This window comes from Apium graveolens, chromosome 7 (assembly GCF_009905375.1).
Source record: "Apium graveolens cultivar Ventura chromosome 7, ASM990537v1, whole genome shotgun sequence".
Lineage (NCBI taxonomy): Eukaryota > Viridiplantae > Streptophyta > Magnoliopsida > Apiales > Apiaceae > Apium > Apium graveolens.
Genome location: NC_133653.1, coordinates 249,536,548 through 249,608,636, shown reverse-complemented (window position 1 = coordinate 249,608,636; position 72,089 = coordinate 249,536,548). Strand labels below are relative to the sequence as shown.

General features: G+C 34.1%; 1 protein-coding gene and 1 non-coding gene across 2 annotated transcripts; one reads left to right on the top strand and one right to left on the bottom strand.

Moving 5' to 3' along the window:
- Positions 1-28,755: 28,755 nt before the first annotated feature.
- On the bottom strand, positions 28,756-28,862 carry LOC141676388 (small nucleolar RNA R71). The gene has a single exon (XR_012556981.1). It is a non-coding gene; the product is annotated as a small nucleolar RNA R71 (small nucleolar RNA).
- Positions 28,863-43,049: 14,187 nt separating this feature from the next.
- LOC141673801 (surfeit locus protein 1) lies at positions 43,050-49,026 on the top strand. The gene is made up of 6 exons (XM_074480536.1): positions 43,050-43,300; positions 43,516-43,616; positions 44,665-44,903; positions 46,149-46,320; positions 46,423-46,700; positions 48,480-49,026. Exons 1-6 carry the CDS (start codon positions 43,177-43,179, stop codon positions 48,553-48,555), a joined length of 990 nt encoding a protein of 329 aa, XP_074336637.1. The 5' UTR covers positions 43,050-43,176; the 3' UTR covers positions 48,556-49,026.
- Positions 49,027-72,089: the final 23,063 nt, after the last annotated feature.

The following is a 72,089-nucleotide window of genomic DNA, read 5'->3' as shown; positions in this document are numbered from 1 at the left end:
AGACAAGAAGATATGTCGGTGGCAGAATATGAAGTAAACTTTTCAGAGTTATCTAGGTTTCTACCTGAGTATGTGAATACAGAGGCGAAGAAGGCCAAAAGGTTCCAACAGGGACTTAGGACATGGATACAGAGTCAAGTGGCACTGTTGGAGATCAAGAACTATGCCGCCCTGGTGTAAAAGGTAATGATAGTGGAAGGAGAACGTGAAACTGCAAAAAGAGAAAATGAAAGTAGGAAACGAAATTTTGAGAGCTCAGAGCAAGAGCAAGGAAGTTCGAAGTTTAGAGGGAAGTTTGGAAAGAATGGTGGAGGTCAGAACCAAAAGTTTCAGAAGTTCAAACCCGGTAACGGAGCTCAGAAGAACCATTTCCAGAAGGCAGGACAACCGGGAAAGGATAGTAGACCTCAAATTCAAGAGTGCAAAGTTTGTGGGAAGAGACACCCAGGAAGGTGTAACAAGTTGGATGTAACCTGTTTTAGGTGTAATCAGAAAGGGCATTATTCGTCAGAGTGCCCAAATGAAGCAAAGAAGCCTAAATTAACCTGTTTCAAGTGTGGAAACGTGGGCCATATGGCTAGAAGCTGCAAGGAGCCTGTTCAAAAGGCCAATGTTCTTAGGATTATTGGACCACCGCTTCTCCCAGCACCAACAGCTCAACCCAGAGCTAGAACCTTCAAAATGTCAATGAAAGATACGGTGCAAGATGTGGATGTGGTGGCAGGTATGCTTGTTATTAACTCAGTAGAAGTAAAAGTATTAATGGATTCTGGAGCAACTAGATCTTTTTTTGCTGAAAGTATTATTGATAGACTAAAGTGTGTTGCGTACCCTCTTGAACCCAATATGATTATAGAAGTAGCAAATCAAGAGAAAGTCATTGTTAATAGGGTTTGTCCCGATTGTGATATGGTTATAGAAGGTCGGCACTTTTCTGCTGACTTAATTCCTTTTAAGTTATGAGAATTTGATGTCATATTAGGAATGGATTGGTTGTCAAACCACGAGGCGCAAATTGAGTGTAAAAGTAAGAAGGTGAAGTTAAAGACCAAGGATGGCGTTGAAGTGATATTCAAAGGGAAAAGAAAAGAGAAAAAGTTTGTAACGGCTATTCAGACAAAGATATTGTTACGACAAGGATGTGAAGCTTATTTGACTCACGTCAAAGATGTAGAGAAAGAATCTGTTAAGATTGATATTCCGGTAGTAAGAGATTTTCCTGATGTGTTTCCAGACAAATTACCTGGACTACCTCCAGATAGAGAGATTGAGTTTATGATTGATTTGGCTCCTGGAACGGAACCAGTATCGAAAGCTCCCTATCGAATGGTGCCAGTCGAGATGAAGGAATTAGCAGCGTAGTTGCAGGAATTATTAGATAAAGGAGTAATGCGCCAAGTGTATCCCCGTGGGGTGCACCAGTGTTATTTGTGAAAAAAAAAATGGAAGTATGCGGTTGTGCATTGACTATCGCGAATTGAATAAGTTGACGATTAAGAATAAGTACCCTCTACCGCGGATTGATGACTTGTTTGATCAGTTAAAAGGAGCTACTTGTTTATCCAAGATTGATTTAAGATCTGGGTATCATCAGCTAAAGATTAAAGCGGAAGATATGTGGCGCCCTCCAAACCCGGGTCAAAAGTTTGGGGTCCACAACACAAACACAACATATAAACCTGTATATAAGATACTATTTGCAATGACCCTGCTTTACATAACCATGGATCGCAACAGGTTAAAGTATGAAAATAAGCCACAACCTTAACTTTTATTATATCGTACCAAATCCCAACTAATTTAATTTACAACTGATAATAAAATTATTCTTACTATCTCACTACCGCAATAAGCTCATGCTAGCTCCATCCAACTCAATCTGGAATCCTAGCTCGTACATTGAACTGGGAAACCTCGCTATCAACCGTATCCTCTTAACTGTAGAATACATAAAAAGATTCGCAAGAGTGAGCTAACTAGCTCAGCAAGTCACAATGACAATAATTGAGGTTAATTAATGATCAAACGAGATGATTCCGAGGAATCAAGTTTATTGCTAAATAATCATTAGAATTGGATATTCATTTTAAGTTTTTAAAACCAAGGTTAGGCTGCTGATTAGTCACGCACTAACCCCGAGCAAAGCACACAGCACTGCTCTAACTACTGGATCCAAGGCACACATTGGCCTAACTTGACCATTGATATGGTCTGACCACGAATCTGGTCCATACATATAAAAAACTATCCAATTCTAAAGCAGTTCAATATGATAAACAATATAATTCGATACAACAAGATCATAATCAATGATGATTAAACACTTGAATAAAACATAAGGAAACTCATGGATATCACAAGGGTATATCAGGGTATGTATAAGAAATGGTTTTCAGTCCGTAAAGGATCAGGTATTAGAAAAATAATGATTTTTCAAGGTATAGTTCTTTGATGTTATAAAGAATAGTTGGAGTATAAAAGTTTCTGTGTTTTTAAACAATTTTGTTCCAGTGTTTGGTGTTTGGTAGTTATACATTTGGGGAGTAGTATCATATTTATATGGTTTGGTGTCTGAGGATCAACAAAGGATGGTTTACAAAGAATAAGGCTTACGGCTCAAGATCAAGAAAGATCAAGGTTTAAGGGTAAATAGTTTAAAGCACTTGCAATATAAAACAGGGGTTATTTTAAATAATAGCGACATGTTATGAAACAGTTCGAAAATATTTGCGATATATCTTGAAGAAAAGTTCAGAAGTACTTGCCTTACAGGGCTTTATAACTATTACTGATCAATACTGAGCCGACTCTGTCGCTCAGGATTTAATTTCCAGCCACTAGATTCCATTGGATTCATCTTCAACACTCAGGTTTTTCTGTTGAAACTCTACTGAACTCGTCGACTGATCACTAGGTTATCCTTAGTCCATTGTCCACTTTCAATTTTCTGACTAGAACCTACAGGGTTGAAATACTCTATGTTAGATACCCAGTTATGCTTGACATATCCTCGCTATAACCTACCCATACGATAGCATATTCCGACTCGTAATTATTCATATTATAATATCACAGACAACAATTAGGGTTCACGTTCTCGAAATCGGTTCAGTGTTCGTTTTCAGAAAATACGTATACTTGTCATTTTACGAAATTAGGGTTATTGAGTTTTGAACAGAACGTTCACCATAACATACAATCAAGTTCGTATAAAGTATAAGTATATATATTCTCTCGACGTCCCGATAATTATCGGATACGTTCCCGTATTTACGTAGTTCAATTTCCCGAAAATCGGGCAGCGTCTTCTTCATTTATCGGACTACCCGTCGAATACAATCGACGTCAAACCAACAACAATCAAGTTCACAACAACCACAATCTAAAAATCCAACCATGAATCCCATCCACCAGTTCAACCCAACAATCAATCCAATCACAATTCATTCACTAAATTACGTACTCGACTTTAATATAAAATCAAATTCTCGTTTCAAAGATAATTTTACAAATTAATTTATTTATTTTAAAATATTAGGACTCAGGATAAACATCACAGTCCACCGTCCACTCGTAAATAGTCATCACAGACGGCGGCAAAATTTCGCGGGTACCCGATTAATTCTCGGGTTTCCAACGCGAAATTTCGCCGATAAAAAAATAATCTCCTGCACGAAACATATTTTCTTTTATTTCACAAAATCAATAAATTATTCCTGCACAATTAAAGAAGACCAATCAATAATCATAACATCGCAAATAACTGCACGGTCGGAGGAAACAGGCCGGAAAGTAACCAAACCAAAGCCAAACACAGGGGCAACACAACACTAAATCCAACTGTACATGCACATATATACACACAACATACATATATGTATGCATATATACCAAATAAACAAAAATGGAACCAGGCCAGTAAACCGAAAATCACCAGCGACGGCCGGCAAAACCCAGCGGCGGCGATAAGAAACTCACCAACACCGAGGAACCAACACGAGGAGATAAAGGGAAATACACATGGAGATAAAGACAGAGTGAGAGATGCAGAGAGATTGAGAGGAGATTCTAAGAGATCGAGAGAGATAGCTAAAAGGGGAGGAGAGAGGCTGGTGTCTTATATAAAAGAAAATAGAGTAAATATCACACTTATTCTGCATATTACACGTATTAATTAATCTCCTAAGTATCGAACACGTGTACTGCTTTCTGGTTGCAAGCCTGATTTATTCCGTGTTTCGACATATATGACCCGAGGTACACTTACAACGGTTTCAAAAAATCATGAAAACAGTCTTAAAATTTTCTAAAAATCCCGAAACTAATAAAATAAAATTTTCATAATTTTTAAAGCATTTTTGAAACGCAACTCATACCCGTATTTCGTAATTAACGAACCGGGCAGCACTTAAAACAAATTCAGAAAATCACGAAAATAGTCTTAAAATGTTACAAATATCCCGAAGTTTATAAAAACATAAATTTCAAAATTTTAATATAATTTTTGAAACGCAATCTATACCTGCTTTTAACAAATAAACGAAACAACGCGCGGGTGAAATTAATCGCAAAAATTTCCAAAATAATTTTAAAATTATCAGAATATTCCAAACTTAAATAAATATGAGTTTCATAATTTTTGAAGAATTCTAGAATTAAATATGGATTTTACAAATAAAAATAATCAGAAAATCGTTTAAAGATAAATAATTAATAAAATATTGATTTCTCAATTTTATAAAATCCTAAAAATAATTAATGTAATTGTAAAACCATAAAAACAATTTTAGAGGCATTCCAAATATTTATTCAAATAAATTTGCACTAAATCTTTTTTTGAAATTGAAAACAATTCAATACGACTCCATAATTAATCACGCGGACAACCCGATACTCTATAAATCTCACATCAATAATCAAACAACACATAGCGGTCAAGACCAATACACATATTTTATTTATTTAATGATTTCCTTAATTACATAATTAAATAATTCAAAAATACACGAGTCGTTATATCATTCCCTCCTTAAAAGATTCTGTTCTCAGAATGTGGTCTAACTAAATAAGTGAGGATATTTGTCAAGCATATCTGACTTTAGTTTCCAGGTAGACTCTTCTACTCGAGGATTTCAAACATACTTATTATAGATATACACTCATTTTCAATGACTTGCCTTTAACGATCAAGAATTTAGATCGATCACTATATGCAAAACAAACTTGGACCAGAGCCCATTGGCTCCTGATTAATTACTTGATTCGAATCAGATACTTATCACCCTAACCTTGATAGGCAAAACACATTATATGTACGTACTGTTGTGACGGTAACATCAACTCATGAACAACTTTATCTATATTTATCGATACCTCAAATGGTTTACTAAATTTAGGACTCAACTTGTCCTCTCTATTCAGATCTATCCAACCTTTTTCAAGGTAAAACTTTTACTAACACTACTAGTCCTATTTCTATACCCATACAATCTCATATATAAACTTCAGATTCCACTCTTTCCAATTCATTTATTAATTCCTCGATGGTCTTAATTACATCCAATCCTTTCTTTCTGCATAAGGAATCTGTTACCATACGGCTTTGTTTAGGTAGTTGTTAATGGATTAATTCAGAATCTTTTGTTAATCTTCTGTCAAAATTTTTATATTTGAAAACTCAACGCATAGTTGCTTTCCATCTAATCTTTGGAGAAAAATTTTTGGGCATTCTACACAAACTTTCTTATCCTTTGAATAGCTGAGGATGTTATCAATAAATACAATTTGCTTATCCAAGTACTCCTTATACACCACGTTCCTTAATTCCTTATAGCCACCTGATACACTTGTTATTTCACATAATATCACCAGAGCTTGCAATGCTCTTAACTTACTTTAATCGTAATCTCTGATATGTTCTCAGGTCGGATCTTAAGTTAATCCTCGAGACATAACACACTTCTTAGATTAGGTCTCATAGGTAATCAATTCTTTGTAGGGGTCACTTCTTCTTATTCGTTGTTTTATTAAATTCCTGATAATCCGTACATAATCTCATTATTTCATTCCTTTTCTCCAACAACATCACTGATACATTTTACGATTCGCTTCTTGTAAAACCACTCCTTGGTCTGCCTTGTTCACTAGGCCTCCGATACTTCGCTTTAATTCTTTGACATGTCCAACACTTCCCAATCTATTTTGAAATTCCCTTCTTATACCTGGTTATCACTATTTTTCTTTAAATTTCCATATATCTTGGCATCTCTTCAATAGATTAAATACTTTATATTGTGAATTCCCTGTGGGATCTCATTTCTTAATTCTTCTACTTGTAGCATCCAAGTGCTGGAAGAAAACATGGGGATATCGTGATCATTTTCCTGGGCGTATAAATTTTCTCTTACTAACTGCTAACATCGTGATCCATTATCTTCTCTTGACATTTCCTTATCTTTCCCTTAACAACTTCGAATGAAAGGTTATACTATCCATCCTTGCTCTTTTTGGATTATGAAATCTAACTTCCAATTCCAACTTATAAAATTCCATAGGTAATTATTTTTTGTGCAGTCTCTAGGTTTATTTTCTCCTTTTTTCTTATCGTTTGCCACTACATTTGCTTTTCCTTGCGAATACATACTTCAAACTCTTATGGTCCGTATAGATCTTACATCTTCCTTCATACATGTAATGTTTCCCAATCTTTCAAAACAATATTATTACTGTTAGTCCCAATTATGAGTAGGACACTTCTACTTATAAGGTTTCGGTTGTCTGGGTGCATATATAATAACACTATTGTGCTGCATCAACACACATCCTACTCCCTTATGAGAAGCATCACTATAAACTACCAAATCTCCTTGACACTTTCAAAATAATAAAGCAGGTGTTGTAACCATTCTTTCATTTAACTCCGTAAAACTTTCTTCACCCTTCTCTACTTTATATAAACTTCTTGCTTTTCCTGATTAGCTTCGTCCAATATATTGCAACTTTCAATAAATTTTGCACAAATTTTCGATAGTAATCGGCCCATGATAAAACTTCTTACTTTTGTTGGTATTTCTGATCTCTTTTCATTCATAATAACTTTAATTTCTGCTGGATCTCTTTTGATCTTCTCCACATTGGCTACTTATGCTAAGAACTATACTTCATACAACTTCTTTCTTCTCCAACTTCCCAGTTACCATTAAATGCTTTGCATGGTCCTCCGTTGACTTTAAGTATCACAACTACAGCTTATCTAGATATTCCTTAAAGATTCTGTCCATCGAGTTCAAATATTACTGGTATATTGGTTAATTCAAATGACAATACGAGAACAGTACTTAGTTCTGAAAATTATCTTTGAAACGAGAATTTGATTTTATATTAAAGTCGAGTACGTAATTTAGTGAATGAATTGTGATTGGATTGATTGTTGGATTGAACTGGTGGTTGGGATTCGTGGTTGGATTTTTGGATTGTGGTTGTTGTGAACTTGATTATTGTTGGTTTGACGTCGATTGTCTTCGACGGGTAGTCCGATAAATGAAGGAGACGCTGCCCGATTTCCGGGAAATTGAACTACGTAAATACGGGAACATATCCGACAATTATCGGGACGTCGAGTGAATATATATACTTATACTTTATACGAACTTGATTGTATGTTATGGTGAACGTTCTGTTCAAAACTCAATAACCCTACTTTCATAAAATGACGAGTATACGTATTTTCTGAAAATGAACACTGAACCGATTTCGAGAACGTGAACCCTAATTGTTGTCTGTGATATTATAATATGAATAGTTACGAGTCGGAATATGCTAGTCGAAAAACCGAAAGTGGACAATGGACTAAGGATAACCTAGTGATCAGTCGACGAGCTCAGTAGAGTTTCAACAGAAAAACCTGAGTGTCGAAGACAAATCCAATGGAATCTAGTGGTTGGACATTAAAGACTGAGCGACAGAGTCGGCTCAATATTGATCAGTAATAGTTATAAAGCCTTGTAAGGCAAGTACTTCTAAACTTTTTTTCAAGATATATCGCAAATATTTTAGAACTGTTTCATAACATGTCGCTATTATTCAAAATAACCCCTGTTTTATATTGCAAGTGCTTTAAACTATTTACCCTTGAACCCTGATCTTTCTTGATCTTGAGCCGTAAGCCTTATTCTTTGTAAACCATCCTTTGTTGATCCTCAGACACCAAACCATACAAATATGATACTACTCCCAAAATATATAACTACCAAACACCAATACTGGAACAAAATTGTTTGAAAACACAGAAACTTTTATACTCCAACTATTCTTTATAACATCAAAGAACTATACCTTGAAAAATCATTATTTGTCTAATACCTGATCTTTTACGGACTGAAAACCATTTCTTATACATACCCTGATATACCCTTGTGATATCTATGAGTTTTCTTACGTTTTATTCAAGTGTTTAATCATCATTGATTATGATCTTGTTGTATCGAATTATATTGTTTATCATATTGAACTGCTTTAGAATTGGATAGTTTTTTTATATGTATGGACCAGATTCATGGTCAGACCATATCAATGGTCAAGTTAGGCCAATGTGTGCCTTGGATCCAGTAGTTAGAGCAGTGTTGTATGCTTTGCTCGGGGTTAGTGCGTGACTGATCAGCATCCTAACCTTGATTTTAAAAACTTAAAATGAATATCCAATTCTAATGATTATTTAGCAATAAACTTGATTCCTCTAAATCATCTCGTTTGATCATTGATTAACCTCAATTATTGTCATTGTGACTTGCTGAGCTAGTTAGCTCACTCTTGCGAATCTTTTTATGTATTCTACAGTTAAGAAGGATACAGTTGATAGCGAGGTTTCCCAGTTCAATGTACGAGCTAGGATTCCAGATTGAGTTGGATCGAGCTAGCAGGAGCTTATTGCGGTAGTGAGATAGTAAGATTGTAATAATAATTTTATTATCAGTTGTAAGTTAAATTAGTTGGGATTTGGTACGATGTAATAAAAGTTAAGGTTGTGGCTTATTTTCATACTTTAACCTGTTGCGATCCATGGTTATGTAAAGCAGGGTCATTGTAAATAGTATCTTATATATAGGTTTATATGTTGTATTTGTGTTGTGGACCCCAAACTTCTGACCCGGGTTTGGAGGACGCCACAAGATATATCCAAGACAGCATTTCTGACGAGATATGGACACTATGAGTTTTTGGTAATGGCGTTTGGTTTGACAAATGCGCCAGCCGCTTTTATGGATCTTATGAACATAGTGTTCAAGCAATATTTGGATAAGTTCATTATAGTGTTTATCGATGATATATTGATATATTCCAAGATGGAGGAAGACCATATGGAGCATTTGAGGATTTCCTTAGAAATCTTGAGAAGAGAAAAGTTATATGCCAAGTTTTTAAAGTGCGAGTTTTGGCTGAAGGAAGTATAGTTTCTCGGACATATAGTCAATAAAGAAGGAATCAAAGTAGATCCAGCTAAGATATAAGCTGTGATGAATTGGGAAAGGCCCAAGACTCCTACAGAGGTCAGAAGTTTTCTGGGATTAGCAGGATACTATAGAAGGTTTGTACAAGATTTTTCTAAGATTGTTGTCCCATTGACTAAGTTGACAAGGAAGAATGAGAAGTTTGTATGGACCGATAAGTGTGAAGAAAGATTTCAAGAGTTAAAGAAAAGATTGGTAACCTCCCTAGTTTTGGTGTTACCAGATGAAGAAGGAGAGTTTGTGATCTTTAGCGATGTTTCGTATAAAGGACTCGGATGTGTGTTAATGCAACACGGGAAAGTAATAGCATATGCGTCAAGGCAGCTAAAGCCACATGAGCAGAAGTATCCCACACATGATTTGGAGTTAGCAGCGATTGTGTTCACTCTTAAAATTTGGAGGCATTATTTGTATGGAGAAAAGTGCGAGATCTATACAGATCATAAGAGTTTAAAGTATATTTTCACATAAAAAAAGCTGAATATGAGATAAAGAATATGGTTAGAATTGACCAAAGATTACGAATGTGCCATAAATTATCATCCTGGAAAGGCGAATGTGGTAGCGGATGCATTAATCCGTAAAGAAAGATTAAACATATTAACTTCATCAGAAGAATTGATCAAGGATTTTGAAAAGATGGAAATAGAGGTGCAAACTCTAGAATTTGGAGGTGAAGCAATGTATGCGATGTCGTTTCAACCTGACATTTTGGAAAAGATTCGATGTTGTCAAGAGCAAGTGATGAACCGCGAGAAAGATAACTTGTCAAGAGAAGAAGTTAAAACTCAAAAGGATGGAAAAGGAATATATCACGTTAACTCGCGCATTTGGATACCTAATATTGTGGAGCTAAAGCACGAAGCGCATAACTCAAGATTTTCAATTCACCCTGGAAGTACAAAAATGTACAAGGACTTAAAAGAGAGTTATTGGTGGCCAAACATGAAAAAGGAAATCACGGAATGGATAAGTAATTGTTATACGTGTCAAAGAGTAAAGGCGGAACATCAACGACCCAGTGGATTGCTTCAACCACTGGACATACCAGAATGGAAAGGGAACATATCACGATGGTTTTCGTGGTAGGATTGCCAAAGACCAAGTCTAATCATGATACGATTTGGGTAATAGTCGATCGACTGACGAAATCAGCGCATTTCTTGCCTGTCAACGAAAGATTTTCATTGGAAAGGTTGGTCAAATTATATTTGGACGAGATTGTGATGTGTCACGGAGTTCCAGTATCTATCGTATCTGATAGAGATCCGAGATTTAACTCGAGATTTTGGAGACAATTACATGATCATTTGGGGACTAAACTGAAAATGACCACGGCGTATCATCCGCAGACTGATGGATAAAGTGAAAGGACAATTCAAACGATTGAGGCTATGTTACGGACCTGTGCAATAGATATCAAGGGAAATTGGGACGATCATTTGCCATTGATTGAGTTTTCCTACAACAACAGTTATCACGTAAGTATTGGCATGCCGCCTTATGAAGCGTTGTATGGAAGAAAATGCAGATCCCCTACATATTGGGACAAGGTTGGTGAGCGTAAACTAATTGGACCATAACTAGTTCAACAAATGAAAGAGAAAGTGGAAATGATTCGTAAGAGGTTAATTGATGCTCAAGATCGACAAAAGAAGTACACAGATCGAGACCGAAAATATATGCAATTCGAGCCCGGGGACAAAGTGTTGATAAAGATATCTACCAGGAAAGGTTTATCCCGATTTGAGAAGAAAGGAAAGTTGAGTCCCAGGTATATTGGACTTTTCGGAGTACTTAGACAAGCTGGAAAATGGATTATGAATTAGCGTTACCTCCGCAAATACATCTTCATAACGTGTTTCACGTATCTCTTCTAAAGACATATAATGCTGATGTCAGCCATGTGATCGAATTAGAACCGGTGGAAATATAACAAGATTTGTCATATATGGAACAACCAGTTCAAATTTAGATCGAAAAGAGAGGACGCTCAGAAATAAAGTTGTACCTCTAGTTAGAGTGTTGTGGAGAAATCCTTTAGTAGAAGAGTCAACTTGGGAATTGGAAAGTGAAATACAAGAAAAGTATCCCCGTCTATTTTCTTAGACTAGATTCTGAGGACAGAATCCTTTTAAGGGGGTATATTGTAACGACTGGGAATTTCGCGGCGTAATTTAGTGAATAAAGTGTGATTCTGTGGTGTAATTATAATTTATATGATATAATAAAGAGATTAAATGATCTCTGTTGGTTAATTATCTTTATTGTATATTAGTAACTGGGAATGTAAAATGACGCTTTCCAGTTTGATGAGTCAGCTTAGGGGATAAGCTATATTGTCGGGCCGTCAGGTAGAACAGGACCTATTTTAAAAGAGAATAAAAGTAATTAAATGTGAACTATATATTTTTATGTGAAATGGAAATGTTTAATTAAGTCTTTCAGTGACGTGTTAGTTGGTATAAAGGATTTATTGTGAAGCGTAAATGAAACGCTCAGCGTCGGGTCGTCAAGCAGAATGCAACTCATTACGCGAAAAGGGGAATAATAATAAAAAAAAGGAAATTTTGTAATCAAATATGAGTTGTGAGGTGTGAATATATGTGTTTTCTTGTCTGTATGCTTGATTACGTGATCTGTTAATTTTTTAAAAAAAAGTGATTTAAGGGATTTATTTGATTTAAAATAAGGTTTATTAAACCTTTATACATTTTTATAAAATTATCCGAATATGGTCAAGGAGTGAAATTTATTTTGTTATCTTCAAGATATTCCTAGAGACTTTCTAAAAATGATAGACAAATTTATTTTGTGATCGGTGCATTTTAAAATGATTTTATGGAGTTAAAATGTTATTTTCAGCATAATCTTGTAAAATTCGTATTAAATCAACCGTTCGATCAAAAATTATTTTAAAAATATGGCTGAAAAGCTAATTTTGAGATCTACATCCCAAATTTATTATTCGTATCATATCCATCTTTTCCGAGAGAGATATTCATTAATCAAATTCGTTTTTGGAAAAGGATAAAAGAAGATTCAAGAATGTAATTACCTAATTACTAAACTACCCTTCCTTGGTAGTATATAAACCCCACCCCACTCCCTTTCTTTTTTTCCTCACCCGAACTCTCACTTTTCTCTCATTCTCTCATTTCTTTCTCTCTCTCTCTTGGTTCTTCTCTCTCACTCTCGGTACTCTCTCGCTCTCTCTTCGATCCTTCCTTTGTTCTTCATCATTTTTCGATTGTGAGACCATGGTTATGTGAGATTTTGCTTCATCTAACTAGATATATAGATGCATGTTGCTATCTCCAAGGATTTTGAAAAATCCAAAGTTGGATTTAGTGGTTTTGATTCGGTTCTTATGAAAATAAAAGGATTTTGATTTTCAAATGATTTGGAATGATAATATGTGTTTGCATGTGTATATTTGTTGTAAACTTTGGTGGTTTAAGGTTGGAAACCATCGAGTGGGGGCACCACCGTGAAGCCACCGCCACCGGTGATGAACTCCGGTGAACCGGTGGTGAGTGATGATGTTACAACTAAACTCTAGCATTCTTAACCTTAGGTTTTTTTGGTATTTGCATGTGGTGATTTACTAAAACTGAATGGGTTTTTGATTTCGGAAGTTATTGAGTTGATTCTTGTTGATTAGAATAATTGTTGGTTTAAAGAAATGAATTGATAATTGCATGTAAAGTTTGAGTATAATCGAATAAGTTTAGTTTGATTTGTAAAGAAAATGAGTTGAATGGTTAAGTTAAGGGTTAAAACAAGTTAAAATTGTGATTTAAAGCCTTGCATGTCAAAATTGATCTATGCATATGTGTTTTCTTGAAAAACCCGAATGTGTCTTATGGTTAAAAAGGGGATTAAGTTGATTTTGTGGGTTTATATGCTAATTGCATTAGTTGCTAGTGATAATCGAAATGAGAACTTGGTTCCATGTCAATGTTGGAAGGTGCTTGTGTTCGAATTTTTTATAATTAAAAGAAGGTTTTGATTTTTGATTTTTATTGTGATTATGATTCGGTTTTGGATTAAAAAGGATGAGGCTTGATTGTGTAAGTGACTTTTGTGTTTGCATGATACCAAAAGAGGTTTATTCGTGCTTGATTATGTGTGATTGTAATTGAGTACACTTGGTTGTGTTTGGCTGTAAGGGCCGAATGGTGTATAGGTATAAAAGTAATTGATTTGATTCTAATATCTTACTAAGTGAATGCATGTGAGATTTCTAAGAATTATGTGATTTATTTGTTTGTTTTGGTTCGAGCTAGATGATATAAAGGAAGAATTGGGTCTTCTTGGTCTAAGACTATAGAGTTGTTATTATAACAGAATTTGGATATAAAGATTATATGCTATGTGTTGTAATTGCATCGCAATATGCGATTTGATGGTTATTTGGTTAAATATACGAGTATACAATATAAGCGAGCTTTATGTTATGATTGAGTACATATACTCTTAGGGTTTTGCAATAAGGGTTAAATGTTAAGCATTCTGGGAACTTCGAGTGAGAATCTAATTAGGGTTTGATTGTTGGATTGTGGATTCGGAGCATGAAGGCATTCGGGCTAAGAAAGAGAAAAGTGTACTAGGTGGTAGTAGTTCAACCCTTGTGAAACAGGAAAGCGAATTCAGGCAAGTAACTCTGTTTACTTGTATAAATTGTTATAGAGAGGATATTGTTCATGCCATGGTAGAGTATTGAACTTTTAAAGCACTTGTATACCTGTCATTGATTCTTGAACCTTGATATTGAATTCTTGTACCATACCCATTATTGATTCTTGAGAAACCCTGTTGTTGTTCCCTGTGAACCTGTTATTGATTCTTGCAATAATTTGATATGCTTATTGCCCAAACCCTTGTAGTAACCCTGTTGATTCATATTCTAATTTTTTACTGATTCCCTTGGATACCCTGAATGATTATGATCCTTATAAGAACCTTTACCAATTCCCTTGCGTATTGTTGATTAATCTTTCCTTTGTATACCCTATTCTGTGATGATCCTTAGAACTGTTCTGATTCCCTAACTTGTATACCTTATGATCATTTGATCAAGATCCTTAGCGTTGAACTTTGCTTACCTTTGATTCATTCACTTCCTTTGAATTCTTGAAATTGAACTTAAGAATGAGTTTTAACTTGAAAGAGTCTGAATGATTTCATATTCTTGATAATGATAAAATGAATTTAGTAAAACCTTTCTTTTCCAACACAAGGTTTTCCAATGAATTCTTGATAGATTGGATTGAGACGTAAGAGACTAGTGGGACTAGTCCAGTCATATAAGAGACTAGCGCGGCTAGTCCAATTTAAGGCTGAAATTATGCCATAGGTACCTTAAAGACCAGATGGAGGTCGGTACGAGCTGATCACCCGTATTAATATGAATTGAAAGTTAAAGTAGTCCAATCAAGGGTTCCATATCATTTAATAAAGGGAAATTGAATTCCTTATTCAGTAAATGATTCTTTGAAAAAATTGAAATGGTTTAAAATGATTTGTGATGAGTTGATTGAGATATTGCTTGATATTCAGTTTTGAGAACCCTATTTCTATTCTGATATTGTTATCAATCATATAATTGATTCCCAGAGTTGGATAGATTCTTGCTTTCCCCTTGAAGATTCTTTGAGATCACGTTGATGATTTGTGATGAATGTCGGCTTTCACCCTATCTTGAACCTTGATTCCTGAAAGCCCAAATCTTTTTTCATAACTCTTTCATAGCCCAAAGACAGAAATCTGCCACCTAGAGATTTAAAGTAGAATGCCTTAAAAGCAGTATTGGTCTATTATGGATATTGTATCGTAGAACTGTCATATAGTTACTTGATGAGTTTTATACTCATATGTTTTGTTTTGTTCTAACCATGGCAGTTAAGCAAGAGGATGGCCAGACTTAGGCGCACTGCTCGTAAGAGCGTACCTGGTGGCCCCTACCGTGTTGTAGGCTTCCAGATTTCAAAGCAGGTAGTACAGGTTATGTGTTAGCAAGCGCTTAGTCGGAAAGTTTGTATAGATACAATGGGTTATTTGTCGGTTCCAAGTCGGAATTGATTGTGTAAATTTGGTCTTATTTTGGGTTGTAATTTATATATTATGGTTGGTAGTTATAATCTTGTCTCAAATTGTATCCGGTTAGATCATATTAGTAGTTAATCGGGGTTTATGCTTATTTATTATTAGTCTAATGTTGTGTGGTTCCTCATTTCCTAACCCCAAGATTGAGGGCGTCACAGTATGTCGTTGATAAAGATGAGTGTGAAGTATATCAGTAATAGAAAGTAAGACACTAATACACACGGCATATGCTGATTGACTAGAATAAGTAATATCTAATTTTCTAACTATTTAATAATAATGTGAAAAATAAATTCTCAAATATACTCAATATAAATCAAGTTCACTTAGGAAAAATAATTGAACAAAATCATAATATACTCACATCCGGTGTCAATATTTGATTACATCATTAGGATTTACTGTGTCAAGATCTGACTTAGGAGGTCAGGATTTGAGAAATCAATGTTTCTCATAGCTATCCATCCCAAGCTCATGGAGTAATTTTCCAAATGTTGCTTCTGGAAAAGGCTTGGTGAAGATATCAGCTACTTGTTGATCAGTTGGAACCAAGCATTGTGGAAAGAAGCATCCAGGAGTGTGTAACAAGATTAATATGACAGTGCAATGAAAAGGGCCATTTGGCTACTGAATGTAAAGCTCAGACATAGTTACATGCTTCAAGTGTGGTAAGCCAGGACACATGGATAGAGAGTGCAAATCGCCAGGACCAATCAGGAGTATGATGAGCATAACAACCACCAGTTCGACTGTACCAGCTGAGGTATTGGCATTACCTCCGCTATCTGAAGCAGTTCCATAAGCGTCAACATGAACTTTTGACTTGAAAATGAAGGATGCAGTTTAGAATTTAGAAGTGATAGAGTTAAGCTTTCGGGGAATAATATTGAAGCTAAGATATTGATTGATTCAAGAGCTACGAGATCTTTTATATCTAAAACTTTTGTTGATAGATTAGGATGTGATATAAGAACTGTGAGTGAAGTAATGAATGTGGTAATTGCTAATCAGGAGAAGATACTCGTAAGTTAATTCTGCCCAAAGTGTGAGATTGATATCTTCGGGCATAAGTTATCAGTTGACTTGATACTCTTCAAGTTCAAAGAATTTGATATAATATTAGGAATGGATTGGTTAAGAGAGAATAATGATCAGATAGACTGTAACGGCTGGGAAATTACGCTTGTATTATATCGTATTAATGATAAATTATGTGCTTTATTATGTCATTTATGTGTAATTAACTCTAAAACCTTAATTTTTACCTGCTATGTTTATTCTGTATTATCCGGGTATTTTAAGGGTATTTTTCAGATATTTTATTTCGTATTTAAAGCCTTCGTATCAAAAGTTATACGATCCGAACTATGTTTTAATAGCTGATAATTCAAATAAAATAATTGACCTTATTTTTCGTAGAACGGCTTGTACTATCGCGTTATTCTGAACATCTAGATATTTTATAAATTTTCTTGTTTCGCGAAAAATGACTTTTTCGGGCCCCATTGGGGGTCAAAAAACCCACAAAAATCATATTTTTATTTTTTTTAAAAATTATAGGACTTTCATTTATATTATTTCTTTGTATTTTTGAATTATTCATAATTTCTGGGTATTTTTGGCATATATGATGTATATATTAATTAATTAAAAATTAAAATTTATTACTCAAAAATTATAAAATTAGGGGCCACTTAACTTTAAAAGATGTATAATTAGGGTCTTAATTTTAATTAGGAGTATTACTTTACCTACTATAAATAGCCTAATTGTTATTTAATTATTATTAATTAATCACTAAAAATCAGAAAAATACCCAAAATTCTCTGAAATTAGGGTTCTTGAGTTCGAGAATCAAATTGTGATTTTGATCGATTTTGGAAACCAAAAGGGGTTGTGTTTGTGCTCAATCTTCATCGTTTTTCAAGCTCTATTCAACCCTGTAATCAAATCGAATCGAGGAGGTATAAAACTCAAACTCGATTCTGGGTTTCATGAACAGATTTGGGTTTTTAATTTCTGGGGATTTTTGGATGTTCTTGATGGTTGCTATGTGTTTATATAGTATAAGTTATATAAATCATCAATTTCAAGCTCTATTTACAGGTTTGATCAATTCGAATTTTAGGGTTTATACCCATTTTAATTTAGATGTTTTTGATTTGTTGATATTTGGATTATGAAACTTATAGGGTTAGTTTTATCTTGTTGAGTAGTGAATTTTAAGTATTTTACATGATTTTTACAGTTCAGAATTGTTAGTACGAGTTTGATGAGTTTTGACCCATTTCTTTGTTCGGGTTGAATGATTTTATGAACTCTATGATGATTATTGGTTCTGTTTGATGTTATGGATAGTTTTCTCGTGCTCTAAGCTTCGTTTTGATGTATAGAACATTGATTTTTAAGTTCGGGTTAGTTAAAACGTGTTTTGGCCGGAATTTTTGGTTGATGATCACCGGAGATGAAGTTCTGGCGATGTTATGGTCATGTTCGGGTCGGAGTTGAACTTAGGACGGTGCAAGGAAGGATCTGGGATAAAAAAACGAAGTGGAATGGTACGTTTTTTGCCATGAACGGACGTGGCCGGAGTCCGGCCAAAGGACGCCGGAATCTGGAAAATTTCCAGAAACCGGTGGACCTTCAAGGTCGACCCGGTTGTGTTCTTCATGACTCGTTTGACCCGATTAATTAACCTGGTTTTGATCTGTTTTGTCAGAGATTTTGGTTCTGACAAATATTTCTGAAAATTATTTTTACTTTTATTTTTTATTAATTATAAAATTAGTTTTTACTTATTTTATAAATTGATTAATTAATTCTTTAAATAATTGATTTATATTAAAAATAATTTGAAATATTTTCTAAAGATCAGAATTATTTATTTCTCTAATTATTTATTATTTATTTATTATTTAACAATTATTTAAAAATGATTAATTATTTTGATAATTAATTAAATTGTTTTCAATAAATCCTAATAAATTCATTTTAATTCCAAAAATTATGGAAAAATCATTTTTAATTCTGATTTTTCCCCAAATAATTATTTAAAAATATTTTTAGGGTTTAATAATTATTAATATTTATTTATATTGAATAATATATTGATTGATCTGTATTTATCTGAAAATAATTGAACCGTTTATCCGATTTAAGCGAAACGAAAGCCATTTGACTAAGAAAAATGATACGTTTTCATTAAAAATAGTATTAAATCCTAATTTCTTCTAGAAGTGAGTTGACTTTCGATATTTTTTACTTGTAAGCCTTATTGCATATAGAGACGAGTCCAATAAATCCCGAAAAATAGGAAACGAGTCAGATAATGCTCAGTTAAGCGAATAGCGAGTCGATTTCGATTCTAAAAATTATTTTAAACCTAGAATGACTATATGAACTTAAGTGTTATGTGAATTATGTGGTTAATCGAGTCTTATATGTTAATAGTTAGTATACGAGTCAATAATACGTGTATGGGTAGACGATAAGGGCTATGCGAAGTCGGTTTGAGACGCGATTGAGATAAGGGATGACTAAATAAGCCTATTTCTTTTATAGAATCAAAGCCAATGAGGCAAGTCGAGCCGGTGATAGAAGACTGTGAAGAACTTGGAGTAGATCATGTGAAAGACAAGTTTTTCCCCTATTCTAATTTCAGAATAGTGAAAATTACTTCAGATTCTTATCGTAATTGAACACTTATGATTCCTGTTCACAAACACTGATACATAATTATTATTCCTTAGTTGATATTTCATTTCGATTCCTGATTTCTCCTAATTCGTTGAATCCTCTGTTCATATTCCAATAGTTATACATATATACACATATTTTGGTATATTCTGGTGTTGGAATACATCAAAGCATACCGATTATTCCGGTTGCTCCTCTATGGACTGGATGGTGACGATTGGGATCAGGTTTACACTTGATCCTAAGGACCACGACATAACCGGATCCTTGTGTTAGGCCATAGAGCCTGGGTACCTGAATGGATTTGTACATTGAGGTATGGATCTGCACTATATCATAGCTGATCAGCAGGATATAGGTGCGAACTTGTGTCCAGTTTAGTTCATTTGATAATCACCGATAGTGGCCTTCATTCTTTTCTCGCGAGGTTATGTCTTTTCAGATATAACCAAATTACCGGTTCATTAACTTACTATAGCACTGCTTATATATATTGCGAACTTGTTGAGCAACTTATGGCTCACCCCTTTCTTGTTGCTACTCACCTTATTGTTTTCAGTTAAGAAGGAAAATGAAACCTATCAGGACTTGAGTGGTAAAGAAATGAGTCAAGCCGCGGGACCCTCTCATACCAAAGGTGTTGATCCCAATTCAATAGGAAAGCTTTGCGTTGCCTGAGCAGGTGTAGTGTAGATAGTTAATGGGTGTGTTTGAATAAATAAGAAAAGTATTTTAAAACTTGTTAGACAATGGTTTGTAATAAAGAGAGTTTGTAAGATTTTAAATTTGGTCTGTAATAAAGTAGATTGTGGTTCTTGCTTTCATACTTCAACCTAAAAAGATCCCGGTTAGTGTTAAAGGGGTTTAGATATATATATATATATGTTTAATTATTATACATATTATACAGGTTTGGTGATTAGCTAGTAACCCCCAGATTTATACCCCGAGTCTGGAAGGCGTTACATAGACTGTAGATCTAAAAAGGTTTATTTAAGAGCGGAAAATGGAGAAAAGGTGATATTTAGAGGTCAAAGGCAAGGACAATTGTTTCTTACGGTTGTTCAAGCTAAAACGTTACTTAGAAAAGGTTGTGAAGCATTTCTAGCCTATGTAGTGGATACAAGGAGAAAAGTTCCCAGCTTAGAAGAGATCCCAATGGTTAAGGAGTTTTCGGACGTGTTTCTAGAAGAGTTGTCAGGACTACCACAAGATCGATAAATTGAATTTGAAATTAACCTTGCTCTAGGCGTGGAACCAGTTTCGAAGGCACCATATAGAATGGCACCAGCAGAAATGAAAGAGTTAGAGAGTCAGCTATAAGAACTTTTGGATAAAGGAGTAATAACGTCAAATACGTCGCCGTGGAGAGAGCTAGTTATGTTCATAAAGAAGGACGGAAGCATGAGATTATGTATAGATTATCGGGAGTTGAATAAGATGACGATTAAGAACCGATACCCGTTACTAGCTAAGTGTTTAATGATCTATTTGACCAATTAAAAGGAGCTAAGTATTTCTCCAAGATTAATTTGAGGTCAAGATACCATCAGCTGAATATCAAACTGGAAGACATTCCGAAGATGGCAGTTATAACAAGATACGGACATTATGAGTTTTTAGTAGTACCCTTTGGATTAACGAACGCCCCAGCATCTTTTATAGATCTAATGAATCGAGTTTTCAAGAAATAATTGGACAATTTGTCATGGTTTTAATTGATGACATTTTGATATACTCCAAGTCAGAAGAAGCACACGAGCAATATTTATGGATAGCATTGGAAACTCTCACACAAGAGAAGTTATACGCGAAATTTTCAAAGTGTGAATTTTAGTTAAGAGAAGTTCAATATCTAGGGAATATAATTGAGAGTGAAGGAATCAGGTTAGATCCCATAAAGATTGAAGCGCTTATGAGTTGGGAAAGACCAAGGACGCCTACGGATTTGAGAAGTTTTCTAGGATTGGAAGAATAATTATAAAAGATTCGTAAAAGATTTCTCAAAGATTTCCACGCCATTGACTAAGTTGATAAGGAAGAACTAGAAGTTTGAATGGAATGCTGAACGTAAAGGAAGCTTTCAAGAGCTAAAGCGAAAATTAGTTACCACTCCAGTGTTAGTACTACCAGATGACAAAGGAGAATTTGTGATATTTAGTGATGCTTCACATAAAGCATTGGGTTGTGTGCTAATGCAACACAATAAGGTGATTGCATATGCACCAAGACAACTTAAACCTCATAAATTGAAGTACCCAACGCATAATTTGGAGTTAGCAGCCATTGTATTCACGCTCAAGATATGGAGACACTACTTATATGGAGAAAGATGCGAAATTTACACGGACCATAAGAGCCTAAAGTATATATTTACTCAAAAGGAACTCAACATGAGGCAACGGAGATGGTTAGAACTGATAAAGGATTATAATTGCTCGATACACTATCACCGGGGAAAAGCAAATGTGGTAGCCGATGCTTTGAGTAGAAAAGAGAATTTGAATATAATGATAATGTCAAAATAATTATTTAATGAGATTGAGGAATTTTAATTGGAACTTTGTATTAGCGGGGGAGTGGAAGAGATGTGTCAAGCTATTACCTCCCAGCCATAATTTTTGGAGAAGATAAGGAGATGTCAAGAAGAGGCATTGAACAAGGAAAATACTCAACTAATGGGAGAAGAATTATGCACCCAAAAAGATGACTAAGGTGTATTTAGGTTTTCATCAAGAATCTGGTTTCCTCAAGTGACCGAACTAAAGAATGAGATATTTCAAGAAGTACACAACTCGAGACTTTCAATTCATCCAGGAAGCACGAAGATGTACCAGGATTTGAAGAAAAAATTTCGGTGGCCAAATATGAAAAGGGAAATTGTAGAATGGGTCACCAAGTGTTACACTTGTCAAAGGGTTAACGCGGAGCATCTGATAAGTGGCATTTATGTCCACTTAGAAAGCTTTATAAAGTCTCGAATTGGTGTTTTGTACTCAAGTTGTTTGTGTTTTTGATATGTTTTTGTAGTGTTTTGCATTTCAGGGTATAATCGGAAGCAGGAATGGTTTTACATTGTTTTTATGCTAGAAGAGTGTTGGGTTGAAGTCTCGGTTGATTGTGCGGAAGAAGCCAACAGTTGCAGTCAAGAAAATAAGAAAATAATAAATTTTTCCAGAAGCTCAGCGCGGCCGCGCTACACTTGGGAGCGGCCGCGCTAGGTCAATTTTGAAGAATCCCGATTCTATTGGAAGACTGATTTTCTGGACTCCTGATTGGATGGGCTGGTATTTAAAGACTCCAAAAAGACATTTTTCAGAAAGCTAGATTTGATTTCAAAAGTAGTAGCCATGATGGTTGGTTTGACAATGCTAGACTGAATGTCATTAATCTTCTGTTGAGAAAAATCCATCAAAGCTTTCGGATTTTCTACTAGTTCTCCCATTGCAACGATCGCTTCTTCTTCAACTTTCTCAACTAAGACTTCTTCTTCTACTACAACTTCTTCCTTCGCTTTATCCAGTGTTCTCTTGAGAAATTGAGAACGTGTTTGCATAAACGCTCTCTAGAGTACCTGAACACAAACAAGAAAACAAGTAAGTAAATTTCTGAGTTAGTGAACTTTAACGACCACTGATGACAAGCACATAAACTAAAATTAACATCGAGTCTCCGAAAGCGACGCCAAACACTTGTTAGGACGAAAATACGCGCTAAAATTACACGCAAGTATACGTGTTCACAAGTAATATATAATACTTTCTAGTTTGTTCCCACAGAGACTAATTTAGGTTAAATTCAGAATATGCACCTATGCATCAATGTATGATTATCGCTCAATGCTAAGACAAGTAACAATTTGAGATGTTTTATAACTAAGATTAACTAACATGCAATTAACTATGGAATTAAAAGTGATGGAATTAACTATATGAGACAAACATGGGATTCTAACTTCATTAAATACTTCATTCAAAGTTATTATTCTTAACCTTAGAATGCAATGGTGATGACAACTAATCAGATAACACGAAACTAGTAAATGCCAACTTTTGTTGCATGAATACCATACTACCAGACATCCACAAAAGAGATAGAAGCTGAATAGACACCAATTATGTTGAGACCCTATATGTCTATAGAATTTGACAACATAAAGGTTTAATGAACAAGTTATCTATCGTGATTACATAGGGCAATTAGGATGGTTAAAATTACCTACGAATCATTCATAACAAATACATGAACCTATGCTATCATGGCAAGTTCTAAACCTCTATATTTATTGTCATTTCAATGGAGATTAATACGCTATCTTACAAGTTCGCGACGCTCATAAGACGAATAAGCACAACCAATACTAGGATAGCATACAATCACCATACACTTAGGTATCGAAACAAATTAACTATTAAAATCCATAAGTAAATCCATTAGAACCCCACGATAACGATTAGTTCATAACCGAACTCATCATCACCATGGGTTCCGATGAAAGTATGGTAAATAAACTAAGTCTTTATAAACTGAATAACTAATCAAAGTACATTAACAAGAGTATTAAGTTTAACAAATAAGAAAACAAACATCCAAGATTACAACTTAAGCAAAGAATCACAAGTAAAAATTATAGATATGTTGTAAATCCTAACACCATGTTTCCAAATCAAAAGCTCAACAACTCAAAAGATGACATGGATGATGATGAGTAGAAGCATGATGAGCAAAAACCTTCTGGCTCAAATCCAAGTCAATCTTTAAAGGCAACTGGTATCAATGATAAGAAGCAAGAAGAGAAGAAAGGTGATGACAAGAAAAGAGAAGAATAAATGAGAAGCAAGAAAAGACAAGATGGCTCGGAACCACAACAACAACAAACCCTAAAAATACAAATTAACCAAGCTCAACCCTCTAAGCCAATAAGCTCAAACACTAATCCACCTCAAACCTCAAAGCTTAAATACTTGTACAAACAAACTGCTAACACCTTTCTAAAAATACTAATCACCTCAAGCCAAATATTTCTGAAGAAAATCTCAAACCTACCTTCTGTCAAGCTATCAACCAAAGTTCATTACAAGTCTGTTGGGAGAAAACCTAAGAAAATTCAAGTTACTGAGAGGGCCATCTGGAACTATTTCAATCAAAGTGATTTTATACCTCTAAACTGGTGCATCTCAGATGAAGACTACTTCCAACAATTAGCTGAAGAAATGGTCAGAGTTTGGGTTGTAACACTAAGGGAAGTAAGAATCTACTATGAGGATGGGTCCTTCACATTTCTAGGAAGCAACTTAATGGACACCTTTTCACCCACAGAAATTAAGAGAGTGATAAGCTTACTAAAGGATAAAGATACTACAACTAAGGCACGAAGATCTGTTTTAGCTGAATGGTTGGTAGAAAGGGAAGAAAGAAGAGCAAGAAACAAGGCTGAATATGAGGAAGGGAAGAGAAAGTATGATGAGGTGATAGAAATGTACATTCAAAAATCTGAAGATCTCAAGGCAAAAGGGATTAGCAGAGTTAACAAGGATGGAAGATTTTTAAATGTCAAGGTTGGCACAGTATCAAGATTTTGGATTAAAATACTGGGTGGTTATTCAATACATGACAAACTCAAAGTTGTGGAAGCTTTAAGAGGAACACCAATCATAGAGGAACTTGAAATTCTTGTATACCTAAAGGACTTCATTAGAGAAGAAACAGGAGATGAAACATTTGTCTGATGTGTGTAACTGCTAAACTCAAGAAATCACCTAATGTATGAATGTTATATTTGTGTCAATTTGTATGAAAAGTTTATTTGTCCATTGTAGATTGGGGTTAGTCTTGTTAACAGGCATGAATTTGTGAAAAGCAATCTTCTCACAAATTGGGGGAGATTGTTGTACAAGACATGCCTGTGCTATAACAAGACTAAGTCAAATTGACAACCCTAAGTAAGTTGTATGATAATCTAAGTTTGCATTTTGTATTGTATCCCTTAAGTCTGTAAAAATTTAAATAGATTAGACTGCAGTATTTTTCCAGTAAAGAGTCTTAAGCCTAAGAATAAACTCTGGAAGAAAATCATGAAGAACATGCCTCAGAGAAAGTGTGAAGAAGCTTGGAGTTGAATAAATCTGTTTTGTTAAAAACATTCTAAGTCAAAGATTAAGTGTTATAGATAAGTCATTCGAGAACTCCAGAATGAATTATCGAGAAGTCCAGAAAAGCTTATAGAGAAGTCTCAGAGATATCGACAAGCTAAATAAAGATGTGAAGATTGGAGATATCGACAAGTCAAATTATCACTAGAGATCTGAGAGATATCGATAAATCAAAGTATCACTAGGGATCTCTGAGATATCGACAAGTCAATTATGCACTAGAGAACTCAGAGATATCGACAAGTCAAAATGAAGACATGAAGATTGGAGATATCGACAAGTCAATTCTACATGCAGAAATTTAGAGACCTCGACAAGCCAAATTCTCTTATAGAGAACTCAGAGACTTCGATAAGTCAAAATAATTATAGAGTAATGAGAGATTTTGATAAGCCATTATACTTATCGAGATGTCGAGTTCTCTATATAACAAACTGGAGATCTCGAGGTAATACTCAAAGTACAAAGTGCAGACCAGTTAAATATCCAAGATTATCAATCAACAAACAAATCAATCACTAATTTGAAAAGTCTACAAAAGTATCTTAAAGAGTACAAGATCAAAGTCCAAGATTAACTGACAAAGAAAAGTCACAGACATGCACGTTTTGCAAAGATACACTAAGCCAGAAATAGAAAGATTTAGTTATCTAAAAGTAGGTTTTAGTACATGTCATTGCATGTTGTGTAAAAACCAGTGTTTACTGTTCTATAAAATAAACTCTGGATGTTTTTTTATAGTGTAACAAAATAGATCAGAAAAATCATGTAACTCTCTCCAGATAGAAGCTGAGTTCTTAACATAACAAGAACCCATAAATTTGTAGCAAAACACATACTTGATTTTAATATAAAATTAAGTGAGTTTTGAAATATAGTGTGTTCCTGTGCATATTTTATTATTTTTGTCAAAACATATTATCTTTACAAGTTACATTTCTAATATGTTATGTTCACCAAGCTGAAGAAAATCAAAAAGTCATTAAAATTATCTAAAACACATTCACCCCCTGTGTTGTATTCATTACCTAACACATTAAGTTTGAATATTATTTTAATTAAATTAAATTATAATGGTAAATAATTTCATGTCATATCAGTCTCAAAATTTAAATTATATTAAAATAATATGCAATATAGTTATTTATATCATGTACGAATAATTGTGATACTTTTAGTATTAGTGATATTATTTAAAAATTATGTTTTAAGTAATTAATGATGTTAAGTGGCATTTATGTCCACTTAGAATGCTCTATAAAAGCTTCGAATTGTCGTTTTGTACTCAAGTTATTTATGTTTTTGTAGTATTTTGCATTTTAGGCATGAATAAGGAATCGAGGAGATTTAACATTACTTTGATGCTAAAATGGTGTTAGGAAGGTGTCATGAAGATTGCTCGTGGAAAGCCATCAAGAACCAGTAGAATAAAAGAAGGCAAATCATTTTTTCCAGAATGTCAGCGCGCCCGCGCTGTGCTAGCGTACGGCCGCACCAGTGAAGCAGAAAGACAGCGCGCCCGCACTGGTGAAGCCCGCGGCCGTGTCGTGTCGGGATAATAAAATCCTGTTGCAATTAGAAGAGTGAATTTCTGGACTTCTCTCCTAATTGGGGATGCTATATAAAGACAACTTAAAGACGTTTTTCACAATGGAGCTTAAGGAGAAGACATCAAGAAGTCCTAGGAGCACAAATCAACCAAGGTGAAGAGGATCTAGTTTATTCTTGTGATTTTTTGCTTAAAGTTGTAATCTTTGATACTAGTTTTCTTGTTTGTTGAACCTATACTCTTATTTAACGTACTTTGATTATTATTCGTATTTATACAGACTTATTTTATTATACCATGCTTTCATCGGAACCCACGGTGATGATGAGTTCGGTTATGGGCTAATCGTTATAGTAGGGTTCTAGCAGATTTACTTATGGAATTCTTTATCTAAATTGTTTTGATGCCTTAGTATGTGGTGATTATATGATATCCTAGTATTGGTTGTGCTTATTCGTCTTATGAGCGTCGCGAACTTATAAGATAGTATGTTAATCTCTATTGAAGCGAAAGTGAATATAGGGGTTTAGAACTTGCCATGCTAGCATAGGTTCATGTAATTGTTATGCATGATTCGTAGGTAATTTTAACCATCTTACTTGCCCTATATAATCACGATAGATAACTTGCACATTAAACCTTTATGTTATCAAATTCTATAGACATATAGGGTCTCAATATAATTGGTGTCTATTCAGCTTCTATCTCTTTTGTGGATGTCTGGTAGTAGGGTATTCGTACAACGAAAGTTGGCGTTTACTAGTTTCGTGTTATCTGATTAGTGTCATCACCATTGCATGTTAAGGTTAAGAACAAAAAGGCTATTGAAGGAAGTAAGTAATGAAGTTAGAATCCCATGTTTGTCTCGTATAAGTAAACAAACCTTAATTCTTTTAGTTAATATTAGTTAGTATAATCTCATAGTTATAAACAATCTCAACTTGTTATCATCTTAGCATTGAACAATAGCCATAACATTGTTGCATGAGCGCATAAATTGAACTTAACTTAAAAGAGTCTATGTGGGAATGAACTAGAATTAATTCTATATTACTTGCGAATGCATATACTTGCATGTATTATTAGTGTGTGTTAACGTCCTAATAAGTTTTTGGTGCCGCTGTCGGGGACTCGGTGTTAATATTTAGTTTTTGTGCTTGACATCAGTGTTCATTAAAGTTCATTGACTCGGAATATTTTACTTATTTGTTTGTCTGTTACTTTTTCAGGTACTTTTGAGAGCGTGTATGTTAACGCGTTCTCAACTTCGAAAGAGAACACTGGAGAAAGCGGAGGAGGAAGTAGTGGAAGAAGTTCTTGTTGATAAAAAGTTGAATAAGTAGTTGTTATTACAATGGGAGAATCAGAAGCAAATACAAAGGCTTTGATGGACTACTCTCAGCTGAAGATCAATAATATTCAGGCTAGCATTGTCCGACCAACCATCGCGGCTAACACTTTTGAAATCAAAGTTAGCACGATTCAGATGAAGCAGAATTCGGTCCAGTTTGGGGGTTCTCCAACGGAAGATCTCAACATGCATATTAGAGATTTCATTGAGATCTTCGAAACTTTCAAATTCAATAATGTGTCTGAAGATGCTATAAAGCTAAGGCTTTTTCCATTCTCTCTGCGGGATAAAGCTAAGTATTGGTTGCATTCTCTACCTTCAGGCTCTATCACTAAATGGGAAGATCTTGCTCAAAAGTTTCTTACTAAGTTCTTCCTTATGGCGAAGACAGCTGCAATCAGGAATGCTCTTACTCAATTTGCGCAGCAGTCTGGAGAGTCTTTGTGTGAGGCTTGGGAGCGATATGAGGAGATGTTTAGGAAGTGTCTTCACCATGGGATGCCTGACTGGATGATCATTAACTGTTTCTACAATGGGTTGGGTGCAACTTTAGACCCATGCTTGATGCAGCATCAGGAGGAGCCTTATGGGCTAAGAGCTACGATGAAGCTTATGAATTGATTAAACTGATAAATGCTAATGAATACCAAAACCCAACTCAGAGACTACTGCAGGGCAAGGTAGCATGGATTTTGGAGGTTGATGCATCTACTACTATAGCTGCTCGGCTTAAGGCTTTAACTATGAAGGTGGATTCTTTGGCTAATTATGGAGTTAATCAGATTACTAGTGTTTGTGAGCTTTGTGCTGGTGCACATGAGACAGAGCAGTGTGTTATTTCTAGTGAATCTGCTCAGTTCATGAGCAACTTTCATAGGTCGCAGTAGCCAGCCCCGGCCACCTATCATCCCAACAACCGCAATCATCCTAACTTCAGCTGGAGCAATTCTCAGAATGCGGTTCAACAACCTTATCAGCAGTATCCATCAAAATAGTATAACCCTCCTGGGTTTCAGCAACCGCAATATGCACCAAGACAACAACTCCAGCCGCAACAGTCTAATGAAAAATCTGAATTGGAGGAGTTGAGGCTCATGTATAAGAGCCAAGCGGTGTCTATCAAGACCTTGGAGAATCAAATTGGGTAGATTTCTAATGCCTTGCTAAATCGTCAACCTGGTTCACTACCTAGTGACACTGAAGTGTCAGGCAAGAAGGAAGCTAAAGAGCAGGTTAAGGCAATCACATTGAGGTTTTGGAAGGTTGCAAATCCTGAAAAATCTCAAGTTTCGAAAGATAAAGTTGTGGCTGAAGAAGAAGTGCAGAAGGAAGCAACAGTGGAACCAAGGAAGACTACTATGGAACACACTCCTCCTGAGGGTAATACAGGGGAGAAATAGATCTATCTTCCACCTCCTTTTCCTAAGAGGCTGCAGAAGAAAAAGCTGGATAAGCAGTTTGAGAAGTTTCTGGAGGTGCTCAAGAAACTTTATAACAACATACCTTTCGTTGAAGCTCTTGAACAGATGCCTAGTTATGCGAAGTTTATAAAAGGTATTCTTTCTCGGAAGGTGAAGCTTGATGACTTAGAGACCGTTGCTCTCACGGAGGAATGCAGTGTTGTGCTGCAACAGAAATTGCCTCTGAAGCTTAAAGATCCCGGAAGCTTCACTATTTTTTGCACCATTTGGAACTTGTCGTTCGAGAAATGCTTATGTGATTTGGGAGCCAGCATCAACTTGATGCCTTTGTCTGTCTTCAAGAAGTTGGATTTACCTGATCCAAAGCCTACTTATATGTCCTTACAGTTGGTCGATCGCTCCATTACATATCCACGAGGCATTGTGGATGATGTATTGATCAAGGTGGATAAACTCATCTTTCCTGCTGATTTTGTAATTCTTGATTTCGAGGAGGATAAGAAGATTCTCATAATCTTGTGAAGACCATTCTTGGCTACTGGACGAACCTTGATAGATGTGCAGAAGGGTGAGCTCACTATGAGAGTTCTGGATCAGGATGTAACGTTTAATATTTTTAATGCCATGAAATTCCCTACTAATAATGAGGAGTGCTTAAAAGTAGAGTTGGTCGATTATGTGGTTACTTCAGAGCTCGATCAAATGCTAAGGTATGATGCCTTAGAGAAAGCTTTGTTGGGGAATTCAAATAGTGAAAATGACGAAGGTGATGAGCAGTTGCAGTATTTGAATGATTCTCCTTGGAAGCGAAGGCTGGATTTACCTTTTGAATCTCTTGGAATGTCAGAACTGAAAAAATGCAGAGGGGGGTCTCAAGCCTTCTATTGAGGAAGCTCATACACTCGAGCTTAAACCATCGTCTGGCCATTTGAGGTATGCTTTTTTAGGTGATGCATCTACTTTGCCTATTATTATTGCATCTGACCTTTCAGGTAGTGACAAGGAAAAGCTCTTGAGAATTCTGAGAGAGTTCAAATCGGCAATTGGATGGACTATAGCAGATATCAAGGGATCAACCCTTCTTATTGCATGCATAAAATTCTTCTAGAAAAAGGAAGCATGCCGACGGTTGAGCAATAGAGAAGGCTTAATACGATAATGAAAGAAGTTGTGAAGAAGGTAATTCTCAAGTGGCTAGATGCATGGATTATCTACCCTATTTCTGACAGAGAAGGCTTAATACGATAATGAAAGAAGTTGTGAAGAAGGTAATTCTCAAGTGGCTAGATGCATGGATTATCTACCCTATTTCTGAAAGTTCTGGGATAAATCCAGTTCAGTGTGTGCCAAAGAAAGGAGGCATCACAGTGGTTGCTACTCGGGTTATAATCAGATTTGTATCGCTCCAGAGGATTAGGAAAAAACTACCTTCACTTGTCCATTTGGTACTTTTGCCTTCAGAAGAGTTTCTTTTGGGTTGTGTGGTGCACCTGCCACATTTCAGAGATGCATGATGGCTATCTTCTCTAACATGATTGGTCAGAATGTAGAGGTGTTTATGGATGATTTCTCTGTGTTTGGGGATTCTTTTGATGAGTGCTTGCAGAATCTTGGCGCAGTTCTTAAAAGGTGTTTTGAGACCAATCTGGTTCTCAACTGGGAGAAATGTTACTTTATGGTGTGACGGGGAATTATTCTTGGGCACAAGGTCTCTAGTAAAGGTCTTGAGGTAGACAAAGCCAAGATGGGGGTTATTGAAAACCTTTCTCCACCAATTTCTGTTAAGGGAGTCCGCAACTTTCTTGGTCATGCAGGCTTCTAAAGGTGGTATATCAAGAACTTCTCTAAAAGTTCTAAACCTTTGTGCAATCTATAAGAGAAAGATGTCCCTTTTAAGTTTGATGACGAGTGCCTAGCTGCTTTTGAGAGCTTAAAGAAGAGTTTGATTACGGCACCGGTCATAACTGCACCTGACTGGAATGAACCTTTTGAGATGATGTGTGATGCAAGTGACTATGCGGTTGGAGCAGTTCTTGGGTAGAGAAAGAACAACATATTTCATGTGGTCTATTACACTAGTAAGACCCTAAATGGTGCTCAACAGAACTATACTACTACTAAGAAAGAACTCTTAGCCATTGTCTACGGTTTTGAGAAGTTTCGATCTTACTTGTTTGGGATGAAGGTGACAGTTTTCATTGATCACGCTGTTATTCGATACTAGTCTCGAAGAAGGACTCGAAGCCTAGATTAATTTGATGGGTTCTTTTACTGCAAGAGTTTGAGTTGGATATCAAGGACAGAAAAGGTACTGAGAATCAAGTCGCTGATCATTTCTCTCGGTTAGAAGATCCTAGTACGACTTCACAGTATAAGACATTGATTAATGAGTCTTTTCCCGATGAGTAGTTATTTGGAGTGCAAGAGGAAGAACCATGGTTCACAGACATTGTGAACTAACTTGTGAGTAATATTATGCCCCCAGACTTGTCTTCTGCTCAAAGGAAGAAGTTTCTTCATGAGGTGAAGTGGTACATGTGGGATGAGCCATTTTTGTTTAGGCAAGGAGCTGATCGGATCATCAGGGGATATATTCCGTACAGCGAAATGGAGGGTATCTTGCGAGACTGTCATTCGACTGTTTATGGAGGCCACTATGGTGAAGAGAAGACATCAGCTCGTATTCTTCAAGAAGGATTCTTCTGGCCAACATTTTAAGGATGCGCATTCGTTTGTTTTGAAGTGTGAACGCTGCCAGCGTGTTGGTAATATGTCCAAGAGGGATGAGATGCCTCTTAATGTGCTTCTCGAGGTTGAAGTCTTCGATGTTTGGGGAATTGACTTCATGGGGGCATTTTTCTCTTTTTGTAATAATCAGTATAGCTTGTTGGCGGTTGATTATGTCTCGAAATGGTTGGAAGTCAAGGCTTTGTCGGCAAATGATGTGAAGGTAGTGCTTAATTTTTTTTCATAAGCAGATATTCACAAGATTTGGGACTCCAAGAGTCATAATCAGTGACAAGGGATCGCATTTCTGCAATCGCAAGTTCACTGCTATGATGCAAAGGTATAATATGAATCATCGCATTGATATAGCCTACCATCCTCAAACTAATGGTCAAGCTAAGGTATCTAACAGAGATATTAAGCGTATCCTTGAGAAAGTTGTGTGTCCAACAAGGAAGGATTGGTCTTTGAAGCTGGATGAAGCTTTTTGGACATATCGAACAACATACAAGACTCCACTAGGCATGTCGCCCTTTCAGTTGGTTTATGGTAAAGGATGTCATTTTCCTGTGGAGCTCGAGCATAAAGCATATTGGGCTTTGAAGAAGTTGAAGCTTGATTTGAATGCAGCTGGTAAGAAAAGAATACTTTAATTTAATGAGCTCGGTGAGTTTCGGCTTCAAGCGTGTGAGAACAATAAGATGTATAAAGAGAAGGTCAAGAGGTGGCACGATAGGGGTCTAGTGCTCAAATCATTTATGTCGGGGCAATAAGTTCTCTTGTCCAACTCTCGTCTCCGTCTTTTTCCTGGAAAGTTGAAGTCAAGATGGTCAGGGCCATTTGTTATCAAAACTGTGTTTCTGCATGGAGCTGTGGAGATATTTGAGAATGATCCAGGCCAAGCGTTCAAGGTGAATGGTCATAGATTGACGCATTACTATGTGAATAGGCAAACCGTGAGGTGGTTAGTGCTATTTTATTGTCTACTTGATCTCGGGATTCTACGTCAAGTTAGCGACATAAACCAAGCGCTTCTTGGGAGGCAACCCAAGTTTGTTGTACATTAGTAGGCAGACGAAGAAGAAAACAAGGAGAAAACAAGGAGAAAACAAGGAGAAAACTACAAAAAATCAAAAAAAAAGAAATAATTTCAGTGCCAACTACAGTAGCACGGCGCGCCCGCGCTGAGAAGCGGGGCAGCCGCCCTATTTTTCCAGTAGCACGGCGCGCCCGCGCTGGTATGTAGGGCGGCCGCGCTGGCTCCCTGGACCTGGAAAAAAATCAAATATTCAAAAATTCAAACACAAAATCGATTCCCAGCCGAATTTCTTGCTCCCACCTTCCATATTTCCATCTCCAATTCAATTTCAAACATCCCATTACTCCCATTATTCCCTTAATCAACCCCCACTTCTTTTCTAAACCTAATTCTTTTCCTATATATACACATACTTATACACAAATCTCTCCATCACTTCTCAATTTTTAAAATCATACATCTCTCTTATACACATCTCTTATTCTCTCTTATTCAAATTCAATGGCTCCCAAAAGACAAAGAACCCAGGTTAGCAGTAACACCGCCGATTTTTCGAGTGTTGGCAGTATGAGACCTAGGTTTTCAACTCCGGAGGCTGAAGCGGAGTATGCGAGGCTTTTGACAAAGCCGATTGCGAAGGAGCGAGGTTTTCTGCCATCTAGTAAGGATGGTAAGTTTCTAGAGATGATTTTGGAGATGGGATGGGTGGCTTTTTACGAGACACCCGCCACTGTGCCCATGAGTGTTGTGCGTGAGTTTTACGCTAATGCAAAGGTGGATAAGAATGGTTTTACTGTGGTGAGGGGGATGACGGTGGATTACAGTGCTGAGGATATTCGGAGGGTGATTAACCAGCCCGAGAGGAGGCCAGAGCAGGAGGATTTGTATGCTAAGACGGGGGATAATTTTAACTTGGACTGATTGTTGCTACTTTGTGTGTGCCTGAGACTCATTGGAAGTTAAAGAGGGGCATTAACGAGTATGCCACTTTCCCTGCTTCGTGCATGAACAGGTTTGCACGTGCATGGAATTCTTTTATTTGTGCTAACATTATGCCTTCATCACATGTGAATGATACGGTGGAGCGTGCACGATTATTATGGGGGGTTCTTAAGGGAGATTATGTGGATCTCGAGATGGTGATTTATCAGGGTATTTTGAGGTTTTTGCGAGGCAGCACTACGGGTTCTATTCCCTATGCATCCATTGTGACGAAGTTGTGTGTGGCGGTTGGAGTTCATTGGTCCGCACACGAGCAGCTGCAGCTTCCTAGTGCTCCTATTGACAGTTCTACACTTTTGAGTATACAGGAGTGGTACGGTGAGAAGCCTGATCCGAAGGGGCTCGGTTATTCATATGATCACTTGCCAGGTGGACGGCCAGCACCTCAAGAAACTGCTGGTGGGATGACTCAGGCGAGCAGAGCAGCATGGAGGGCTCAGTTGGGCAAGGTCGGTTATTCGCAGAAGCAGCAAGAAGCAGAGGGCAGTGCTGGTTTGAGTTCAGCACAGTACAGGCGCTTGATGAGGAGGATGGATGCGATGCATGACATCCATAGTCAGTTTGCACAGGACCTTACCCAGGCGTCGGGGACAACCTTCAGAGCCACATGAGTTGACATCCAGTGGCCAGTATTTTGTGAGGATTCTGTGAACCCCGCCGCCTTACACACCTGACACTCCACCCGTTGAGGGTGATGACCCTGATTCCGAGTAGGTATGCATGATTGGTTACTATTACCTTCACCGAAGATAGTGAATATTTTAAGTTTGGGGGTGGTAGTTAAGGAATATATGTTATGTGTGAGTCATATTTAGTTGCATATTTGCCATGTAGTAGTTTTTTTATTATTTTGCATGTTGGTATGTTGCATATAGTTGCATGTGCATTCTATCATGATCCCTTAAGTTTGCTATTCCGATTGATTTGTGATATTGATGCTAGTGTAGTGATGTCGTGTTTAGTGATGTCAAGTCTTGTCGAGTTGATTTGCATGCTAGAAATAATTGAAATTTCACTAAGTCTTATAGGTTGCCTGAGTGCTAGATCATGGTTATGGTTTGTTATTTGTCGAGGTTTAATCACTTGTTTATATTTAGAATTTAGGATATTCTCTTAATGGCAATATAACATGGATATTTATATGTGTAGTCTAGGTTGAGCGAGATGAAGCGCAACGCACTCATTCAGAAATTGGAAAAAAGAAAAGAAAAAAATGAAAAAAAGAAAGAAAAAGAAAAAAAAATATGTGTTATGCATAATTGATCACGAGTGGGCTCTTTAATATTCGAGTTATTAAGTTCTAGGGGACTTTGTGCCTAGTGACCTAAGGCTTTGATAGTCTGGGATCTGCTAACCTAACGCTTGCTACATGGGTATTATTGCATAAGTCTTTTGTGGACCTCACTCATTGCACGGTCAAATAAGCATATTTGTGTTATTATGAAGTTATGAATAAAAGCATGAGTCCGTGTATAATTCTGATAATAAAATTGAAGTGTTGTCGGTCATTTTAAGTTTAGCGTTTATTCTATTTATAACCTTGTGATTGCCTTGATGAGTAGTGAGTTATGATTATTGATCTAGTTGTGATAGTAGATCTGTTAAGCATTTACACACACACACGTTTCTGGCTTGTAAGTTGATTTGTGGGATTTGATTGATCTTTGTGCGAATAACTGCATTTGTTGAGATGTGACTCATCGGTTGATATAGTTATTCTGAGGGGATCGTTGCATTCATATATTTTTATTTCTTGTCCTTTGAGTCTGTTTATGCTTGAGGACAAGCATCGGTTCAAGTTTGGGGGTGTGTTAAGTGGCATTTATGTCCACTTAGAATGCTCTATAAAAGCTTCGAATTGATATTTTGTACTCAAGTTATTTGTGTTTTTGATATATTTTTGTAGTATTTTGCATTTCAGGCATGAATAAGGAATCGAGGACATTTAGCATTGCTTTGATGCTAAAATGGTGTTAGGAAGGTGTCATGAAGATTGCTCGTGGAAATCCATCAAGAATAAGCAGAATAAAAGAAGGCAAATCATTTTTTCCAGAATGTCAGTGCGCCCGGCTGTGCTAGCGCGCTCCTGCGCTGTGCTAGCGCGCGCCCGCGCCAGTGAATCAGAAGGACAGCGCGCCCGTGCTGGTAAAGCGCGCGCCCGCGCCGTGTCGGGATGATAAAATCCTGTTGCAATTAAAAGAGTGATTTTCTGGACTTCTCTTCTGATTGGGGCTGCTATATAAAGACAACTTAAAGACATTTTTCACAATGGAGCTTAAGGAGAAGACATCAAGAAGACCTAGGAGCACAAATCAACCAAGGCAAAGATGATTTAGTTTATTCTTGTGATTTTTTATTTTAAGTTATAATCTTGGATGCTAGTTTTCTTATTTATTGAACCTATACTCTTGTTTAACATACTTTGATTATTATTCGTATTTATACAGACTTAGTTTATTATACCATGCTTTCATCGGAACCCACGGTGATGATGAGTTCGGTTATGGGCTAATCGTTATCGTGGGGTTCTAGCAGATTTACTTATGGAATTCTTTAGCTAAATTATTTTGATGCCTTAGTATGTGGTGATTGTATGATATCCTAGTATTGGTTGTGCTTATTCGTCTTATGAGCGTCGTGAACTTATAAGATAGCGTGATAATCTCTATTGAAGCGAAAGTAAATATAGGGGTTTAGAACTTGCCATGCTAGCACAGGTTCATGTAATTGTTATGTATGATTCGTAGGTAATTTTAACCATCTTACTTGCCCTATGTAATCACGATAGATAACTTGCGCATTAAACCTTTATGTTATCAAATTCTATAGACATATAAGGTCTCAATATAATTGGTGTCTATTCAACTTCTATCTCTTTTGTGGATGTCTGGTAGTAGAGTATTCGTACAACGAAAGTTGGCGTTTACTAGTTTCGTGTTATCTGATTAGTGTCATCACCATTGCATGCTAAGGTTAAGAACAAAAAGGCTATTGAAGGAAGTAAGTAATGAAGTGAGAATCCCATCTTTGTCTCGTATAAGTAAACAAACCTTAATTCTCTTAGTTAATATTAGTTAGTATAATCTCGTAGTTATAAACAATCTCAACTTGTTATCATCTTAGCATTGAACAATAACCATAACATTGTTGCATGGGCGCATAAATTGAACTTAACTTAAAAGAGTCTCTATGGGAACGAAATAGAATTAATTCTATATTACTTGCGAATGCGTATACTTGCGTGTATTATTAGCGCGTGTTAACGTCCTAACAAATGCTTATTTCTAAAATCACTAATATTGGAAGTTGAAGTATTTTCTAAGTCATGTATATAAACCTCTCAATATTTTATATGATTAGGAAGTATTTTTAAAATTATTAATTATCTAGAAAACAATTACCATGTGTATAATTCATATATTCTATTGGTAAGTATTTAAAGATAATTATGAATATTTAAGTGCTAATATCTAACTAATGGATATTTAATATTTATTTATTTATTATTTATTTTTATAAGTTTGGATTATGGAAATTGAAATAATTCAATTATTTTATTTGCTCCATTATTCAAATTAAGTTAAAATAAATAATCAACATGACTAATAATAATCAAATATGTTAACAATTGATATTTAGTATATTGATTGTAACCAAATTTTTATAAATTAATTATGAGACCTTATTTTTAGTGAATTTATAAATGTTTTATCTCCAGAATTTACTGAAATCAGAATCATGATTGTAGCACGATTAGTTGTATTCTAATTTTTGACTTATATGTTTTAATGATATTTAGTTAAGATTTTGACCACGAACTAATTGTAAAATATTAGTATTTGTGACATTATTTATAACTCCTCTAAGTAATCAATGTTTATTCTCAGTCACTAATACTAGTATATTAAGTGTGAAAATTCTATTAAGTACCAATATGGTTAGTGTGTTTGTATTAAAAGTACCCATACGTTGTTTACTTAAAATAATTTTCATATTTATTTGCAAATTTCTAAATACTTGATATAGATATAATACGCAATGGATCAAAGTATATGTAATTTATAATGTTGTTTAAAGATTGCAAACAAGACAATATTGGTTAATGATGCTTTATTTATTGAATCGAAATTGTTTGAGAACTTTCAATTGTTGAGAGTTAACATAATCTTATTTTCATGACACTATACACAAGTTTGAAATGCGTATAAGATATTGCACATGCCAATAACGCATATACAGTGGGTAGTTTAGGCAAGTGTCAGCGCATACGGGTATTTTGGACTAGTTTTTTTTCCTAAAAAAGGTATTTAGGTGTTTTACCCTCATTTTCATTGAGATAAATGAAAAGGAAGGAGTTAACTTTTCAATTTTTTTCGAAATTTTGATATTGGTTTATTATATGAAATTTATCAGTATTTTAGATCTTTTCTTGGTTTATATTTTAACATAGATGCATGTACAAAAAAATTATATATAAATTTTGATTAGGATTATTTTTTTTAGTTTTGACTTGTAAAATTTCTTTTTAATTTTATTTTAAAATAGAATATAGAAAATATTATTATTATTTTTGATTTATTATCATTTTAACTCATTTTTTTTATTAATAACAAACAACATAATTTCACCTCGAAAAAGATAGCCCCTTATTTCGGAATACAGTTTAACCTCGGTAAATTAATACTCGATAAATTAATAAATTTGATTAATTAATATTTTTTGTAGTCACGATTTGGACCCTTCTTACGATTAATAATTCGCTAAATTTATAAGAGAATAATTTTTCTATCAAAACATATAAGCCCCATATAATGTATAAATTAATAATTCTACTGTACATCAAATTATGTATTTATTTGTACATGTACTTTTAAATAAGACTGTAACGTAAGTTGCTTACTTTTAAAATTAATTTATCCCGTAATTCATCTTGTATCCTTCTTACGTTCTAGAGCTATAATATGTTATTGTTTTTTAAATGACATTATTTCGAGAGATCGACTCCTAAAATGTCACTTTTTGCTTCATTTTATTTTTCATTTTTCATAAAATTGTGCTAATTATTTGTTCGATCGTCCAAAAATTCTATCATTAATTCAATTTCGCCAAGATAATTAACTAATTATTCGGTATCCATTATGTCACGATAATTAATAATTTTTTCGACCTAAATATATATATATATAAATATATATGTAAATCTGTTTAAAGGAATAAAAAATCATTTATATCCATAACTTAAAAATTATTAATATTTCATAAATTAATAAATTGATGATTTATTAAATAATATTTTAATTAATTAATAATTTTTTATTAATTTATAGAGGTTTATCGTTAGAGATGACAATCAGATCGGATCGGATAAGTATGACTATATCCATATCCAAACCCGAAAATTTAGACCATACTTGAACCTAATCCAAACCTAAAAATTACCCGGACATTCATATCCAAATCCACTCCAACGGATTTTGGATTGGGTCCGGATATACCCGAAACCCAATTTTTTTGGATTGGATTTGAATATACCCGAAAATCAAAATCTAATATCCAACAACCGATACCCGAAAACCCAAAAAATAAAATCCCATTTTGGAAGAGAGAAGCATAGTAAACATATAAATCACATCAATTCAAGCCCAACAACAAAGATGAAATAAATCCAGCATGGTTTGCAAAGATGAATCATAGACTTTAGATTATTGTGATTGATCGAATCATAGATTCTAGGGTTTTATACATAAATGAATCAATTGAATAATTAATTGAAGATAGAAACCAACCAGCAGATTAGGAGAGCAGTAAATGAATATTGAAGACTAGCAGGTATTGTGATTGAAGATATGCCAGTGTAACAGTCTGCACTTCCGGACTATTAATTCTAAAATCGAAACTAATACAAAAATACAATTAATAATCCAAAATCTATTACAAAGGTTACAATACGAAAGCGCAGCTAAAAGCGGAAGCCCAAAAGTTAATCAACTTCAATTCTAAGTCCTCGAACCTTAATGCTATCCAACTCGAACTCTTAAATGAAACCTGAAATTGAAAGGGGTGAGCTACAAAACTCAGCAAGTACAAATTGACTAACTATTTAACCGGAAAACAATGGGTGTTTTAATAAAACGATTTCCCTCAAAACAATAATAATTTTGTAAAATATTTTCCAAAATAAATCCAACCCAGAGTTTTATATTTTAAAATTCAGAATTTAAAACAGAACAGAGCATATTTTATAACTATTCAGAACAGAATAAAACAACACGAAACGATAATTCTTATAAACACCACAGTCTTGATCTACGGCCACACTTTGCCAATAGCCGGCATCTAATTCTTATTCTTATTCTCATATACCACACTCATCTAATTCTTATTCTTATTCTCATATACCACACTTTGCCAGTGGTCGGCATCTAAAGTTCAATAATTACGCACCCTTAATAGGTATCTAAAGTTGCACACTTGTGCGCCTAACAAGGGTATATAAGGCTAGTTCCAGAACTATAGCGTAAATTACGAACGGGTTCGAAAACGTAGAGACTGGGTTTCAAACAAATTCTCGTATCTTATTTCTTATACAGTTCGAAACATAATTCTTATATCTTATACGAAATTCGAAAATCAGAGTATCAAAACTTTTCCGAAAATTAAAGTAAGTCAAAAAGTACTTACCTTAAAACCTGACCAGATCTGAATTTACTCTTTTTGACCCTCTAAATGATATGTTCTTGGAAAACATGAAACACGAAAGTTGTAGAGAACGAAAAGACCTTTCCGAAAAGTCCAGGATCACTGAATTCCGACTTACGATGAATTTTCTACGAATTTTACAAAACTGCTGATTTTTGTGAGAAAAAAGCCTACGAATTTTAAGAATAAAAACGAGGAACACGAATATGGTGTATTTATAACGATACAAAACCCTATATCTTAACCTACAAGTTATCCATATTAGAATCTGATCCAAATTTTAGGCCCATTAGTCTAATTCAATTTTAAATCATAGTCCTTATCAAATTTTAATCCTTTTAATTCTATTATTCTATTATTAATCTAATTCTAAAAATTACGGGATATTACAGCAAGGTACAGGGGTACTGCGGCAGTTGAGTCAGGGCTTGCTCTCGAGTTTTTTAACGTAAAGTAATAAAGTGATTAGAAGGTAAAGTACTTTCATCCTATTTTTGCAGTGAAAGTTTTGGAGTGAAAGATTGTCAAATTTGCATTATTAACATTTTGTTTCGCTCCTTTTAAAAACTCAGGAGCACGATTACGGAACTAAGTGAAACTACTTTATTTACCCTTCACTTACTTTTCTTCCTTTTTAAAATTCGGGAGTAAGGGATTAGTGTTTTCTAACTTTTGTTTTTGTATAGTTAACTAATTGTATTGTAAAATTTTGGAGTGAAAAATTGTCAAATTTGCATTATTAACATTTCATTTCGCTCCTTTTAAAAACTCAGGAGCACGATTATGGAACTAAGTGAAACTACTTTATTTTTCCTTCACTTACTTTTCTTCCTTTTTAAAATTCGGGTGTAAGGGGTTAGTGTTTTCTAACTTTTGTTTTTGTATAATTAACTAATTGTATTGTCCTTTTATTTAGGTAAATTGGTTTAATTGGGTTTTTAAAAAAAGGACAAATATATTTTTTAACTTAAAAAATATTTATTTATTTATTGATATATATATATATATATATCTTCTGATACTTTTCGGGTTTCAGGTTCAGGTCGGATTTGGATCGGATTTTGGGTTCTCGATCGTATATCGGATCAGATATGACTATATCCAAATCAAAATTTAAAAATTTTCGGGTACAAAAATTAAATCAATATCGAAACCCAAATCTAAAAAATCGGATTTGAAATATTCAAAATCTCGAGTTTCGACCCGCAAGGATTGGCTTAGTTGGTTAAAAAGCGGATAACTATCATCTCGGTCACAGGTTCGAATCCCACATGAGGGGAATTATGATTATGTCTCCTAAATCAGAGCATGTCGCCTAAATGTGGTTTACCTTGGTTCACGTGTTTTGCAAGTTATTGCGTGAGCCCGTAGAATTTACCAAGTGTGCACCCGAAGGATAGCGGCTGCGAGTTGCCTACGATAAAAAAAATCGAGTTTCGGATCAGATATGTTTGAAATATGATTAGTTTGGGTGAATGACAAATTTAGCCTATTTTTATATAAAATTAACAAAAATGACAAATTTCTAAAAGTTGGCCAATTTTAGCCAATGGTATACCAAATTTTTGATGGAGTATTCACTTTTTATGAGATATCCAACTGTCATTGAAGTATCTCATATATGAAATACCCAAATATCAGTGTAGTATTTTACACAAATTGGGATATTAACAATCACTAAAATTGACCACTTTTTTCCGAGGACTACTTTTATTTATTTTTATTTTAAAATAGGCTATGTTTATCATTTTTTCATTAATTTGCCATCCCCGATTAGGTACATACATGCAATTTCCGGTGAAATTAGAAGTAAAAAGTCAAAACCCTCGATGAGATTTTCATTTCGTTTATAAACAATAAACAGAGCCAGGTCAGCGAGCATTTTAATTTTCCGGCATCGACTGATTTTTCCGGCATTAAATACATATGATGTTGCGATTGTTGTCAAGTAGCAGTAACAATTCAACATCACTATTAGCTCGTCATCTCCGTCGCGGTCTCTCCACTACCACTGCTGCTCCCTCCCTTTCCTCTCTCTCTAATCCCCAAGGTTAATTCTCTCTCTCCCTCTCTCCCTCTCTCCCTCTCTCGCTCTCTCTCTCTCTCTCTCTCTCTCTCTCTCTCTCTCTCTCTTTCCCCTCCTCTCTCTCTCTCCCCTTCTCTCTCCCCCTTCTCTCTCTCTCCTCCCCCCTCTCTCCTTACGTTTGCATTTATTTGATTAATTTAGTGATGCATAACAATTGGAATCGTGTGTATGTTAAACAGAGAAAGAGAAAGGAACAGGATGGACACGATTCTTACTATTTGTTCCCGGAGCTTTAACTTTCGGTCTCGGCACTTGGCAGATTTTTCGACGGAATGATAAGGTCTAGTTTCGTAATTGTTTTGTCCCTAATTTTGTTTTTCGCTTTTGTAATTGTGTTTATAAATTCTATTTGTGCATAGGTCGATCTTGTAATCGAATTGCATTGTCCAGTACGTTAAAGTTAGAATTTACTTGCAAGTTTTTAAATTTGCCTGTAAAATAGTAAAATACTACGTCCTTAGGTAGTTGAATACAAGTAATTGCTGTGACACTTGAATGTTACTTATGAGCTTATAAGACCCTTGTAAAACTATACAAATGATGTTCAAGTTCAGTATTGTTTCTTTGGGCTGTGTAATTCTTAGACCTAACATGTGTTTGGCTTTTTAGAGGGTAATAAGTATGTCCAAACTTTGTGGTATGGTGATCTGAAATGCTAAATCCAATTGTCGTTGGGAAAGCTCAGACATGGAAGATGATTACTCAGTTATGCTGAAAACTGAGTAGATCGAGGTGAAAACTGAGTTGTGAAATTTCACTTTTCCATCACTAATGCTGAGAAGGTGTACTGTTGACAATAGCAATGGCATATGAATTTAACCAGTGAAGTTTAGATGAGTATTCAGTTAATACAGTTGGCGATGTATTTGAGGATGCAGATTGTCGATTTGTTGGGGGGTTTTGTGGTGTATGGGCGATGATTCAACTGTTGTTAACTTTATACCGGACTATATGCCTGGTAGGATACATTTAGTGGTCATATATTTGTACAAAAAATATTTTAGAATGACCTGTCATCATGTTATTAATTATTTTTATATAATTTGAGTTCTGCCTTGTGATTCCCTCCTTGTAACAATACAATCATGCTTGAGAAACCTAATTAAGTTGAAAACCTCCTGTTCCTCCCTGATTGTAAACGATAATATCAGGCTGATTTATACTTGTAATGCAATTGTTAGCCAGCAGACTGCTTTCTGAACAATCATTTCAATCCTTGTTTTATGGATGGCTTCACATCTGAGAGGATATATGGTTCTTATTTGTTATTTCAGTTCTTATATGAATAAAGTTATATTTTGTTCAAGCAAACTATATTTAATATGCAGATACATATGTTGGAGTACAGAAAAATTAAGTTGGGAAGTGAGCCCATTAACTGCAACAACATGTCTCTTTCAAAGGAAAACTTGGATGCTTTAGAATTCAGGAGACTGTTATGCGAAGGAGTTTTTGATGAGAAAAAGTCAATCTACGTGGGCCCTCGTTCTAGAAGCATTTCAGGGGTGACTGAAAATGGCTACTATGTCATTACGCCTCTTATGCCTATCCCGAACAACCCTAGAAGGTAAGTGTGACTAAATAAAATGTTTCTTTTTAGCAGCTTTTATATTATAGCTCTTTATTCTTTCCGTTCTCTTGTTTAACACTATAAGCTTTCACACGATTTTTTAGAGCTAAGTATTGCTACCGGTCATATTAATACCGTAAATATCTGGAAACTAGAGAAATACCAGAATCAGTTTCCTTCTAGTTAGGATTTTTACTTCTGCTTAAAGTTTTACGATCTTTATTTAAAGAGCTACTATCTTCATCTGAAAGACTTGAATATCATGAATTGATGAATATTTACTAAATCTGAGGATTTTTGAAATGAGGGCATGGGCCTGATAAGTACATATTTAACACAATAAATTTTTTGTCCCTCCTGGCACATACGTAGTGATAGCTGCGTTAGTTAATTTTTTTGTTTGTATTTCATGTACTGTACTTTTCAAATTCTTCCTTCTCGTTCAAGATGTTGGAGTACAGCCACAACGGCTTGAGATGACGGAGCCGTGAAATACGAAACCAAATACAAATTTGGTTTAATAACTCCAATTCTGGTTGTAGCTGAGCATCACAGGACATGAATTCGTTTATTGAATATATAGGGCTTGAGATATGCTGAGAAGGAGAGTATATTAGAGAAGGCAGATATGTACGTGAGTTTGCCAAAAGGTTTCCAGTATGTGTTGTACAACTTGTACAAATTGATGTGTATATTGTAGGTACAGATTCGTGAAGATAAAGACTAATAGTTATGTTATTAGTTTTCTATAATGGCATTTAGATTCTAGTCCCTATATATTGAGCACATTATTTGTTATTTATATATTATATGTATGTTAAGTTGCTTTAAACAAAGTTATTAGTTGTGCTCATGCTCAAACATCTACTTAATTACACAAGTTTAGGCTATGATGAGCCATCATTATGCAAGGTTTATGAACCAACTACTGGAGAGTAAATTAGAACATATATTCTATAGTGAAAGTGAAGATATAGTTCTTTAAACTACAGATGCATATAGAATTACACTATAATATACAATATCCGTGTTTTAGACTATATTCTTTTCCTTGTTTAGCTTTATCTACTTTTACCCTTGATTGGAATATCCTTCTAAAAAATTTTTTCCGCATTCAAGGTAGCTACTAAATGAATTTTCATCAGATCTAAATCTCAGACCCCTTTCTTGTACCAACTTTGCTGTGTTATTTATATATAGAGTTTTTGTTTACATATTGACCATTTGTAACCGGAATTTCAGTGCACAGTCGCCGCTACTAGTTAACAGAGGTTGGGTTCCACGTAGTTGGAAAGACACGTCTTCTAAACATTCCGTAGATGATGAACAACCTTTAGCTATAGAATCACCTACTGGTGGAAAGAGCAGAAGTTCTCGGTGGTGGTTCCAGTCGAATAAGCCTGATGTTGTTCAGGTTGTGTTTAGTTTTAACCTTGCCTTCTATATAATTTTGTCTTTGTTTGTATAGACTCGGGGATCTGATTATGTATCTTGCAAATCATCTCACGTGTTCCAGGTTCCTGATGTCATCTCTACAAAAGTTGTTGGAGTTGTACGTGGCAGTGAGAAGCCAAGCGCTTTTGTTCCGGCCAATGACCTTAGTTCCTCCCAGTGGTTCTATGTAGATGTTCCTGCAATTGCTAGTGCTTGTGGACTCCCAGAGAATACATTATACATCGAAGAAACGAATGATAATGTTAATCCAAGTAATCCATATCCTCTACCAAAGGATCCGAGCACACTAATTCGAAGTTCAGTAATGCCACAGGACCATCTCAATTATACATTTACATGGTATGTTTGTTATCTCTTAAACTACTTGATTAAATTTTTTTAGTAAATGTATCTCTTGGTAAACCTCTCTCGATCCCAAGTGCCGCTTATCAAAACCTAGGTTTATGTTGCAACTTAACTGGCGTGTTTGGAAAATGAGCACTTGTCTCCAGAAGAAAGTACTAAAATCCTCATTAATAACGAAGACTTGTTAAGCTTTTCTGCTAGATGAAGAATATCATTTTCCTAACATACTTTATTAAGTAGATCTTAATTTTGTGCCAGAATTCTTGTTGTAAGGATTTTTGTCTGAGCAATATGCTTCATCACAGTGTCCTAGTTTGGATGCCATATAGGCTAAAGTCACCAGTACTAAGAAGGGAAAAAAAATGTAATTGGATATAATTGAGTTTTCTGTGGGCACCACTTTAAATATGCAGTATGCTTGTTTGTTTCTTCTTGTTATTTTATAGCACCTCTTCTGCCAGTTTAACATACCCAGACAGTTTGTTTTTACAACACTGTCATTTAAATATGGTAATATTAGACCACAGAAAGGTCAAATTGGACTAGCATTTTGAGATGGAGGGACTATATTTAATTTTGGTGCATTTTAAATCTTTTGCATTATTGAGAGCCATGCCTTCAGTTGGGATCCCAACTAAAGATTTCTGTGCTTCCCTGTCACTGCACACAGATTAAATAACATTGCAGTAGCATACAAAACTAAATGTCGAATGAGCAATAAGATAGCTAAAAGTTATTTACTTTTTTATAAATTGTTGATCTTTGGAAAATTCAAATTCAGACCTTGAAGTATATTCACCCACATTAAAGTTTAAGTCTTGGCATATTTACCTAAAGCTAATAAGTCATATCATGACTTCAGTTCTGGCCTTTAGTAAAACTAAAGTACACATCTGGATGAAACAGAATAAATGTTAAAATAAACAAGCATCAACCTCACTCTCAATGTCTATGTCCTTCAGTCCTTGTAACCGTTAGGCCCACTACCTAGCCTTGTAATATACCTTTTTTTGCTATTGCAATACTACCTCCGTCCCCCTCATTTCTTTACAGTTTTTTTACATGCTTAACACGCATTTTAAGGCAACTATAAAGTATAATCTGTTATTTATTTTTAAAATTTTCTTTTTTGTATAAAAGTTTGAACATTAAATTTTTATTTAGAAGAAAAAATAAATTAAAAAGGATTTATGCAACTACATTTAATAAGATTATTAAAGTGTGTGCCGAGCCCCCGTCCCCCAATGTAAAGAATTCCAATGTAAAGAATTGAGGGGGCGGAGGGAGTAACAGATTACTTCCATAAAGTTCAGAAGGAAAAAAGAAGGAAAAACTGCATGAATACCTAATTTATTTTTATTAGAATCACCTATACTTACCAATCTGATGCAAGAATGTTGAGAGTTTAGAGTTCACACATCATATCTGAAATCATTTATTAAATGCACCTTGGCTCCATGTATTTTAGAGATGAGGTTTCTGCTTCTGCAATACATTTCATTATTCCTGCCTATCTTGGAATGTCCATTACCGAGAACCAGAAATGTACTGTAAGCCGTGGATGTGTAATCCTGCAAGCTTAAGGAGTCAATTTAATATAGGGTAAATTATTCAGCAGATTGTTATGTGGTGTTGTTTCCCAGTACATGTCGTTGCAACTGCAACTTTTCGTGATTGCACTATTAAATGCATTTTGGCGGTTTGAATTACATCACTTGTACTTGATCGTGCTTGGTTCTGAAGCTCTAATGGTATTAATTTTTTGTTGTACAGGTATTCCTTATCAGCAGCTGTAACATTTATGGCTTTTAAGAGAATAATACCGAAAAAGAGCAGGGCACGTGTGTAAGAGAAATATTCACACCGACCTGTCTTCTTTTCGTTTAGATAGTATTTATAGCTTAATATTGAATAATGGGTTATTAAAGCTCCACCTGCGTCGTCTTTCTCGCTACTAAACTGAGCTAACTCTCTTGTAATTTGAGAGGACTTTAGCAGCACACTAACTATATTCCAGTCTGCTCACCTGTGGGGATATGATCTTGTATGCAAGTCCATTTTCTACCATGAGTGCTGTCATTTTTTGCCAACTACGAGAACAGTTTTTTGTCCCTAGTGCTATTTTGTAACATATTATGTTGTAGATTTTACCTTTTGGGGTCAGCAGTTGAAGTTGGGAGTTTTGAAGAATCATGAATGATATATTTAGGGATATATTTGCTCTATCGTAGTTTTTGACTCTGTATTACAGATCCCAAATTAATGCTTTGGTGAACGATGTAAGTTTTGAATTTGCTGAAGGTAGCTGGTTAAAATCAAATACGCATCAAGGTGTATGATGAGATATTTGAATTCTGACTGTTCACATAGTTGTGTTGGTGATGCTCTTAACTATCTATATATAGAGTTGCTTTTTATACGTAAAAAATAAATTTAAAATAAAAATTATAAACTAATCTAAGCCATTTAATCAATATAATCTAATGATCCACACCGCACTCTCCCACACAATATTAGTTTTCCCTTTCGTTTTTAATTTGATTTTTTCCGTCAAACAGTAAGTTTTTTATAAAATTTGACTTCATTGTATTTTTCTCAATATATCAACGATTGATTTGTATATTATATATGTTATATTTCGTATTAATTTTTATTAAAGTAGCCCCTGTATATATAATATTACACGTAGAAGCTGGTTTTACCTGAATCGGAGCCTCTTGTTCTGAAGGTGTCACGTGAATATTTTGTGTCATTAAACTTAACTGCCTTGGGAACACGACGGGAGGAAAGTTTAATGCGACATTTCTATGGCTATGGCCTATGGTGAATGCTTACGATGAAGCACGCGGGAAATATGATTTCTAGAGTTCCTTTCTTTATTTTCAGAGAGAAAAAGTGTAAAAATATCAATTCATTATTATATTTATATTTTTCAGGATTTTTTTGTGAATCCAGTTGGGGTAATATTATTGTTTCAGTCTTATTTTGCTCTAAAACTTTATTTTCATTTTTAAAAGTTTGATCATATTCCTACTTTGTTTTTTTAGTACGATGATACACCATCCCCAAATATCTGGATAGGCCACTACGGTACATCACAGTTTACAAGTATATCAGACTTGTACACAATCTGCACGGTATCTTAGTACTTGCTCTGGGCTATAAACAAAACATTTTGTTGGATCTCTACAAAAAAAAGGTTAGATATCCGTACATATGGGGAAATCGATCAAAATGTTATTTTGTGATGTAAAATAGTCTAATATATTATTTTTGAAAATTAAGAGCCGAATTATCATCTAACCACTTTCAATATTTTTTATTTAATATTTTTAAAATTTATAAATTATTCCATAATTTAACAATTTTTAACATTTAAGGTTCTACAATCCTCTTTTGGGTTTTAGAAATATTAAAAAATAAATTAATGAATACTAGTCTATAACCCGTGCGACGCACAGACTGATTATAATTTTTATTATTTTATTATTTTATTATATAATAATAAATTATAGCAAATAATAAATATGTTTTATTGAAATTCATGACAAAGTTAATAATTTATATATCGTGTTATTCACATATTCAAATTCTAAATAGTTAAAGTAATAAAAAGTCATCCTCCGACAGTGGGCTTATCGGGGCTTATCGGGGCTTATCGGAGCAGTGTATGCGGTTGATTTGGTATATGTGAATGATGTGATAAAGATTTTTTTTGATTTGTTCTTGATTTGTTAATAAATTGTTATATTTAAATTTGAAATATTAAAATTAATTTTGGAAGTGTTTGGTTCCCTACGGAAAAGGTGAAAAAGAAGTTGAGTGAGATTAAAAATCAAGTAGGATTATCATTCAAAGAGTTTATAATTATATCAAATACAGGATTTAATTTTTTTAAATAAAATATATTCACTTTAACTTTGTTTTGGAAAGTGTTAACAATCATTTTAGGAAGGTGGTAATCAACCGACTAGACGAAACCATATTTCGTTTATAATAGTATAGTATAGATTACACTAGGGTTTAAGGATTAGGGCCTTTAGTCTAAACCCTAGAGCGTAAATCCGAAGGCCCTAAACCCTAGAAATAAAAAATGGAAAATTTAAATTAAACAATTTTAAATTTAAAAATATAACTTAATTTAATAATTTTTAAAATTTTGGGTTCACCAATCACCTTTTGGTTTCAAAAATAATTTAAATGATTGTTTAGTATTTTGGTAATTAACAATTTTTTATTTGAGGTTAAAAATTTTTTTATGAAAGTTTTATATGTAAAATGCTAGATGATGTAGTGTTTTGGGACCAAAACGCTACATGATGTGAGGTTTAGAAACAAAACACTACTTGAAGTCACGTTTACTAAAGTCAAAAAAACGCTAGACAATGTCGCATTTTGGATTTCTTGCCTAAACGCTACATGATATAGTGTTTTGAGACGATATTTAGGAGCACAATTTTTAAAATTAATATTTTAGACTATTTTTATTTCAAAGTAATATTTAGGATCAGCAGCTGTACGTATGTTGTTTGTCGAGGAGAAGGTCAAAATTCGATAACTTGTTGGTAAAAAATATCAAGGATATAAGTCTGGTCGTTGACTTCACCTAACGACGCCGAGAATCTACAAGTATAAGATTTGTACACATTTTCACATTCAACAATCTACACCGTATATTTCAAGTCTGTTCATGTTGGCAGCCTGCTGCTGTTGGTTGCAAAATGATATATTCTCAACCATTTATTTTCGGAAAATAAATCAATAGTTTTGGGTTCGATTACAATACCTTGTCAATTCTCACAAGGATTCGTTCCTAAGGTAACAATACTCATCCATGTTCAATTTGCAGTCAGAGCTTCTGTTTTGTACAAGTTGCATTCGAAATTGGAAAATATGAAAACAGATATCGAGTCTAAGTTATAAATCAGACAAAAGTAGTATCACAGCTTTCTTCTTTGGTACCAAAAATTTAATCTAGAATTCATCTGGGCACAGAAACATAATGTTCAATAATTGTTTAAAACACAAAATGAGAAAAAAGTTTGATTTGCAACAGAACAAGGAAAACATACGGGTTAAATTCATATGTCAGTTTTATTAATAAATATCAAATAGATAACTCGAAATATATGTTCGAGAATTAAAAATTATATAATGGAGTTTTAATCATTTTTCTTAAATTATATTACAATTAAATGAAAAGTTATGAACTTATAGTATTTTAGATGATTTTGTGAGATTTTAAAAATTTATTTACTAATTATTTTTAATTAAATAAATAAAATGACTACAAAATTAAAAATAAATAGTAGATAAGATTTTAAAAATCTCACTAAATCATCTAAAATACTAGAATTTATAGATTTTCATTTGTTTGTAATAGGATTCAAGAAAAATATATAAAACTCCATAAAATAAGTTTTAATTCTCAAACACATATTTTGAGATATGTGTATGATATTTATTATTACTTTAGTGATTCAAATGATAACCTGTTATGTTTGATGATAAAACTGATATATGAACTTCAGTTGAGTTACCACTTTGATATTTAACCGAAAACAGATATTAGTAGCTAGTTAATTTCTTATAAATCAAACATATAGTACTAGTTAATCTCTTTTTATATATAATAAGAGAACATGGTGATAATATTTATGAGATTAAAAAGCCTCATTGAAATGACTAATTTATCCTTGTACTTTAAATTTATATAAAAGAGTTTGTTGGGAGGAATTGAATCCGAGTTTTTACATTCACAAGCACATAATTTTAACACTGCACCACACTTGCACCATACTGTTACTTAAGTTTTTCATTATACGCATAATATGTGAGTGTAATAAATAATGACAACTTATTTAACTTTAAACATGATTACTAAAATATTTGTAGAGTTAGTTTTGAACAATTGAATTTGAGATATAAAGTTAAGCATGGTACATAAACGAATCATTCCCTCATTTATTAAACAATTTTTAATTTAAAAAGTATGTCTCATACATTTTTAATATATATTTTTTAATAAAAAAATAAATTGTACATATAATTAATTTTTTTATATGTTGAAAAGAGACACACTTATATAAATAATATATATGTGTACTGCATATTTTGATAAGTTATAATTAGCATATTTCAATTTATTTTGAATTCAAAATTAGAAGTTGACCCATTTTTCAAAAAATACTCGAAATTTCACTAAATGACATGCCCGTAAATATCACGTCACTACCTAGGTTTAATTTAAATTACGAGTTTGACTAGAAAATCTTACCAACAAAGAAAAGTTTTGTGATATCTTATGTTGGTAAAAATTAATATCTTTGAGGTCTATAGAATCAAGTCAATTGATAATTTGTATCAAAATTACTACCTTCAAAATCAGAATTTTATCCATTTTGAAAAAATACTCGAAATTTGACTACATGACCCGGCCGAAAATACATCATCACTATCTAGATTTAATAAATTTAAATTACGAACTCGACGAGAATATCTTACCAATAAGGATAAATTTTATAATATCTTATATTAATGAAAATTAATATTTTTGGGTTCTTTATACGATCAAGTCAATTGATATTATGTATCAAAATTACTTACTGACTGGTTTTACATTATTACATCTGGAACTTGACCCAATATTTAAATATATTCAAAATTTGACATGAGATGTCACAAGTTCCGCTAAAACTACGAAGATATACTAAATAATTTATTTATTAATGTTTCACTTTAAAAAATTAGGTTTAAATATTATTCGATGATGGTGAATGTGCTCCTAAAGTTCTATTTTTTTCATTTTCTTTAGAAAAAATTAAACAACAACTATAAAGTAAAATTAATATTCCCTCTGTCCCATAATGTATGAGCTCATTTGATTAGCACGGTTTTTAAGAAATAAATGCTTGACTTTGATGTGGACCACAAAAATGAGTTAGTGGGTGTTAAAGTAATTGTATTATATGAATGTGTTTTTGTGATAATCTTAAATTAATGCTATAAATGGAAGGTTCATTCTTTTAGGGACGTCCAAAAAAGGAAAGTGGCTCATATAAAATGGGATAGAGGGAGTAATTTTCATTAACGTGTTATTTGAAAAATGGTAAGACATTTGATGCTTATTCATAAAAAATAGTTTATTTATTATATTATTTAATTAAAGATATATTTATATTCAAATATTTGTGAGATAAATCCTAAATTTTATATTATTCAGTTTGATATGGTTATTATAAGTAATCATATACATAAAATCCCTATTTTTTGTGGAGTTCTGGAGTCCAAAATCCTAACTTTATATTACAATCCAATCTAATGGTTCATGTTTTTTGTTTCTAATAATTTAAAAACCAAAATAATAAACAACAAGATATAAACTTTTGTTATGTTGTTATATCATTAATGTTCAGCACGTTGAATATTTACGTGTTCTACAACGTGGATACGTATGTTCTTCAAACTAATCATGTTCTATAAAATCATATGTTCTGCAATGTTCAACTTGTCAAATGTATGGGATTTGCAAAATATTTATTAAAATAGTGATATTTGTAGAACATGATTCACATTATAATACGTTTTATAAAAAAATTTATATTATTTTACATGCGGAACATATATGGATTCCCGTACTCAACTAAAAACAAGGACTCAATAGAACTTAACTCATATATAATATATATATATAAGAAACTTGAAAAATTATAGAATTCAATATTTAGAAAAAAAATATTTAAAATTATCAATAATAAATTTACAAAAAAAAATATCAGTGTTGGAAAATATTGTATAGCTATTTTGAATTATTTGAAAAAAGGTTAAAACTCTAATTTATTATACTATTTGATTCAATCCATGTTATGCATCTAAATAAAAAATTAATATAAGTCGATATTTTGAAAGGATCAACAAGTTCAACTAATAGTTAAAAAAATTCATCAAACTGAAAATATTTAATTTTAGAAAAATAATATACAATGTTATCAAGTTACTATAAAAAGAAATATTAGTATCATAAATGAAAGAAACTTCAAAATGATTTGAATGATGATATTAGCACAAATTTATCTTCAGATTCTTAAAAAAACTTATGAATATCAGTAGTTAGTGTTGACGATATATGAATTATTTTTATGTCACATCCATTACTGATGATATGTTGAGTAAAAATAGATATTGTTTGATTGTCAGTACTACTACGACTACGATATATAAATAATTGTAATTTATTTATTAGATAAGTAAATAAAAATCTAGAAAATGACCCATGTCTCGCACGAGTTATTATGCTAGTTTCTTATAAATCAGAGAAATCAGTATGCACCACTCGAAAATGTGATAATTCTTGCGTCTGAACAGCAGGGTTTGAGTTTTACAAGGATGGTTGACCTTTTTTGGTGCATTCCCTAGATACCTGTATTGACATCAAGATAATTACACATTCATCTACCAGATCACATATATGCATATACTAATTGATACATGTAATTACAAGTTGTTAGATGTTACCTCCTCGATTGGTAGTTCTTGATCTTTCACCATCGATAGTTCTTGATCTTTCACCACCTGGCCAAGATGATGCACCGCCTTCTAAAACGACCAGGCTAGGTGAGTAACTGTGGCCATGATCATAATGACTAACATCATAGATAAAACTCTTAACTTCATCTGCCCCGGATTTCCAAAAATTAGGATCAACATTTAACACAATCTCTATACGCATACTCTATTCGTGCAAGGGAATCATTTCAAAGTAACTAAACTTGTTAATTTCAGAATCGGAGTAGGGCTGAGATATCCAATAACGGGGGGAAGTTTATATACTTGAGCTTTTATATCACGACAAATAATTCACCATCTACAATCTTTATTACGCCAAATCTACCTAGAATCTTGTATTGCCTTGTCCGGACCAATTATGGACGTCTCTTGAAAAAAATCTAGAAAGCCATAATATATCATTTTTAATTACCTTTTTTTGCTAAATTCTGTAATTACCTTTTAATTAAGGCATCATAAAGTTCTCACAGGAAATAGATCTAGCTACAATGATTAAGGGAATAAAATGAACACCAAATATGAAGTGGCTTGCTGACAGTAGAATATAATTTTATAAATCAGTGACGACCTACAAGTCATCAAGGGATGGAAATTTACATTAGGCATCTCCATCAGCACTGTGAGAATACACGTGGCGATGATAGGAGCAAAAATAGCTGATGACTGCTCATAATTTCCCAGCCACGTGTACAAACAGGTGAGAATACACTAATGATACGGATATAAACAATAGCATGCAATTGTGATGATAACTTATCAGATAACACGAAACTAGTATACGTTAACTTTCGTTATACGCACACCCTACTATCAAACATCCACAATTAAGATAGAAGTTGAATAGACACCAATTATGCTTAGTCCCTATGTCTATAAAGATTGAAAACATAATGGTTTAAAAACAAGTTATCTATCGTGATTACATAGGGTGAATAAGATGGTTAAAATTACCCACAAATTATGCATGCCAATTTATACATAAAACTATGCTAGCATGGAAATTTCTAAACCTCTATATTCATTGTCGCTTCAATCGATATTAACAAACAATCTTAGATGTTAGCTACGCCATCAAAGACGAATAAGCACAACCATACTAAGAAATCATAAATCACCACACACTAAAGAATATAAAACAATTAACTATTGAAATCCATAAATAAATCCGTTAGAACCCCATGACAACGATTAGTTCATAGTCGAACTCATCGTCATCATGGGTTCCAATGAAAACATGATAATAAACAATATAAGAGTACTAGGGTTCAAAGACAAATCGAAAACAAGAATTAAAGTATCAATTATATTGAAGAATATAAAAGTCTTTTTCTCCGTAGCTATCTTGCGCTCTAGGTCTTCGTATTGCTCTCCCTTGGCTCCTTGTTATTAAAAATGTCTTATTTTTTGTTTATATAGCTTCTGGACGACCTGGGCCCTCAAAATCTTTGAATGCAAGTCAAAACAGGATTCTGGCAAAAAGACCTGGCGCGGCCGCCCCGCCTCCGCGCGGGCACGCGCACTCACTGTTCCTCTGGTGTGGCCGCCCCGCCTTCCGCGCGGACGCGCCATTCTTTTGTCCCTTGACTTCATTTTTTGTTTCTGTTGTATCTTGAGTTCCGTCTGTCAGAATTTGGCGACCCAATAGTCCACGCGAAACTATCGAGATGCTCTTCAACATGAGAATGGTCTTGACTTCAGATTCTGACTTCCTTTCAGCATATTTCCTTGAAAAGCTCATTTATTCATCCAACTAATGCCTGAAATGCAATAACACAAAAACACAAGAACTCAGCTATACCCGATCAGAAAAGTCGATCTTTCAAAAAAGCGAACCGTTTTCAATGATTTATATCGCAAATTAAAGCTGGTACAACCTACAATCGATTACTATGATCAAAACCTACAACCACTCCATCAATAACTTGGAAAAATCAACATTAAAAACCCAAAAACACAAGAACTCGGCTATACCCATTTTGCAATCAAACGGTACATATATATAATGAAATCGACTCCTTGAATCATGGTGAAGCTATTCAAATCATCCAAAACAAACAAACCCCCCCCCCCAGAAATCAAAGATTAAATTTCGAGCTCAAGAACCTAGAAAATCGAATTTAATAAAATCTCACCCTCGATTTGCAAAAGTGGTATCAAAAGATCCGACTCTTCTAGAGGATTGATTCAATTACTAGAGCTTAATCAGAGGATCAGTAAATCTCTCAAAATCAATGATTCTTTGATCAAGAATGAATTTCACCCCCAAAAAGTTTGTTTTCTAATTTATTTTTAATAAAATAAAATGAAATAAATGATTAATTATGCTATTTACATTAATCAGGAAATTATACCCCCAAAATCAATTAAGGGTGTTTTATTCCCATAATTAAAATAATTAGGCCCAAAAATAAAAATTATGGGGAATAATTTTTAAAAGCAAATAAATATAAAATTTATGACAAAATTCCCCAAAGAATAATTCAAAAATGCAAAAATTATGGACATTTAAAATATATACGATTTTATAAAAATAAAAACATAAATTTTGTGGGCTTTGACGTCCCGGTGGGGTCCCGGCCTGTTGATTTTTGAGAAATCGAAATGTTACCTAAATTAACAGAAAACCCCGAAAACAGATAAAATACATTCAAACACATGTAAAACGAGATAAAACGAGTACCTCGATAAAAACGCAAATAAACACGCGTCCAGATTGCAGATCGATTCATATAAATGCATTTTAAACACATAACAATTAATCGAAAAAAAATTTGGTCCTTGCAGGGCCACATATAACAATTATAACATGACAATAATCATTTTAACTCATGTAAACACATAATATTTATTTATTTATCACAAAATATTCACATAATTTACTTGGATATTACATCCTTTCCCCCTTAACAAGAGTCCGTCCTCAGAATCAGCTTAGGAAAACAAGTGAGGATACTTGGTTCGCATTTCGCTTTCCAACTCCCAGGTCGATTCTTCAACCTTGGGATTCCTCCACAAGACTCGCACTAAGGACACCGACTTATTCCTAAGCACTCTCTCCTGCCGGTCTAAAATCTGTACCGGTCGCTCTACAAAAGACAAGTCTGTTAGACTCTCAATCGGCTCATATTCTATCACATGATTCGAATCAGGAAAATAACGCTTTAATATTGACACATGGAATATATTTTGGATATGCTGCATGTGTGGTGGTAAGGCTAGCTCATAAGCGACCTTTCCCACACGCCTTAAAATCTCAAAAGGGCCAACATAACACGGACTCAGCTTTCCTTTCTTTCTAAATCTTGATAAACCTTTCCAAGGTGAAATCTTTAGTAGTACTGCTTCTCCAACCTCAAATTCCATTTCCTTTCTGGCAGGATCAGTATATTTGCGTTGACGATCTTGAGCTGCCACTAATCTTTTTCAAATGAGTTCTATTTTCTCTTTTGTCTACTGGATCAATTCTGGACCCAAAATCTTTCTCTCAACAACTTCATCCTAACAGATTGGAGATCTGCATCTTCTTCCGTACAAAGCTTCGTATGGCGGCATTCCAATACTGGCATGATAACTATTGTTGTAGGAGAATTCAACTAATGGAAAATATTCGTCCCTACTCCCTTCAAAATCTAGAGCACATACCATTAGCATGTCTTCGATAGTCTGAATTGTCCTTTCACTTTGACCATCTGTCTGCGGATGATACGCGGTACTCATATTCAACTTCGTTCCGAGACAATCTTGAAAACTTCTCCAAAATCTTGAATTAAATCGAGGATCTCTATCTGAAACTATGGATACTGGAACTCCATGTCGAACCATAATTTCTTTCAAGTATAACCGAACCAATTTATCCAATGAGAATCTCTAGTTGATAGGCAGGAAATGTGCTGACTTCGTCAGTATGTCAATAATAACCCAAATAGCATCATGATTTTCCTTGGTCCTCGGTAATCCAACTATAAAATCCATCGCAAGATGTTCCCACTTCCATTCTGGAATGTCCAATGGTTGTAACAGTCTACGGGCCTTTGATGTTCTGCTTTAACCCTTTGGCAAGTGTAACATTTACTCACCCATTTAGCAATTTTTTTCTTCATATTTGGCCACCAAAAGTTTTTTTTAAGTCTCTATACATCTTCGTACTTCCGGGATGAATTGAATATTTAGAGTTATGAGCGTCTCGAATAATTTCATCTTTCAGCTCGGCCACGTTGGGTATCCATATTCTGGAAGAAAATCTTAAGATTCCTTTATCATCATTTTTACTCTCTATCTCTTCTCCTGTTAACTTGTCTTGTTCATGGCTCATTACTTCTTCTTGACATCTTCTTATTTTCTCCAAAAATTCTGGTTGAAAAGATATAGCACACAACATATCTCTAGACATGCTTGAAATAATGACCTCTATTTCAAGTTTCTCAAATTTCATGATCAATTCCTCAGATGAAGTGATCATATTTAGTTTTTCCTTTCTGCTCAGAGCGTCTGCCACCACGTTTGCTTTTCCTGGATGATAGTTGATGGTACAGTCATAATCCTTGATCAATTCTAGCCATCTTCTTTGCCTCATGTTTAGTTCCTTCTGAGTAAAAATATACTTTAAACTCTTGTGGTCCGTGTAGATCTCACACTTCTCTCCATAAAGATAATGCCTCCATATCTTCAATGCAAACACTATAGCTGCCAATTCAACATCATGGGTTGGATACTTTTCTTCAGAGGATCAGTAAATCTCTCAAAATCAATGATTCTTTGATCAAGAATGAATTTCACCCCCAAAAAGTTTGTTTTCTAATTTGTTTTTAATAAAATAAAATGATTAATTATGCTATTTATATATTAATCAGGAAATTATACCCCCAAAATCAATTAAGAGTGTTTTATTCCCATAATTAAAATAATTAGGCACAAAAATAATAATTATGGGGAATAATTTTTTAAAGCAAATAAATATAAAATTTATGTCAAAATTCCCCAAAAATTATGAATAATTCAAAAATGCAAAAATTATGGACATTTAAAATGTATAAGATTTTATAAAAATATAAATATAAATTTTGTGGGCTTTGACGTCCCGGTGGGGTCCCGATCCGTTGATTTTAAGAAATCGAAACATTACCTAAATTAACAGAAAACCCTGAAAACACATAAAATACATTCAAACACATATAAAATGAGATAAAAACGCAAATAAATACGCGTCCAGATTGCAGATCGATTCATACAAATGCATTTTAAACACATAAAAATTAATCGAAAAAATTTATGGTCCTTGGGGGGCCACATATAACAATTATAACATGACATAACATGACAATATTCATTTTAACTCATGTAAACACATAATATTTATTTATTTATCACAAAATATTCATATAATTTTCTCGAATATTACAACATTGTCAACATCCTTTTCCCTCCATATTTTTTGAACTAAAATATATAAAATTAATTATATGGGTCCCAACAATCATAATTGTTATTAATCTGAAGAGACTTACCTAAACACATAAACAACCAACATAAATGTGGGTGTCGGTCCTAAATATCATTTTAGTGTAAAAAATGGTCCAAGATGTACTTCTAAAAATTATGCCCCAAAATGTCACTTGACCATGCGAACCGAAATAGCGTTTTGACAAAACGCTAGATCGTCTCATGTTTTGTACCATCTTGTTTTTTTAAACACATAAACTCTACACCAAGACACGTTTTGCCTTCTTTTTTATTTTTTTAATTTTCTTATTTTATAAAACGTTGAATTGTGTAACGTTTTGGTCCCCAAACACAACTTCATGTAGCATTTTGACTCCAAAACACTATTTTATCTAGCGTTTTACTTTTACAAAAAAATAATTTTTAAACCAAATAAAAATTGTCAAACGCTAAAATAATTTTAAAAAATAAACCGTTTCCAAATCCCAAAAGAGGATTGGTGAACCCTTAAATGTTAAAAACTGTTAAATTAGGTAACATCCTAAAATTTTAAATGATTTAATTTACAGTTTACATTATCGGTTCTTAGGTTAGGCCATAAACCCTAAATTAAATTAGGATTTAGGCTTTAGGATTCAGGGCCTGCCTAAAGGCCCTAAACCCTAAATAGATGTAGGTTTTATAAAAAAAAATAATATTTTTCAAACCCAAAAGGGGATTTGTGAACCCTAAAATATTAAAAATTGTTAAATTTGATGTATTTTTATTCAATTTTCTAATATTTCTAAAATCCAAAAGGAAATTATTCAACCCTAAAAAATTAAAATTTGTTAAATTAGGGTACATCATTAAATTTAAAAATATTAATTTTAAAAAATAAATATTAAAAACGTAATATTAAGTAGTATTTCCGGCCCCAAGACAACATAACTTAAAAAGCTTAAGTAATAAAAACAAAGAATATCCTGAGTTAACGCCACGTAGTTTTACATTTTATAAAATTAAAAAAGAGAGTTAAAACACTACACGAAATAGTGTATTGAGTTGTTTTTTAAACTCTACACGATAGCATGTTTTTAAATGACATTTTGGGCCATAATTTTCAGAAATGACATTTTGGACATTTTTTACTTAAATGGTGACATTTTGGTTCATTTCTCCATGAATGCACATATTTAAATTTAAATCATGTACTATATATCTCTTCTATATATAATAGAAGAACAAGGTGATAATATTCATGAGATTAAAAAAGTCTCATTGAAAAAACTAAACGACCCTTATTTTTAATATTTATATAAAAAATGTGGTTTGTGGGAATCGAACTCGAGATATTTCATTCACTATACAAACTCATACCAATACACCATATTGTAACATGTGCTTTTAATCATACACATAATATATAAGTGTGCTAAATGAATATTTTATTTAACTTTAAACATATGTTAGGTCCGTAATCAACTATAGAGGGGGGCGAATACAGTTTAATCAAATAATTTGAGAAAGCTTCAATATAATCAACAATTTTTATATTAACAGATAAAAAATGATTACAAACGTACTCTCTCAAAAGGATAAACAAATATCCTTGAGAGCTACTAGGTTATGCGAATGATATAACAATATTCGTAATGCTTATAACTTGAACCTAATATGTGTTTTATATAGAGCACAGTTACACAATCAATAAGGAATCCTATTCTATTACAGTAAGGAAACCTATTACATATCCATGTATTGTTTCTGAGATAAAGTCCTTCACCGCCTTGAATTTATGCTTTCCTTTTACTCATTGAATATTTACTGAAATGACAAATCCTGATGATATCATCTGCTGATCATCAAGTACTGATATAATTACTGATGATGTCACTCTTTAGTAAATACTGATATAAGTCCTGATAAGAACTTCTAATAGTTTCTGTCCAGATATCATCGATTATGTCTAACAATCTCCCCCAACTTGTGCATTATGAAAATATGTACAAGTTACATTAATGATGTCAAAACTATCTAAATGCAGTAATCAAGTAAACATATTAATTCTTACTTCAGTGAATATCAGACTTTACTCTTCTTTCTGAACTCTAACACAGTCTGGAAATTATTCAAGAAACTTCCTTAGCAGATTTTCTTCCATTACATCCAAATACCATTGCATCTTCTGTTTATGTTCTTTCAGTTCATATGTTGATTCATCATTCTGATAGATGGCAGCCCTGAGATTATGTAACTTTGAATTTTCAAGAGCTAGATCATCCAGCTCCACAAACCCAATTTTCTTTCCATCAGGATTAAAGGTTAAAACTTTAGTCCCTAGACTCATTTCTATCTTGGCTACTCCAATAGGCATATCAACAGCATATTCAGTTTAATCAATGTACTTTGGAATGTAGTTTAATTTTTAAGGCATTCATTTATGCTTTAGCTGTATCAGGTTCTTTATGAATGCAGACCATCTGGCAGTTACAGAATTAGTTACTTTGAGAATTGTAGCAATAAGTTCCAATTCCTGCCATGGTTTGTCTCTTAACTATCTTGATTCAACCTTAAGCTTCTCCCAGACTCCAGAAAATGGATTATTTTCTCTTCAGCATGATCAATAACAATTTGCACTGATATAATCTTCTGTAGGTCTTCAAGCATTACATTGTCTCCAATTTCTGTCAAGTTAGAATGCTTTCTTAAGGTCAAAGCATCTCATACAAATAGGTCATCAACATTTAATCTTCCAAGTCCACTTGTGATTCCAGGTTTTCTAGATTGAGAACTTCCACTATACATTTTCTTTAATGTTTCAGAAGAATCTCTTCTAGGTGTTGGTTTCTTCCTTCCCCATAGTAGCTTCTTATTTTCTTCAAAATTAAGTTCTGGATTATTAGAGACTATGTCTTCAGAATCAGGATTTGATAAATCTACTTGAATTTGATTTGAGAAATCAGCAACATGAGTATAATCAGAGGTTGTGATTGGTTAAATAACATCTTCTTATTTAACTTGAAAAATGTCAGAGGTTAATTTCAATTTATCATCCCAGACAGCTCCATAAATCTTCCTTCTTTGGTGAGCTAGGCTGATTTCTTCTTCTTCAGTAATTTCATCAATATCAAAAGATTTAGCAACTGTATAGATTGGATCTATCAGTATTTGTGATTTAGTTTCTTTAGATACTAATTTTTTCTTTACAGCAGCTTTGGCTTTAGAATTTGAAAACTTTGACTTCTCTCATATCTTCTCTTTCCCTTTATGCTTCTTATCAACAGTTAAAATAGCTTGAGATCTGAAAGATCTTTCATCCTCTTCCTAACTTACCCCCTTATAACTATACTTTGATTGGTCTGTTAGAAGGATCATCTTCATAAAGTTCTTGAGAAATAACAACAATATCAGCATTTGTTGTCTTCATGGAATTCCTGAAGGCTTCTTCCATTTGCTTTAGATGTTTTAGATCAACTCCAGGATTTTCTCTTTCAAATATTCTTTTACACACCTCAGAGTCAAAAGCTTGAATCTTTGGATCCTTGTAAAATAGAGTTGTCTTTCTTCCTTTTACTTTCCGAGTTTGAAGATATTGACTTGCTTCAGCACCAGCTTCTATCTCCAGAATACCTTGGTCTTCATCAGCAGTTGTGACTTGTAAAGATTGTTGCATTATGGTAGTCACAGTCAATTATCTAACTCTTCTTTCATTTCTCTTACTCTCTCCACCTTGTCTAGATTGAGATCTAGTCATTGCTTTTAATGAACCACTAACTCCAACTAGCTCTTCACATCTTCTCCTTTCACTATCCATCTGCCCCCCCTTATTACCTCCATCAGAATTTTCATCATCAGTGTTTGTCAATGTAAGTTGTCTGTATTTAGATTTAAAAATTATCTCCCTCTTTTTGGCATCATCACCAAGCAGTAGAGAAACAATCAGCCCCATTGAATTCTGTACCTCGGTAAGTTGATCAGACATTTGAACTTGTTTAGCTTCCAATCTAGCTTGATTTACTTCAATTGTAGTTTGTCTGACAACTATTAGTGCAAATTGTTTTTGAATTTCTTGATGAGTAGTCATCCTTGAAGCAATCAATGATTCTTTGATCTGATTAATTTGACAAGTAGTTGCTTCTTGAGCCGTATGTAAGGATCCGGCAACTAAAGTTGATGCTTTCAGATGATTCAGCATATCAGGATTCTGAATTTTCTGTTCTGCTGTTCCCAGATGTGCAACAGCCTTTGTTCTGGAAATAGGATATGTATCATCTTTCCATTTAGCATTCCAGAGATTATCAAAATAATCATGTTCCTTCTTAGCATCTAATTCTTACATTTCTGTTGTCTTACATGTAAAGGCATATCTTCAAGGTAGAAAAGATCATCTTCAGTATCTATAAACATTAGAAATTTTAGCTTCTTCATCATCATTAGATTCTTCATTTGTAACTGGATTTTGCACTAGCTGCTGAACTTCATCACTAGCTTTAGCATGTAGGATAGAATCAGAAATTGGTGCAGTATGTGATCCAGCAGTTTCAGAAGCTTCCATACCATCAGCAGTTAACTCCATACCACTTGTGATTCCAGGTTTTCTAGAGTGAGAATTTCCACTGTAAATCTTCTTTACTGTTTCAGAAGAATCTCTTATAGGTGCTGGTTTCTTGCTTCTCCATAGTAGCTTCTTCTTTTCTTCAAGAGTGAGTTCTGGTTTATCAGAGACTATGTCTTCAGAATCAAGATTTGATAAAATTAGCTTGAATTGGTTTTGAGAAATCAACATGAGTAGAATCAGAGGTTGTGATTGGTTGAATAACAGCTTCTTCTTTATTAACTTGAGCAATGTCAGAGGTTAATTTCAATTTTTCAGCCCAGTCAACTCCATGAATCTTCCTTCTTTGATGAACTTTGTTGATTTCTTCTTCAACAATTTCATTAGTATCAAAAGATTTAGCAACTGTATAGATTGGATCTATCAGGATTTATGATTTAGTAGCCTTAGATACTGATTTCTTCTTTTCAACAGCTTTGGCTTTGGACTTTGAAAGCTTTGAATTCTCTCCAACTTTCTCTTTCTTTTTACGCTTCCTGCCAGCAGTTAAGATAGATTGAGATCTGAGAAATCTTTCACCCACTGTCTGACTTACCTCCCTTATGACTACACCCTTGGTTGGTCTATTAGAAGGATCACCTTCATAAAGATCTTGAGAAATAACAACAATGTCAGTATTTACTGTCTTCATGGATTTCTTGAAGTCTTCCTCCATTTTCCTTAGTTGTTCTAGATCAACTCCATGATTTTCTCTTTCAAAGATTCTTCTACTCACTTCAGAGTCAAATGCTGAAATCTTTGGATCTTTGTAGAATAGAGTTATCTTTCTTCCTTTTACTTTTAGAGTTTGAAGATACTGACTTGTTTCTACACCAGCTTCTATCTCCAGAATACCTTGGTCTTCATTGTGACTTGTAAAGTTTGTTGAGTTATTGTAGTCACAGTCAGTTCTCTAACTCTTCTTCTACTTTCACCTTGTCTAGATTGAGACCTAGTAATTGTTTTTGATGAACCACTAATTCCAGTTAGCTCTTCACCTCTTCTCCTTTCACTATCCTTTTGTCCCCCCTTATTACCTCTATCAGGATTTTCATCATCAGTATTTGTCAATATCAGCTGCTTATATTTATATTGAATAATTTTCTCCCCCTTTTTGGCATCATCACCAAGCAATAGAGAAAGAATCAGCTCCATTGAATTCTGTACCTCTGTAAGTTGATCAGACATTTGAACTTGTTTAGCTTCTAATCTAGCTTGATTAGTTTCAATTGTAGTTTTTCTGGAAATAATTGGTGCAATTTGTTTCTGAATTTCCTGTTGAGTAGTCATCCTTGAAGCAATCAATGATTCTTTGATCTGATTGATTTGAGAAGTAGTTGTTTCTTGAGTTGTATGTAAGGATATGACAACAGGAGTAGATGCTTTCAGATGAGTCAACATATCAGAATTTTGAATTCTCTTTTCAGCTATTTCCAGATGTTCAATAGCATTTGTGTAGGAAATAGGATATGTGACATCTTTCCATTTAGCATTCCAGATTTCATCAAAATAATCTTGCTTCTTCTTAGCATCAAACTCTTTCAGGTTCTGTTGCCTCACATGAATAGGCCTATCTTCAGTGAAGAAAAGATCATCTTCAGGATCTATAAGAACATTAGAGATATTAGCTTCTTCACCATCATTAGATTCTCCCGTTACAACTGGATTTTGAACTATCTGCTGAACTTCAACATCAACTTCAGCATGTAAGATAGAATCAAAAATTGGTGCAGTATGTGATCCAGTAGCTTCAGAAGCTTCAAAACTATCAGCACTTAACTCCACATCTTCAAGAATCGTAGATAAATGAAATGGAGCTTTGAAATTTACTTCCAGAACCTCAGTTCCTGTAGAGTGCTGTGGTGACCCTGAAATGGATGAAACTTTATGAATGGAATGTTGTGCTACTACATCTTCAGCAACAGCAGGGATTAATTCAGGTGGTGGAATAGTAAATTGAATGGACTTTTTTTCAGTAAAAACAGTGATTGCATCATGTGGTGACATTAGTAGATTAAATGGACTGCAAGAAAGTATCAGTACTTAGACCTGCAGGGAGATTAGTTTCACTTGGTACATCAGAGTTTATCAAAGTGTCAACAGACTGTTGTTCAGCAGCTATTTCATGTGTACTCTGTGCACCTGCAAAATATAACAAGTAACACTTAATCTCTCTATTCTTTTTAAAGTAGTCTCACTACTCCTCACACTACACAGCTCATGACTTTTAATAGTCAGAGTTTCCTCACAAGGATTACTATATCCTATCACTCATCTACTCCACCTTTTGCTAGGAAGGATCATGCCTCTCTTTAATTTTGTTTTTCTCTAAATCTTTTCACACAACTCACAGAAAATCTAAGATAATTTGTCCTACAGAAATAAGAGGTGGCTAAAGAAAGGTGATTTTGTGATCATATAACTAGAGGTAGTCCTTAAATAAGGTGTAGAAATAATCATATCAACAGGATTTATAACATGCATAATAAATACTGAAAAAACCAAATCATATTTAAAATAAATGCTGATAAAGTAAAAACAGTATTTATACCTTGTGAATCTGAAGTCACAATTGAACAAACAGTTAACACTGTGATTATGACAGTTGGTGTTCACCATTTATGGGAACCTCCAATTAAATTGGAGAGGATTTGATCAGATTAATGTCATGTACCATGATCTCAAACCTTGTTCTTCTTGCAGAGAACTGACACTTGAATGTGTTATTGAAATATCTCACAGGGTCTTCAGTAAAAACTGATGAAACCCCTGTGTTTCTGTTGGTGTCATAAAGATCTACCTCATCATGTAGTGTCTTACCAACTACATGTTGTTTCCGAGTGGTGAGCATAATTTCAAGAACTATGTCACTTGATTTTGACAACATTTGAGAAATGGATTCAAGTGTTTCAGTTGTAAGAAAAAATTTAAGATATAAGATGTGTGATTTTTAGATTGAGTGTGGACAACTTTCTTGGAAAGAAAAATAAATTTTCAAATATATGTCCTGAATAGACATTTTTAGATAGATAAGTACACTCAAAGATTATAATTCTTCTCAGTTTAGAATTAAACCTTTTCTTAATTTCTTCTGTGAAATCAGTTTCTTCATGTAACGATGTGCTTAATCTGTACTGAAATCAATACATGCAACTCAAACAAGGATTAGTTGAACATATGCATTATTGAAAATTTTATGAAATTAAGCATTCAGTACCAATTAGAATATAAACAGTTATTAAAACTTAAACACAAACACAAACACAAAAAGTAACATTCATTCAAGGAATCAAAGAAAGCAAAAGATATTTCATTAATTATCAAGAAGAGGAGTACAAGATTTTAGAATTTTAATATAAAATCCAAACTTAATCTAAACTACTCGGACTTCTTCTGCCTCTTTGCAGCCTACTCCGCCCTCATCGCCCGACGATGATAAATCCTAGACATAGAGCCTGCAAGAGAAATTATGTTCTCTTGCAGTTCAAGAGCTTCCTGACGAACACGTTCTGCCAACTTAGCACATCGTTCTTCTTGAAGAAGAACTTCGTTGGTGAAGAAATGCAGTTCTAACTGATCATCCCAAGAAAGATGATCATAGACTAAGTTTGGAACAACAGTTGGGTGATAAATTTCACCACCAAATACGGACCAGATGTCCGTATGAATCAAATTACATCTTCACATCACTAGGATTGAAGATTGGTAGGTAACATCCACTGTTGTGTATGTAGAATTGGGTTTGAGCCATATTTTGATGAATATTTGAGAAGACTAGGAGTTGTGTATGAAAAGGTAGTAAGAATTTTTGGAAGTGGAGGGTATGTCTTATATAGATGATGAGATGGAAACTGAAAAGACCCTTGATTACCCATGTAATAATTAAACATTACATGCATACACTATTACGCGTATCTAGGTAAACAAAAAGTAACTTCCCATTTCAAATTTATATTCCCAATGTAAGTACTCAATAATTTAACACAATAATTAGTATCTAACAAGTACTGATAACAAATAAGATACCATGCTTCAACTATCAGTAGTTATCACTTAATTATCAGAGTTTGAGAAATGTCCTGATATCATTCCCAATTCATTCACCAATCTTGTGAAAGTTGCTTCACAGAGAGGTTTGGTGAATATATCTGCTAATTGTTGATCTGTTGGAACAAAGACCAATTCCATTGTACCTTCTTCCACATGTTCCCTTATGAAATGGTACCTGATGCTGATGTGTGTAGTCATTGAATGCTGCACTGTATTTCCTGTCATTGCAATAGCACTTTGATTATCATAATATATAGGAATAGAAGAATAGTCTAACCCATAATCCAGTAACTGATTATTCATCCATAGAATTTGAGCACAACAGCTTCCTACAGCAATATATTCAGCTTCTACAGTTGATGTGGAAATTGACTTTTGTTTCTTTCTATACCAAGAAACCAATTTGCCACCAAGAAATTGGCAGCTTCCATAAGTGCTTTTCCTGTCTATTTTACATCCTGCAAAATTAGCATCTAAATATCTAGTTAGCTTAAATTCTGAATCTCTAGTATACCATAATCCCAGATGGTGCCTTTTAAGATATTTAAAAATTCTTTTCACAACTAACAGATGAGGTTCCCTTGGATCAAATTGGAACCTTGCACAGTGACAGGTAACATACATGATATCAGGTCTGCTAGAAGTCAAATATAGGAGTGAGTCAATTATACCTCTGTATTTAGTCATATCTACTTAAGAACAAGTATTTAAATCTAACTTATTTGCAGTGCCCATGGGAGTTGATGCAGTTGAGCAGTCTTGCATTCCAAATGTTTTGAGCAAATTCATGGTATATTTGGATTGATTTATGAAGTTCCCTTCATCAGTCTGTTTAACTTGTAATCCCATAAAATAACTCAACTCTCCCATCATACTCATTTGATACCTAGACTACATTAGCTTTGTAAATCTCTCACAAAGTTTATCATTAGTAGATCCAAAAATGATAACCATCAACATAAATCTATACTAATAACAAGTCCTTGCCATGGTATTTATAAAAGAGAGTTTTATCAATTGTACCTCTTGTGAAACCACTTTCTAACATAAATAGAGTAAGTGTTCCATACCAGGCCCTTGGAGCTTTCTTCAGTCCATAGAGTGCTTTATCCAGTAAGTAGATATGATCTGGATACTTTGGATCAATAAACCCTGGAGACTGTTCAACATAAACTTCCTCTTCAAGTTCTCCATTTAGAAATGCACTATTGACATCCATTTGGAACACCTTAAACTTCTTGTGAGAAGCATAGGCTAGAAAAATTTTTATTGCCTCAAGCCTTGCAACTGGAGCAAAAGTCTCATCATAATCAATGCCTTCTTGCTGTGAGTAGCCCTTTGCAACCCGTCTTGCTTTGTTCCTTGTAACAATGCCCTCACTATTAGTTTATTTTTTGAAATCCCATTTTATGCCAACTACTGATTTGTTCTTTGGTCTTGGCACAAGAGTCGAGACTTTGTTCCTTTCAAATTCATTAAGCTCCTCTTGTATTGCTGTAACCCAGTCAGCAACTTGAAGAGATTCTTCCACCTTCTTGGGTTCTGTTTGAGATAGAAAATAATGATAGAGACATTCATTTTGAGTAGCTTTTCTAGTTCTTACACCACTCTCAGGATTTCCAATGATTAAGTCAGGTGTGTGACTTAGACCATTTTCTTGCAGATGGAAGTTGATTTCTTGAAGAAGAACCTCCCCTTGATCCATAAACTCTCTATTATTTCTTTGACTAGTACCACTATCATGTCCTGATGCTCCACCTGAGTCAGTGTTCCTATTGTTATCAATATTTGACTCATCGAAATTTAAGGAATGAGAGTCTGATGACATTATCTACTGATGTTCCTTGAGTTGAATAACTTGGAGAAGACTCTAGATTTGAATCATGTTGTTCCCCCTCAACATATGCTTTAATATTTGAAGAATTTCCACTTTCATGTGGACCATTTGAGCTTTAAGTGATATCAGTACTTACTGTATCAAGATCAGGATTTAAGAGTTTAGCATATGGTACTTCATTTTCAAATCTCAATTTGTCATGGTCATCTGCATCTTCTAGACCTGTAATCTTCTTGTCATCAAAAGACACATGCATACATTCCATGATCGTTCTTGTTCTCAGGTTGTAAACTCTGAAGGCTTTTGTAGACAATGGATATCCCACAAAAATTCCTTCATCATCTTTTAGATCAAATTTGGTCAGCTGCTCCGGGTGAGTTTTGAGAACAAAATACTTAGAACCAAAAATGTGAAAGTACTTCAAATTTGGCTTCTTTCCCTTCACCATCTCAAATGGTGTTTTTCCATGCCTGTTGATCAATGTTGCATTTTGTGTAAAACAAGCAGTTTGTCCAGCCTCATCCCAAAAGTAGGTAGGCAATTTTGCTTCCTCTAGCATGGTTTTTGCAGCTTCTATGAGAGTTATGTTCTTTCTTTCAACAACTCCATTTTATTGTGGAGTTCCAGGAGCAAAAAACTCTTGTTTTATCCCCTTGAGTTTGCAGAACTCTTCCATAGAACTATTCTTAAATTCAGTTCCATTATCACTTCTGATGATCTTCACTTTGTATGTTGATCATTTTTCTAGCTCTCTTACATTATCAAGAAGAATGAACGGAGATTCATCTTTGGTGTGTAGAAAATACACCCATTTGTATCTTGTACATTCATCAACAATTACGAGTGCATACCTCTTCTTGGCAATAGACATAACATTTACTGGACCAAAGAGATCAATATGAAGTGATGATATAGT

Bases quoted from the DNA above. Each gene is read 5' to 3' on its own strand.
- LOC141673801 (XM_074480536.1), top strand. From the start codon at position 43,177: ATGATGTTGCGATTGTTGTCAAGTAGCAGTAACAATTCAACATCACTA. The intron at 43,301-43,515 runs GTTAATTCTCTC...TATGTTAAACAG, and splicing joins CTCTCTCTCTAATCCCCAAG to AGAAAGAGAAAGGAACAGGA. The intron at 46,701-48,479 runs GTATGTTTGTTA...TTTGTTGTACAG, and splicing joins CTCAATTATACATTTACATG to GTATTCCTTATCAGCAGCTG.